General features: G+C 30.5%; 5 protein-coding genes across 10 annotated transcripts; 3 read left to right on the plus strand and 2 right to left on the minus strand.

Moving 5' to 3' along the window:
• Positions 1-7,099: 7,099 nt before the first annotated feature.
• Positions 7,100-8,137, plus strand: LOC108328760 (uncharacterized). The gene is made up of 3 exons (XM_017562648.2): positions 7,100-7,205; positions 7,301-7,351; positions 7,456-8,137. Exons 1-3 carry the CDS (start codon positions 7,192-7,194, stop codon positions 7,988-7,990), a joined length of 600 nt encoding a protein of 199 aa, XP_017418137.1. The 5' UTR covers positions 7,100-7,191; the 3' UTR covers positions 7,991-8,137.
• Positions 8,138-13,916: 5,779 nt separating this feature from the next.
• On the plus strand, positions 13,917-14,823 carry LOC128195184 (uncharacterized). The gene is made up of 3 exons (XM_052872193.1): positions 13,917-14,342; positions 14,419-14,541; positions 14,663-14,823. Exons 1-3 carry the CDS (start codon positions 14,035-14,037, stop codon positions 14,733-14,735), a joined length of 504 nt encoding a protein of 167 aa, XP_052728153.1. The 5' UTR covers positions 13,917-14,034; the 3' UTR covers positions 14,736-14,823.
• A 6-nt stretch (positions 14,824-14,829) lies between these two features.
• Positions 14,830-17,548, plus strand: LOC108328389 (AP2-like ethylene-responsive transcription factor PLT1). Its single transcript, XM_017562253.2, has 6 exons — positions 14,830-14,866; positions 14,983-15,071; positions 15,193-15,266; positions 16,017-16,067; positions 16,137-16,210; positions 16,382-17,548. The coding sequence occupies exons 1-6, from the start codon at positions 14,830-14,832 to the stop codon at positions 17,401-17,403; spliced, it is 1,347 nt and encodes a 448-aa protein (XP_017417742.2). The 3' UTR covers positions 17,404-17,548.
• Positions 17,549-31,667: 14,119 nt separating this feature from the next.
• Positions 31,668-36,975, minus strand: LOC108329441 (uncharacterized). Of its 6 annotated transcripts, none has more exons than XM_017563643.2 (9): positions 36,821-36,975; positions 35,311-35,464; positions 34,138-34,989; positions 33,762-34,053; positions 33,409-33,615; positions 33,135-33,308; positions 32,790-32,993; positions 32,588-32,701; positions 31,668-32,286 (listed from the first exon to the last, which is right to left on the minus strand). In XM_017563643.2, exons 3-9 carry the CDS (start codon positions 34,950-34,952, stop codon positions 31,945-31,947), a joined length of 2,148 nt encoding a protein of 715 aa, XP_017419132.1. In that variant the 5' UTR covers positions 34,953-34,989; positions 35,311-35,464; positions 36,821-36,975; the 3' UTR covers positions 31,668-31,944. The 6 variants fall into 6 exon arrangements, with proteins under 6 accessions (XP_017419132.1, XP_052728155.1, XP_017419125.1 ...); XM_052872195.1 differs by having other exon boundaries at positions 34,138-34,564; positions 34,769-35,464; XM_017563636.2 differs by having other exon boundaries at positions 34,138-35,464.
• A 26,363-nt stretch (positions 36,976-63,338) lies between these two features.
• LOC108328089 (uncharacterized) lies at positions 63,339-66,500 on the minus strand. Its single transcript, XM_017561882.2, has 3 exons — positions 65,894-66,500; positions 64,552-64,883; positions 63,339-64,073 (listed from the first exon to the last, which is right to left on the minus strand). The coding sequence occupies exons 1-3, from the start codon at positions 66,454-66,456 to the stop codon at positions 63,571-63,573; spliced, it is 1,398 nt and encodes a 465-aa protein (XP_017417371.1). The 5' UTR covers positions 66,457-66,500; the 3' UTR covers positions 63,339-63,570.
• Positions 66,501-72,089: the final 5,589 nt, after the last annotated feature.

The following is a 72,089-nucleotide window of genomic DNA, read 5'->3' on the forward strand; positions in this document are numbered from 1 at the left end:
TAAACATTTTTAAATATGGATTTATATAATGTTCTCTATAATCGACGTGAGACTTGCCAAAATATTATACAATTTCTTAAAGATAGTTTCAATCTTTAAAAAGATATCAAGTTTGAACAGATAATCATATGATACAAAGCATGGAGATAGAGTGGAGTGAAGTGCGTTGTGAGGAGTGTAGATGTTACAAGTTCTTGGTGAATGTGGTCTTCACAAATTACGAATTTAGGTGTCATACAGAAAAATAATTGTAGAAAATTATCTATATGTAGAGATGATAACTTTTTAATTTGTAACCAAATCGAGATAGTAATAATATTTTTATAATGCCAAATATAAATAAAAAATAGTTAAGCGTGGAAGTGATTTTTTATAAATAGAATTTAAAATTTTTATTATTGAAATATAAATAATAAATTAAAAAAATATTTTTTTATCTCTTATTTTTTTTTAAGGTTATGATAGGTTTGTTTATCTTTTTTTAATATCAAAGTCTATCATAAAGATCATGAGTAGAGTAAAATAATTTTGTTTCGTTCTAATTTTTATCAAAGTAATTTCAATTTTATCTTTTTACTTGAGTTAGGTTTAAGAAGTTATGTGCTTGTCCATGACTCGATTGGATTTGAGATAAATCTCTTTTTGTCTAGTATGGATAAAATATGTTCAAATAATTTATTTGTGTTATTTATATAAAATTATTGTTTTTAGAGTCAAGAAACTTATTTTATATAAGAAAAAATAATTTAATTACAATAACGTTATAAGTTACAAAATCTGAATTTAGAAGTTGAATGACAATAAGTTAATGAATTTTATGGAAGTGTAATATGTTTAATTTAATTTGAAATGTTTTAACATGAGCAGGTTGAGTATCTTTAGTTTAATTTGAAATGTTTTAACATGAGCAGGTTGAGTATCTTTAGTTTAATTTGAAATAGTCTAATTTTTTATCAATCGAGTTAAATTAGTTTAGTTCGATGTTATTTAGATTAAGTGTATAAGTTTTGGTATAACAAATTCAAAAAAATAGTCAAACTGAATTATTTAGACTCGTTGGCTAAGTTATCATCTCACTGAGCAAAATTAAATTCCAATGAGCCTTTAAATAGGACTCCTAAAGTTTTTGGAAAGCCAATATGAAGAAAATTAATTTTTGTGAAAAACCTGAGCACTCAGAGAGGACTTGTGGTTGGACAAGTCATATTCTCACTCAACGAAATTATTTTCATAGGAAATTTATCTTGTCATATGAGAAGACTTAGTTTCTTGGAATTTAACTTTGTTGTGAGTGAATGTAGTATGATAGGTGCAAATCTTTAACTTTAATTCAATGCATGAGTCTTTGGAAAGTAAAGTCAAGCTTGAATGAGTTGGTATTTTTAATGATATCCATTGGACGAATGGACGAGTTGTGAAAGTATGTGTTTCTATGAAACTTTTTAAAAGAAATCTAGTTTACCCTTTTTTTTCTTTTCTCAATGTTTTTAAAATGTGATGATTGAGTGTTAACAAGAGTAAAAGATTTTTTGTAAAATCCCATTTTTCCTCCTAGATGCACAAAGTCGACACAACAAACAAAAACTTTCACGTTCTAAACATGCCTCGTTCTCTTTATTTTCTTCTTCTTCAATATCTCATCCTTTTCCTTTTCTCCTTGGTTAGGTTGACAACAAAACTAGAGATGGAGAGCTTTCCCACTTCACTCCACTATTTATACTAACTAAGGGTGTCAAAATGGCCTCTGCCTCGCAGGCCAGCCTATCAAAATGGAGCAAGTCAAGTTGAAATTTTTAACCCGCCAACTCATTTTGGTTCGATCCACTTAGACTGCGAAATTGGCAAATCAAAACTCCTAACTCATTTGTTTTCTATTTTTTATTTTTAAATTAAAAATAAAAATAATTAAAAAGATTAAATTTTCACTATTATATTTTAAAAAAAATGTAAATATACCATATTATTATAATTTAAATCATTAACACTTATAAACTAAGCTCCAATTATTAGTTATAATAGAGTAATTTAACATGTAAATATAATAATTATTTTAATTTATCTAGTTAAAAATGTTGATTAATCCATTAAAAGTTTATAAAATATTTATAGGATTAACTATGTTTTAAATATATATTTTTAAGTATATATATAAACAAATTCTAAAAATAAAATTTTAAAAATTAAAAGAAAGTAAGGCTAGTCCACTAACTCCTTGGTTCGTCCTATGACAGAACAAATTGGGGTGGTGCTCCCTCCACCACCACACCCTGCTTCTTACACCTCCCCAAATTCTTTTAATTCCAATTTTATCTTTAGGTTAAAACTTTTTTACTTTTACCATTTAAGATTTTTTAATAAATTTGAAAACCTTACTTCTACGGTTTACTCACTACTCAGTTGCACCCCATATCTCATTGATTCCTCTCTTTCCCATTTCACTTCCTCATTTACGTTTCACTTCCTCTTATCTCTTCTTCCTTTCCTTTCTTTTTCCTTCATTTGTCTCTTCCCCATTTTCATTTCATTGCTTTAATTTGGTTTAATTTTATTTGATTTGCTTTAAATTGATTTTATTTGATTTGGTTTTATTTTATTTTGTTCTCTTTTAATTTTATCATGTTTGATTTATTTTATTTCATTTTATGTTCTGTTCACTTTATTTCATTTTGTTTTATGTAATTTTATGTGTTTTGTTTTATTTTGTTATTTTGCTCCCATCATTACAGCACCTATGATATTCTTTAATCTGGACTTCATCACCATCAATACCAATCCTTATCTCCTGTGGATCTCATTATCCTTAATTGAAACCTTTTCACATAATGAATTTGCTCTTTTCGCCAACTGAATTTGGCCTATTCTAAAATTGGTAATCATTCACTCCACCAAACTAGATGATTCACGAAACTCAATTATTTCTTTAATTTCCCATCACAACTACTGATAGTCTCCACACTCTCCATTCTTATATCCGCTTCTCGTCAAGAACAGGGGGCACCAAAATCTTTTAATTTTTCTCCATTGACGGATGTCGGACATCCGTTGAAGGCCAAACGGATATCCCACATCCGTTTTGGCCTTCGCGGGCTCTGTTCAGGCAACTAACAATAGAACCAGAAGCAGCGACAAAACAACACAAATCCAAAGCAAAAAAACAGTAATACACCTTAAATTAAACAATCAAACAATGGTGAAGAAAACTAGTGAAGAAAACCAACTTGGATGGAAACAAAAACAACCCGAACGAAATCTAGATCCACGCTCCTCGATGCTCCTCCACACCAGGGATCAACTATAATGGAAGCAATGAAACGAAAATGGAGAAGAGACAAATGAAGAAAAAAGAAAGGAAAGGAAGAAGAGATGAGAGGAAGTGAAACGGACATGGGAAAGGGAAATGGGGAAGAGAGGAATCCGTGAGAGATGGTGGTGCAGCTCTATAGTGAGTAAATAGTAGAAGTAGGGTTTTCAAATTAATTAAAAAATCCTAAATGGTAAAAGTAAAAAAGCTTTAATCTAAGGATAAAATTGGAATTAAAAGAATTTGGGGTGGTGTAAGAAGCAGGGTGTGGTGGTGGAGGGAGCAACACCCAACAAATTGTAATCTCTAACCCAATTTTTTAGTTGCAACCCAATCCAACTAAATTCGTTTTTTGTAAACTAAAAATAGGCCGAACCAAATGGGTGTTGCTCCCTCCACCACCACATCTTTCTCCCTCCACCTCCCATTTACTATTTTGCCCCTAAGTAAAATTTTATTTTTAGGGTTATTATTTTTTAATTTTACTCATTCACAACCTATTCCACTAATAACCTATTCTAGTCCCCCGTACATGAGTAAAATACTTTTATTTCATTTTAATATTATATTTCTTCCTCTCTTTCTTTCGTCTCTGTGAGATACTACAAGTTGCAAAGGTTGGTGGTGGTGAAAAGAATTATCAAGCAGTCTCCCTCTCGTGATGCAGTGTCGCTCTCGTGGTGCAGTGTGTGGAGTGGTGCATTGCGTGTGTTGCTTCCTCCAGGTGCGTATTCGAGTAAACCTTCAAATAAAACCCTAAAATAAAAAACGTAACCTTTAAACGGAGGTGACATTCTTTAACAGACGTCAACATCCTTCAACGGATGTCAACATCCTTCAACGGATGTCAACATCCTTCAACGGATGTCAACATCCTTCAACGGATGTCAACATCCGTTTAAGGTAAAACGGATGTCACCTCCGTTTACAGGTTACGTTTTTTATTTTAGGGTTTGTTTTATTAGTTTATTCTTTATTTTGGAAATATTTTAATAATTTAATTTAAATGTTTTGATTTATTATTTTTGAATATATTTTTAATGTATTTTAATAATGTAAGGAAAATGAAGAAGAAAGAAACGGAGGAGGAGAAGTGAAACGGAGAAGACAAATGGGGTTGCAGAGTAAAACGGAAGACAAATTGTTAAACGGAAATGAGAGATGGAAAGATTTGGTGCATGGAATAAAGTAGGAGAACTAGGTTTGAAATAAATTAAAATAGTAAAAATAAAAAAAATTTAATTTGAAGATATAATTGGAATTAAAAAAATTTGGAGAGGTGGAGGGAGAAAGATGTGGTGGTGGAGGGAGCAACACCCGAACCAAATAGGATCTGATCCATTTTGTGACTCCAAATACTAACCCACATAAGCTAATATCAAGCAGCTACTATAAATAATAATAGGTTATCATCAAACTAAGCAAGTATGCTACATAACCAATATTTTATCACTTTTAAACTTTTAATTTTAGCAATCAACCTTTAATAATAGGTCTTACCTTCAACATATTCTTCCAAACTCTGTCATTCGTGCTACAATAAAATTATTGTAAAAATCAATCCATGATCATAAATTACATAATTTAAAAGAAATATGACATTTCATTGTTGTCTAATTTTTTTTTAAACTTTCGAATTTTTTTTATTAACTGCTAATTTATTAATGGAATTTACCTTTGTTATTTGATATGTCAATTATTAGTCTGGATGCCTCTTTTTAAATGGTCTTTTAAGATTGAATTTACTTTCATGCAATGTCTTTTGGTCTGTGTGATGCTTCCACCCTTAATATTATTATGGATTCTTCATATTTTATACTTATAGAGCAAAACACATGTAATAGAATACTGCAAATAACATGAAAGGATTATGTAGGTGTTGCAAAAGTTTAAAAACGTCATAGATATAATGTAAAATGTTGGGACAAATACTTACCTTTTTATAGAGCAGTATAATTTCAAATAAAATAGGTTCTTAATTATTTTGTATTAATAGATTTCAAGGAACTAATTAGACTTTGAAAACTGATTATCTTCATATTTTTGAGACTTTGATGTTTCACATGTTCGAATTTGGACAAATATTTGGGTGCGGTTTTTTCGTAGGCACTACAATACAATGATATGATATGAAAGAAAAAAACAATTTTGATTAATAAAGTTTAGATGATACTACGCATTTATTTTATTTTTTTGTTAATTTACTTTCTTAACTAATGATTTGAAAAATAATTGAAATACATATTTGAAGATATTAAATTTTGCTATTGTAGTTTTATTTAATAATTATTATCATTGTTTTCAATAACTTTAATATATAACTCATATATATATATATATATATATATATATATATATATATATATATATTATAACATTTAATATATAATAAATATAATATTAAATAATACCATGCAGTCAATTTTGATAATAATTACATTTAATATTACATTCAATGCAATATAGATAAAATTAAATATAATATTTATTATATATGCTGTACTTTTATCCAAAAACGTTTACAGTTTTGGTCTTTAATTTTTCTGAATTGACTGAGGTGTTTTTTCAGTTTTCAATAAATTATTAATTGTTTTTTAACATAAAAATAAATTACATTAATATTTGTCTTTATAATAGATAAAATTAATATATTTATTAGGAGAATGAGATAAATTTTGTAAAGTGACATATTTATTATTATATTTAAAAGCCTCAAAGTATAATTATATTAACAAGGATTGTTGGAAGAAATTTCTTTATAAATATTTTTAAATGAATTTAACTTTTTCATAATTTAAAATCAACAGATTATAAATTTAATTTCGATTTTCTTTTTACTTTTTTCTTAAAAAATATATGAAAATATTAAATAACGTCATTTAAATTTTTAACTACAAAATTATCCATAGTTTTTAGTTTAGTTTTTTTTTTCAAATCATATCTTTGGATCAAAAGTTTCTTTAGGATAAACTATATGTAGAAAAGTTTGTATAAAGAGAAATTACTTTATATTTTATTTATATTAATTTTATGCTGTCATTAACTTTTAATAAAAATTTATATAAATAGTTATAGCAATATTAAATTGTAATTCAACTATGAATTATTAATTATTTTTGAGTTATTATGATGTTATATATTTTATAGGTTCTTTATATTAAGTAGACAGTAATTATTATTTTATATAGATAATTTTATCATAACAGAGAGATAAATAAAGAAAATTGAACTGATTTTTTTAAAAAAATATAAATTAACTTATGGATTTAATTCTAAATTGATTTTAAATAATTTTTTATTTCATGTTTATGAAGAAACTGATTCAAATAAGATGATATTTAATAGGATGTTAACAAATTTTAACAACTTTTTGTTAATAGATTATGTATAACTATTTTATTAGTTTGTATATTTGAAACGGAATAATGGTTGTAAAAAAATTTTCAAAAATTTTTTTTAAACAAACTTTTTCCTGTTTAATATTTTGAAACTTTAAAAAATGTACTTTTTTTTATTTATAAATGAGAAATTTAGAAGTAGGACATGACAGAAGAAGGACTGCTAATTAGGTATTATATATCGATTTAGATTCTCTAAATTTTCAAGAAAAATTGCATACAACACTTTCCTAATCTAACCATTAATATTAATAAAACTAAATTTTAAATTTATCAATTTTATAAAAATTAAATTGAATGGATGAGATGTATGCAGTTTCACTTTCTACAGCAGATAATTAAAATATCTACTATATATATTCTGCATACTGTCTATCACCAACACAGGCAAAAGTTTCATTAATTTGTGAGATTCCAAGCTTTGCTTTTTGATCAGTTATTGCTCCTTGTATTTGTTTGCTTGGTGTTGCAGAGGCAAATAATTTCTTAAAAATGTTCAACCATCGGTACGAGTTCATAACTCAGATAAACTGCTTTTCTTTTCTCTTTGAAATTAAGATAAAGAAAGTGATGATGATATGAAAAACTTCTCAAATTTCAGGACGAACAAGGCTTATACCGAGAGCGATTGTCCTTACCATTGCGTTTCCAGGTTTTCATTCCTATTTATTTGTCTCATTTAATCATCACTCATATAATTTTATAAACTTTTGTATCAAGTCCAATCTCATTTGAAGTAACCCTTGTTCTTGATAGAGTTTCTGGGGGTGTTGAAAATTGTGGCAGTTCAATTTGTGACCATGGAGGAGTGTTTCGAAATGAGAGTGCAGCACTGCACGAATCACTTCAGACTCAGAGCGAAGTGAATGCAGTTTTCATTGATCACCTTCGCATCAACAACAACAAAAACCAGTTTCTGCCAAAGAGATCTAGCTTTCCTAGGCTTGGTGATGGTGCCAATAACGTTGAGTTGGAACGCTGTCTAAGTCTCCCAGATGGGCCATCGAATTATAGAACAAAGTTACGAGGTGGAAACTTGGAATTGGGTCCTTTCAGGAAGAACAGAAGCAACAGAGGGTGTTTGTTCATGGTTAATAATGGAAATGGAGTTTCTTCATCTGGGTCACAGATTCAACCAACGGTGGCATCAGATGGTTTTCAGAATCCTTATTCTGAACCAGACACCAATGGTTCCCAAAGCCAATTTGAATTGAACATGAAAGATTATCTGAATAGATCTTATATAGAAGACAATGATTTCATCTGTGATTTCGACAATTTACTGCCATGAATGGGGTGACTAAGCTCTCTAGGTACTGCTGAGAAAAACAGGTTTTGGTTTGCAAAAGATCAATGGTTTGAACAATTGTATGATTGGTTGAAAGACCTTGTTGTTATGTCCTTTCAGAAGAGAAAAATAAAAAAGTAATTTCTATAAGATTAGTACCTGTATTTAAGTTTAAAATTAAAATTTAAGAAATTATACAAAAAAAAAATCTTCAATTAACTTATGCATACAAAAATTAATTTTCATTTTATTTTTCTCTTTTTATAAGAAATTCATGAAGAAATTTGTTGAAATAAAATAGTTAATCTTGAATCAACTTTCTCAAACTTGGATTTTAAAACCTGAGCCTTTTTGTTCATTATTGTTTTTGTATATTTAAGTTTTCATGGTTCTTTAAATATGTCACTTATCCGATTTGAAAAAAATCAAAAACATTTCCTTAACCCTAATCCATCTTTTTCACTATTTAATTTGTTTATTTCTCATTTCCGTACTCTCCCTCACTCACCCACAACAATCCACGACACCGCAATTTGTTGCTCTTGCTCTATTCGTTCATTTGTTTGATGATATTGATGTTGATTTTTGATTGGAGGACTGTCTTATATATTTATTAAATTTTATTTTTAAATTAAGTCACGGTAGCGATAACAAAAAAAAAGGTGGGAGTGAGAGAGATGAAAGAGAAAATGTTGAGACGAAAGAGAAAATATATATATATATATTTCTTTTTTACAAAATAGTAAAATCTTACAAAATATTGTGCAGTAGAAAAATTTGCTATAGACATTCTTTAGTTTTATAATAAATATATACCTTTATATATTTTAATAAATAATATTTATCTTCTTTATATTTTAATAAAGTGATATTCACTTTATTCTATTTTGTTTAAAATAATATACGAACCTGATTCATTGTAGACGGAAATATTTTCTCTTTTACAATAAAGAGAAACAACCTTTTTTTTATTTATTTGAATATGTTTTCTATATCAACAAATATTAATGGCTAGTTTTGTTAGTGGGAGAATTGTCCTTGTAATCTTTTTGTGTTATTATTGTGAGGATTAATAAAATTAATAAAATTTATGTCCTTCATCTAAGTAAAGACACTTATTTATAACATAATAAAGTTAGAAATAAATATTTCAAATTAAGAAGTCTTCATTTATGTAAAATAAATGAGATACACATCAGAAAAACCATAAAGATGAATGATTATATATATTAATTTCAAGAAGAAAAATTGATATTATCAAATTATAAAAAATATCTATAATATCTAAAATCCATTTATAAATCAAATATATTGACAAATCTATCAATAACTGAAAATTTATTAATAAAATTGTTATTAGTAAATTTTATTAATGAAATTAAAATTTTATCCATAATTACGGATAAAAAATCCATAAAAAATTATCAATAATTCATTATTTTGTTTGCTTTGTATTCAAATTTGAATTTTTGAATTTTGATTGATTTTATCTTAGGGCTTTAGATTTTCTTCTTGCGGTGATTCAAATTTTCATCTAAGAACCACATAGCACCACAGAACAAATAATAAAGTGAGAATTTTAGAAAAATTAAGCCAGACATAAACATAAAATCCATTCACTCACTCAAAGAATTGCAAAACAAATTTCAACAAAGTCGATAATTTAAACATTAGAAAGCTAAAAGAAAAAGAATCAAAAAGATTAAATATATAAAGCACATTAAGATTAATGAGATTAGTGTGTTAAAACTCGTTGGAGTAGTGTTGGTGCCATGATTCTTATGCACAATTGGTGTCGATGATTTTAGGTTAATTAAGGTGGCGACATGCAACGTGTGTGACGACGACAAGAGGTATGACAAGGTTTTTGGTGGTTGGTGTGAAGCAAAAGAGTTAGAGTTCATGATAAGTGACATTTTTTCATTGCGATTTAAAGGGGAGAAATGCGCTATTTGTATTTGCACAACAATAGTGCTGTCACCAACAACTTTGTTTTGGAACCCTAACGACGATGCTTCCACCAACGACTTGGATTTGGAACCTTAATAATAGAAGCGGCGATGACGATGAGGGAGACCGCGACGACTTGTGACTCGCTAATAGACAACGACGCTAGCAGTGTTGGTTGCATCTTAGTCGTGGGTGCGAAGAAAACAAAAAGGAAGGATGGTGTAACTATCGCTGACAATGGTTGAGTGTCGTAGGGGTGACGACTAGATTCCATGTTAGGTATTGGAATGAAGATAAAATGAATCATGGGGTGGAAAAGATGAAGAGAAGGGAAGTAGGGGAGTTGATAATGCTAGCAGAACTTTCAGTGGTGGCTGACGGTGGATCTAAAAGGGCAGAAGATGCAATCATGAGTTGGCATAAGATGATGAGAAATGCAGTTGTGAATTTAGCCTATGGTCTATGGGTTATGGGTTAGTTGACCCACCGTTCAATAAGGCCCCCTCAAGGTAGGGTCCAAGAAATAGCCCTACCCCCCAAAGCTTTTCAAAAGAGGGTTAGAATCACTATTAAGGTGGGTTGACCCTACTATTACTACAAAATTTCAAGATGAGTTGGATTGAGCCAAATATTAAGATAAATCAAGCCAATTCTAAGGTCGAGATAGGTTGGACCAAGCACAAGGTTGAGACTGGTCGAGTCAAACGATAGATGGAATTGGCCAACCTCGACCCAAGTTTGAGACGGACCAAGGTGGGCCAAAGGTTATGACGGGCCAGGTTGGTCCAAATATTGAAAAAAATCAAGAAAGAGCCAAGGTCGAGATGGGTTGGGTCAAACCAAAGGTTTAGACAGACTGACCTATGACCAAGTTTGAGATGGACCAGGCAGGTCCAAAGGTTGATATAGGCCATGTTAGGCCAAATTTCAAGACAAAAAGTTAGTCGAATTCAGCCAAGTTTAATCGAAAATCGATCAAATTCAAACAAGACAGCCTCGACAAAATTCGGTTAATTCGACTAAGACAACCTAAATAAAAACACGATTGACTATGCCACACATAAAAATAAATCGAATTTGGTAAAGACGACTCCAATCAAAATTTTGCTAAGTCGGCCTTAAATGAATTCGACCGTGTCGTTCCACGTCGGAAATCATTTAAATTCGACTAAACCAACACCAACTGAAATCTAGTCAAATTCAACTTAATCGACTCCAATTGAAGTTTGGCCTAATTTAATCAAATCAATCCGTTGAATTTTGGGCGAGTCGGCCCTATAGAAATTCAATCAAATTTGAGATACTGAATGAAATTATTTTTAAAATATTCAATACTTTTTTATGTTTAAGAAAAGAAAGTTCATTGATCATGAGTCACTGTACTTTTGTGGTTATTTTAACCCGTAAATTCTTTTTATTAGGAGACTTTTTTTTTATTATGTGACCCCAATGAGTTAATTGCCAAACTATATGGAGTGCAAAAAATTGTGAGTTCTAAAAACCCTTTTTGGATTTCTTTATTTAGAAGAAGAAGAACTTAGGTTAGTATAAATAATAATAAGTAATATAGATATTTTTTAAATCAATTGTATATAATTTATATATTTTTTATTACTCAAATGTTCTGTGTGGATTTGAATGCCGTAAAAAGGTTTTAAAACAATATTTCATTTCATTAAAAGTATCCACATATTATTTAAACAATTTAAGAAAATCTTTTGGAGAAAACAGAAAGATTAACATGAAAAATTTATGTAAGGCCAACCAGGTGGGCCACATTTTCCATTAGGGAAACACAAATATTTCAATGAAGAAAAAGTATGTATTAAAAAAAATACTTTTACAGAGTATCATAAATGAGACTTATTATACAATTTGAGTATTGCTTAAATTAAATTTTATTTTTAGGATTATATTCAATGACTAAATACTTCATGTTGTATTCTCTCTATATATCTTATAATTATAGTGAGAAATGTTAACACAAGACACTGCCATATACATTTTATTATACCTATTCTTGGTGTTGGAATTTTATTTAAAACAATACATCTTAGTAATTCTTTTTCATTACATAATTTTTGTGTTAATTTTATAATTTTCCATAGTTTTATTAAAATACAAATATTAGCTATAGATTATGTATGTACTACAAGAAATAATAAAAATTAACCAATTCTTCCTTTTGTAGATCCCTTTCTTTATATTCACTTTTTATTATTCTTTATTTATTGCTAATAGATTTATAACGAATTTTAATATATATATTTATCAATAAAAAAATCAGTCAATAAATAAAAGTTGTATTATTAAGAAAATCAGTAATTAAAATTTTAAAATTTGACCTTTATCGACAAACTTATTCTGTAAATAAAATTTGTTTAATTTGAAGAAATTTTTGTGTTTGATTATGAATCTTATGATACATATGAATTTTTCTTAATGGAAAGGATAAACTGTTAAAAGGTTAGTGATTCTTTGGGCCTTATACATAGTGATGTATGCATCCTTAACATCAAGACTAGATGATTTTCAGTATTTATTAAATATGAATATGTGCTGAAACATAAATGCGAAACTTTTCAAAAGTCCAAAGAGTTAAAAAATAATGTAGAAAATCAAGTTGGCTAAAGTATGAAAAACTCAGTAATTAAATTCTGTTCATTTTTAAGTCAATAATTTGATGATCATCTAACGGTGTACGGTATGATATCTCAATTCTTACTCTAAAAACATCACAAAGGAATAAAGTTTGCGAAACCAGGAATCACACCTTTGGCATTTTCATCTTGCTTTATTTAGGAGTCGTCTTATATATATATATATATATATATATATATATATATATATATATATATATATATATATATATATATATGTGTGTGTGTGTGTGTGTGTGGAACATAATAGAGTCTATACAATCGTTTATTTAATGTTATTCATAAACTATCATAGTTAAGTATTTTTATTAATACGGATTACAATATTGCGATTAACCTATGGACTAATTAATGATAAAGTCATGATAATTAATAAATCTTATAAGAGGATCAAATCTACTTAAAATGTAATTTTTAGAATTACTCATATAAACTCATTCATACATGATTATTTTTGCTTAATTAGTATTTTTTTAATTAGATTCTGCTGCATTCATAAGAACACAAATAGAGGAATACTACAACAAATACTACAGCTCTGTTTGGCAATACATCATAGGAAAATATATGGACATTAATGTATTTAACTCCTATAGGAAAGGGATAAAAATTTGTACTATAGCAAGAAAGGTTTTTGGGACTAATATTGAAGTATATGTCTTGTAAATGAGTTAAAGTATTCCAAATACTACATTATACTTATAAATATATTTTTTTTATGAAAAAAATAATTTTTAATAAAGTCCTAACTTGGAAAATAACTCCGCCAATAAAAAAAATTGCCATCAATAATACTCATAATCAAATTAAAGGTTTGGATATAAAAAGAAAATGTAGCCAATTAAGACCCTTTGAGCTTGAAGGTGTGTAATTATTGATACTTAACCAATGTTTTTAAATAAAATTAATTATTGGTAAATACTTCTTACCTATATAGTATACAGTTTCTAAAAATTATCAGAAAAAAGAATCTTAAAGAAATAAAATTTAAAAGGTTCATAACCTTTTTTTTATTTGTATCCAGTCTGTGCAATTTATATTTCTCAGCTGTTAAATTTTTTTAATATGATTCCACCTACTGAATTTCTAAGGAATTCAAGTAACTGTTGAGATGGAATGATTACTTGAAAATTCAACAACTTATTTCCAACTCATATTAACATTTTCCTTTATAAAATAATAATATTATATTTTTATTTTTATTTTTGTATTCAATAAGTGATTAAGAAAATAATTAATCATGTTCAACATAACAATAAAAAAACAAATATCATGGTCAAACATTGCTGTGGGAGTTACATTTTTTGAATCAACGTAGTCTCAGCCAGCTATATGAATTCTTAACCAAACCACCTTATTACCTCTCTATTCCAGAAACCTTAAACTCGTACAACCCAAATTATTATATCCTGAGTTCAGCAGCCTAGAAAATTGACCATGGAAGAACCATACTCCATGCTCCAGAATTCAACAAATATGGAACAAACCATGTTAACCACTCAAGAAGGCACGCCCAGGAATTGGAATCAAGACGCAATGCTACTCCATCAACACCTTGTCACTCCACAAATGGAAAGCACTTCTCAAGGCTCAATCAACAATTCCACCTGCAGTTCATCCCTTCAGTATCATGTTTTATCCCTTTTAGAGGGAATAATTAACGAAAAACACATAGAAGAAACCCTAATCCAATCCAAGCTATTGTCTTGCAATGTTGGGTCCATTGCTGCCACAGCGACAGCAACGTACATGCCACCTTCGGTACTTTACTTTACAATAATACATTCAATTTTATTTTTCTTACATGAAATGTTGTAGCAGGATTATCAATGAAAGGGAACGAAACGATTGTGGAGAGAATGATCGAAGACAGCACGAGTCGTGTCTTGATTTGGTTGCTAAAACAATCGGTAGCAAGAGCTCTGTGTATCGAGGAGTAATCAAGTATATATATATATATATATATATTTATATGATTCTCTGTTTCAAATAATTACGCTGCTGCATTAGCTTTTACTTGATTTTTTGTGACCCTGAGTGAAAGGAAACATTAATTCTGATATAGGTGCAACGATGATCGTTTTGAAGCATTTGTGTGGGATAACAGCGATCCAGGGGAAAAAGGAAGAACAGGTTGAAATAGACTTTAGAACATATATATCTTTTCAATTCTCCTTTTATTTGCTTATCTCAAGAAACTACTCACTGACTTCGTTTCATTTTTTCGCTTGTATGTCTGCATCTTCTTCAACTGTTGCAGTTTATATTGGTTAGTACAATCTGCTTTTCTGCATCAAGTGTTGGTTATGTTAATGTGAATAGTAGATGATAAAATATTGGTTTTGGTGTGAATCTTTCTCTGATCTTTGCTTGCTTTTGTTGCAGGTGCTTATTCATCTGAAGTTGACGCCGCCAAAGCTCATGATTTGGTGTCAATCAGAATAGGGGGCTTAAAAGCATTAACCAATTTTCATGTATCTGTCATTCCTTATAGATACATTTATGAATTTCATAAATATAATCTTGTTGCAGATTTTGATTCAATTGTTATTAATTAGTTGAATTCCTTCTCATAAAGCATACTATTATTCGTAGGTGAGATGTTATTCCAAGGACATGGATGAAATGAGAAGAATGAGCAAATGGGACTATATTTGTGCTGTTAGAGGGTAAGATGTGATTTTTTTTTTGTGAATCTCCTTATAGCTAGGCTAGCAGCCTTGTTATGTAATACTGTTATATACTTTGTAAAATATTATCAAATAAAAAAGAAAATATAGATCTTATAAAGTGATGTATAGACTCATAAAAAAAGTGATATATAATAAATTTCTACTTCAATAAGTTAAGAGTAGTATCTTTCCATTAATTTCTTACAACTATTAATTGTATTTCTTTTTTTTTTCTTTCAAATCAGCTATTTAAAACTTGGTCTGTTTTTTTACTAAATGAGGTTCTGAATCGTCATTGCTGCTGTAATCTTGATTTGTTGTGATGCTTAATATTATATGAAATCGTGGCTGATGTTAACATCACAGAAAATTAAATATAAATATACACTGTTGTTCTTACTACAAATACTTTATGAAGAAAAATATCTTAACATTGCAGCTAAAACTTGATAACCATTTTTTCAAAACATTCTGTCAAATATCAGTGTCCTTTTTTCTAACACTGGACGAAAGTTAGCATATTACGTATGCTTGTGATGACCCCCCAAAGTTCCACACAGTGGCCTCCAAATATTTTTTTTTTCTTTTTATCCTGACTTGTTGGATCAACTAATATTGCTCCTTTGTATTTATTTGTTTAGAATGACAAAAGCCAAATGATTCTTTTAGAAATCTTCAACCATTACTATGAGTTCATAATTAAGATAAAGAAATTCATGATTGCATGGAAACTTGAAAAAATATCAGGTTGGGCAAGGGCTATACAGACGGTGATTCCCCTTTCCGTGGCGTCTACAGGTTTGCATTCCTTCTTTCTCTCTTTCATTTATTTACTCTCTCTATCTCTCTAATTACTTCCACAAACAGGGTACCCACAAGCAGAAAATGGGAAGCAAGGCTCGGTCGTGAGGGGTCACCAACCATACACTTGGGAACTTATTGTGAGTATATTGCAACTCATCAAATTCATGTTGTAATTTATGGCAAATTGAATGGATAAGCATCAAGATGCATGTGTTTATGTGAACAATACATAATCAGTATAATATTTTTGGTACACTCTCTAAATCTAAATCAAAGTTTAACGTAAGACATATGATTGTGTACTTCAGACACTGCAGAGGATGCAGCGAGAGCTTATGACATTATATCAATAAAACTGAAGGGAGGGAAAGCAATTACCAACTTTGACTGGAATTCGTATGAAACTGAGGGCATAATGGAGAGTGTGATTGCTCAAGCAACGGACGGATCGATCATTCTGCAGAAAGAAGAAAAAAGCAAAGAACCCGAAGCATCTCCTCAAAACAGCTCCTCAGTTCAATGCCATCCTCTACCACCCAGCATCCCATCCATTTGTCGTTGCTGCCACAACCAAATTCTCACACCAACCAACCCTCATGCTCTTGGTACCATTGCTGATACTGCAGGAAACAGTGCAATTAACAATTCAATTGTTAACGATGCTGTACAGTTTCCAAACGAGAATGCAACACAGCAACAGCCCCGACCACTTCAGACTCCGAGGCAAGTGAGTTTCAACGATGGCTCCAATCAGGACCTTGTCAACAACAACAACAACAATCAGCATCCAAATCATAATGCAGCACAGCAACAGTCACTTCAGACTCCGAGGCAAGTGAGTTTTAACAATGCCTTTAATCTGAACCTTGTGAACAATAACTACAACAACAGCAACAACCAGTTTCTGCCTCAGGGTTCTAACCTTGCTTTGCCTGCTACTGGCATCCGAAATCTAGAGTTAGAAAAGTGCGTCCGTTTCCCTGATTGGAGATCAGGTTTCGGAAAGAAGTTACTTGGGGGGAACTTGGAATTGGAACCTTTAAACAACGTTGCTGCCCTCAGTCTGCAAGCTCTACCACAAGTCACGCTGAATGGAAGTACAGGAGCAACACAGCTACACGCACCTGCATTGCACCAAAGTTATGAGCATCAGAACTTGAACTCCTGCACCCCTGATAGTTTTCAGAATCCTGTTTCTGAACCAAACAACAACGGCTTCCAAAGTCAACTTGATTTGGACATGAGAGATTATCTCAACAGATCTTACATAGAAGACACCGATTTCACATGTGATTATGACATGTTTTCAGCCATGAATGGGGGTAGATAGGACCTCCAGTACTGCTGCCAATGCCAGTACCTTTACATAATTTGTCTTTTCTCATTTCTCATTCAAACTTTGGCTCAAACTGTGTGGTTTGAGTAAGTGAACATTAATCAGTGTTTATTCAAACTTTCTCTTATCTATGATTGAATCCAGATGATTAAATAACTTTCTTTACCTTCGTAATTTTGGAATGTGAAATGGAGTAAGGAATTTAAGAACTTTTGAATTAATTAATTATTTCTTTTTGCGAACCAACGCTTGATAACTCTTTTGCTTCCTCTGTTGGTTAAAAGGTTTCACCAAATTAGGAATGTTACTTCTTCATTTAGACCTTCACTACCAAATTTTGGTAATATTTGCGAATGGATTCATACGTATTGAAGACAAATGATACTTAAAAAGTAAATATACCAGACATACAAAATTATATTGAGGTAATACATATTTGTAAACTATATATGTACTTTATTTAATTTTCTTCCTTTACAAGGTCTCCGTAGAAAGAAAATCTATAAATAAAAACTGTACATTATTTTTTAATATGTGAATATACAATTTATAGTCTCATATATATATATAAATTGTTAAAAACTACTCTTTTTAACAAATATATTTGGATTTGTTGGCATATAACAAATTTATAGCACAATATTACTTATTACAGCAATAATAAAAAATATTTATGTCTGCAATGGACCAATATTACTTAATACGGCAATAAATAAAACATATTTAAATGTTTACACAAAACACTACTGTTATGTCTTGTAACTTAGACACGTGAGTTAGGTACATGAAGCCGACTCATCCTGAGATTTCAAGTCGGATATATCTAGAGAGGGGAATATTTATAGAAATGACAAAACTATATATTATGTAAAAAAAATCATAAATTTAGTGTTTTAAAATTTTGAGTTAAAAGTCACGTGAATTATTTGGATTGACTTATATAATGAGAGAAGAACAACCTCATACCACATTTAGTCTTCCAATCTAATAAGATAATTCAGATTGTAGTAAAATTTTCAGAATTTTATTGATGTTTATTTAAATGTAAGTTCAATAAACAAATAATCGTAGGTTTTTTTTTTGTTATTTACACTTAAAGATTCTAATATTCCTTTTTCAAAGTTGAATACCTTTTATTAATTTAAGTTTTTAATATATTGAATATTTGAATAATATATATATATATATATATATATATATATATAAATTAGTTAATATTTTCCTGAAGTCAAACTTAATTATATTGGGAGATTTGAAAAATCAGTTGTGTTTAATATTTTTCTTATGCTTTTAATATTGATTCAACGGTTTAACTTTTTTTAATCACACATAACTGATTATTTTCAATACTTTAAATTTTTAACGCAAATTTCAATATATAATTATTTATCATAAATCTGAAATATATTAAAGACCTATTAAAGTAACGAAGTATATATGATTGATGATACACAACCTGGCTAAGACTGGCGAACAAAAAAAAAATGCCAAATTTGACGGTTTCTTTCTCAAAAGGGCCACTTTTTTAAATTATTTCTTTTGGGTTTTCTATGTATTTGTTTCAGTTTTTTAAAATAAATCAGAAACTAAATAAATAAATAAATATGATGAAAACCAAGAAATTATTTTGTACCGTTTTTTCATAACTGTGTTTTGTTAGCTAATATGGTCCACCCAATGTTTGAATTAAGTTGAGTTAAAAAATATAGTTAAGACCTCAGTTAATCTGGATTAAACTGTCAGACTAGCTCACTAGTTTCATGATAAAAAAAAAATTAAAAAAATAATTACTCTGACACAATACAACTCAAATAATGTGGTGAAGAGAATATATAGGTTTTATTTACTTTCCAACTCTCAATTTCCCCTTCATTTCTCTCAAAATAAAATAAAAATTATTTAATTTTTTTATAAGCATTATTATATAAATTTGATTTATTACTTAATCTTTTTATTGTTATTAATTAAATTTGTATTATAGATGGGGTGAAGATATTTCAAGAGATGAATATGTCTTGATTTTCTTTTAAGATCCTAAATTATAATGTTATAGACGTGCAGGGACATTAATGAGTTGATCTTGGATGGTATATTTATATGATTTTGGATTATATTTTTTGTTTAAGATTATTTTAAATTGTATTTGTTATTTAGAGTTAAAGTCTTAAGATGGATATTTTAAATTAATTTTGAGATTAATATGTTATTTAAAATTGAGATGGATATTTTTATGCATATTAATATAATATTTAAACTTATTATTTATTCGTATTACTTTTTATATATTAGCATGGTTATCATAGTAATTTGGAATTTGATTTTATTTTCAAACTACACAAAAATACATTGAAGAAAATTAAAACACTATGTATTTGATATTTTTGAAGGTTATTAATAAGAATAAAGAAATATATACACTTTCATTTTATGTATAGCTATATATTTTTTATTTATTTTAGTTTTTCTTCTTATAACATTATATAACTTATAAATATATCTTTTTTTATTTTTTTCTAAGGGTATATTAAATGTTAATGAACTATTTTTATATTATCATTATATAAAGAGGATTGCTCTTTTTATATACATAATTTCTTTTTCAATTTTATCTTTCAGTAACAACATTTTTAAATTCAAATGATATTTCATAATAAAAAAATTATTTTTCAATTTTATTATTTTGGTAACTACTTTTTTAATTTTAAATAATTATGTATATCAAAAAAATATTTGTATAATAAAAATTTATACAAAATATTTATTTTTATAATTATTTTTAATACAAAATATTTTATAATTTAATCAATTTTTGTTAAAAAGAATAACACACATATTGAATGTGTTTTCACTAGTATGTATAAATAATTTTTCTCCTGATAAATAAGTCAGGTCATATTGCTCCACGACATCATCCATCTTAATCATTCTAAGTGTAAAATAATTTTTGTAACTGTAAACAGAGATAAAATCGTTTTTTATTCTCTCTTAACTAGCAAAAACATGTGGATTGTGTCTTGGTATTGGTATTTTTTTTAATCTGAATCATCTAAATAACCATATTTTAAAAGGATAATTTAAAAATTATTAATATATATATATATATATATATATATATATATATATATATATATATATATATATATATATATATATATAATATAGTGTGTGCTTAGTAATTTAAGGGGGAATATGCAAAAGTAACTGTGCCTTTTCTAGTTTATTAAATAAATAATTTATTCTTATTTATTAACATTACAAGTATTAATTAAATTTATAATGAAATTAATTAAAAAAAAGTAAAAAATAGATTTTAAATTTAACTTAATCTAATTTTACAAAATTGGTTTGACCTTATTTTCAGTTGATAAGAGGCTTCTAATCCACTCTTTCGTGTTGTGACTATCTCAGATTTAGAAAAAAATATATATCATTTTTAACTTATAAAAAAAAATAACACTATATATCTAACATAGATTCTTAAAAATAGTCATTATATTAATTTACAGAGTAATAGTTGTACCATATGACCGGACGATCGTCACGGTCAACAATGAAGACATGACCGGACATCCAACAAAAAAGATAAATTGGTCGGTCGGGACGGCCGACCTCATAAGTGTAAATGATTAATGTTAAGGATATTAAGGTAAATCACGTTTAAAGGTATTGGACTAGGATTAGGCCGATATTAAAATATCGCTAATCCTAAGTCTATGCTTTAAAACTATAAATATAAGTCAAAGATAACAGGTAAGTAGAGGCAATTACTATGCATTTATTACTGTCATTGTTGATTAAATAACCGGACGGTTCAATTACTGACTTTGGCATTGGAGTATCTTTAACAGGTATACCCCGACCGGACTAGCGGACAAGGAACCCAAGGAGCAAGATTGGACGACGAAGAAGAACAAATTGTGAAAGTATTTAATGACTGAGTCCTGTAACCGATACAATAGTCTTGAAAAAAATGTAACCGATACAATAGTCTTGAAAAAAAAAATGTAAGAATGATAGCATCATTTGGGTGAGAATGACATGGGTACATGTTTGTTTCAAAAGCAGAAAACAACATCAAAGAAACTGCTGTGATTACGTTAGAGTGAGCGTTCACTTATGTTAATGATCCTAGAGACATAAATACACTTTGCAAAGTGACAACGAAGGTCTAGAAAGAACATCAAACACAGAATGATAATTGTGATTTGTGGGAAAACAAGAAAATGATGAACACCCATTTTGTAATTTTTCAATGCATTTAACTTTTCTCTCTATAGTCATATGACATGTTCAATTCTGCCTGTTGACATGATTGATTTGTCCCTTCCTCTCGACCCTTCTTATCATAAGTCATTGCTCTTATACCATTGTTGAAAAAAAAAAAATAAAACCAAACCACCCTACACAAGACAAAAATCTTAGTTGAACAAACAAGTTTGTAACCTTTTATATAAAACCATCTCAAAAGTATTTCAAAGTACTCACACTAACTCATAATGTTTTCTCTTGTCTTTCTATAATTATTCTCCTTCGATGATCCCTTTATACACTGGAATAAATTTACTTCATTATGAATCACACTCACCTTTACTAATCCTCATTATGTTAGTAAATTCTCAAAAAGTTAATCTTGCCTTTTCAGTTATTTCATTTATTTGAATATTTAATTCTTTTTATCTACAAATTTCCCACCACGAAAATATTAGTTTTACTTGTTTCGATTTCATTAGTTATTTGGGTTTTTCTTTTAGTATTATAACATTAAATAAAGGATTACAATGAGAATAATATAAGTTTAGTGTAATGAATTAACACAATCTATAACTAAAAATGTTATTCAGTGCCAAAAGTTTAGACCGAAGGTGTTAAACACAATTCATAATTTACACACACACACACATGTTGCTTCACTCACCAAGATATTATTAGAATAAAAGGGCAAAAACGTAAAAGCCCATACTCAGATATTATTTCCCTTAAAACGTAAGGTGTGCACGTGATAGTGAGAGAAAGCAAAATGCAGAAAGAGAAGTCGAGAATCAGAGAGAGAGAGAGAGAGAGAAGCACTCGAAGCTCTGCTAGGGTTCAACCCTCTTCAACAGCCAGCCACCACCACACACGGCAGAGGATCACCACACTCAGAATCAGACCGATCAAAAGGTTGCAAATGCTCTCAGGTAAACTGTATAACTCTTCAAAATTTTATTAGCTGTAAAAGAATGATACAAAGTCTATTTATACACAAAGCACACACAGTAACAGAATACACTTCTGTTTTGTTTATTTTTAACACTCCTCCTAAACAAAACGGTAAAGATAACATGATTCTGAAGAAAACCAAAATTTTCAACCCTTTTCACCGATTGATCGGTGAAAGTTCCAATTTTTCAACTCCGATCTGCTTTCTAAGTTTTAGAAAGCGTTCCCCTTTCAGTGCTTTAGTGAGAATGTCTGCAATCTGGTCTTCAACCTCTAGCTTCTTTTTGCTGACTTGCTCTCTGATAAAATAAAATCGTGTCTCAATGTGTTTGCTCCTACCATGTGATGTAGGATGCTTAGTCAGGTCAATGGTTGACTTGTTGTCAACAACCAGTCTGACCTTCCCTATCCCTTCAATCTTCAGCTCCTTCATCAGTGAGTTAAGCCAGGCTGCTTGACAAGTGGCTTCACATGCCGCAATGTACTCTACTTCACATGAAGACAGAGCTACAACAGGTTCCTTAGTAGAGCTCCAGGAGATAGGTGCCCCATCAAAATAGAACACATATCCTGCTGTACTCTTCCTGTCACCCTTGTCCCCACACCAATCAGAGTCAGAGTAAGCAATTACTCTTACCTCTCCTCCTGATCCATACTTAGGCAGTCGAATCCCATACTCAGTGGTACCTTTTAGATACCTTAGGATCCTCTTTACAACATTCAGATGAGACACTCTGGGATTTTGCATGAATCTGCTGACCAAACCCACATTGTAGCTAATATCAGGTCTTGTATTGCACAAGTACCTTAGGCTCCCAAGCATTCTTCTATACTCAGTAGGGTCAACAGCTTCTTCTTCAGGATTTTTCTCGAGTTTTATGCCAACCTCTGCTGGAGTAATAGCAGAGTTGCATTGATCCATGTTAAACTTAGTTAACATGTCTATAATGTATCTAGACTGATGCATCATCATACCTGTATCAGTTGTAGTGAACTCAATCCCAAGAAAGTAACTAAGTTTACCCAAGTCACTCATCTCAAACTCCTGTAGCATCTGGGCTTTGAACTTGTTAATTCTCTCATCACTGCTGCCCGTAACCAACATATCATCTACATACAGGTACATAATTACCATATCCTTCCTGTCATTCTTCTCATAACACTGAACATATACTCCATGTTCAGACACACATTTTTCAAAGCCAATGCTTCCCATGAATCCATCTATCTTCTGGTTCCAAGCCCTTGGAGCTTGCTTAAGCCCATATAAGGCTTTCTTTAACTTGTATACCTTGTCAATGTGCCTCTTGACTTCAAAACCTTGAGGTTGAACCACATAGACTTCCTCTTCCAGGTCTCCATTTAAAAAGGCAGACTTTACATCTAATTGATGTAAAGCCCAGTTGTTCTGTACAACCATTGAAATAACCAGTCTTACTGTCTCCAATCTGGCCACAGGTGCAAACACCTCTTCGTAATCAATTCCAGCTTTCTGCAGAAACCCTTTTGCCACCAATCTGGCTTTGTATCTAGTCACAACCCCTTGTGGATTTATTTTAGACTTATAAATCCATTTTAGAGCTATGGGTCTCTTGTTAGGAGGTAATTCAGTCAGTTCCCAAGTCTGGTTTTTCACAATTGACCCAATTTCCTCCTGCATAGCCCTGTTCCATCTCTCATCCTTCACTGCCTGCTCAAAATTAACAAGTTCAGCTTCTGCTATTAAGGCAAAGTGAACAAAGTTGCCTTCTGATGAGATTGTTGCATCATATGCTAGGTCATAGTCTCTCAAATGGGCTGGCAATTGAGTAACCCGAGAAGACCTCCTAACACTCTCCTCCCTCCTGCATGCTTCTAATTCTGCTGCAGGTTCACTCTCCAACTCAATGGTTGGGTTCTCTTTTTCTTTAACTTCCCACTGCCATTCTCCAGTTTCATCAACTTTCACATCCCTGTTGACTGAAGCAGTACCTGTTACAGGATCATACAATTTGTATCCTCCTGTAACATGATACCCAATCATCACTAAAGGAATTCCTCTATCATCCAGCTTTTTCCTCAACTGTTCTGGAACATGCTTGTAGCATAGGGACCTAAACACTTTCAGATGCTTCACATCTGGCTTCACTCCTGACCAAGCTTCCTCTGGTGTGACATCATTAAGTCTCTTTGTTGGAGACAAATTTAATACATAAGTGGTTGTCAACACAGCCTCACCCCATAAGAAACTAGGTAGCCCCTTGCTTTTCAGCATGCACCTTACCATGTTTAGAATTGTTCTATTTTTCCTCTCTGCTGCCCCATTGTGTTGAGGCGTGTAGGGAGGAGTAACCTCATGAACAATTCCTTCTTTTCCATAATAATCTCTGAAATCAGTGGAGATATATTCTCCTCCTCCATCTGTTCTAAGTGTCTTCAATTTGTTCTCACTCTGCCTTTCAACCATATTTTTGAACCGCTGAAAATGTTGCAGCACTTCCCCTTTTCTCTTTAAGAGATAAACCCAACATTTTGTGGTCCAGTCATCTAAAAATAGTAGAAAGTACCTGCTGCCACCAGGTGTCTCTACTTGCATAGGGCCACAAACATCCGAGTACACCACTCCTATTTTCTCTACAGATTTCTGGGGTAAAAACCTTTGAAAATTGCCACGGGTCTGCTTGCATTGGACACATTCCCTGCAAACAGTTCTTGGAATGTCCACCTTACATAAGCCAGTCACCAAATTCTTCTGACTTAGCATTGATAGATCTTTAAAATTCAGATGTCCAAATCTAAGGTGCCACAACCACTCATTTTCCTCTTCTGCTGCAGTAAAACAGTGATGGTTTACTGCCTCCATCACCAATTTAAACGTTCTGTTCTGGGAAAGTTCAGCCTGTATCACCTCTTTTCCCTCTTGGTTGAAGATGCTCAGGCCATTGTTTTCCATCTTCATCACATAGCCCTTTTGGAGTAGTTGTCCAAGACTAAGTAAATTAGTCTTTAACCCAGGTACATACAGTACCACTTCAATGACCACTTCTCTACCATCTTCACCCCTCAAAGCTACTCTGCCAGAGCATTCTACCTCCAAACTGCTGTTATCAGCAAATTTGATCTTTCTATTCTTCACTCTCTGCACTCTCACAAACCAGTCTTTTCTCCCAGTCATGTGAGTTGAGCAGCCAGAGTCAAGATACCACACAGTGCTTTCTTGTTGCTTCTCATCATCATAGGCCATCAAAATTATTGCCTCTGAATCTGATTCTTCTTAGACCAGATTAGCCCTCTTAGGTTTATTCTTGGCCCCTTCACCTTTCCAGCACTCCTTTGCATAATGACCCAGCTTCTGGCAGTTATAGCATTTCACCTTTTTCTTATCAAATTTCCATTCTCCATCAGCATTCTTTGTTTTCTTCTCTTTTCCAGATTCAGTGAACTCTTCTCCTTGTTGATCCAGAGAATCTTTTCCTTTCTTTCCTCCTTTTTCGCCTTTCTTGAAACCTTTTTTACCTCTCCATTGTGATCTGGCCTGCAGGGCCTGCTCCTGACATTGTCTGCGTTCATTGAGACGTAACTCATGAGCCTCCAGTGAATGCAACAACTCCTCACTGTCAATATCCTCTCTTCTCCGGGTTTCTTCAATAGCAGTCACCACATAGTCAAATCTGGGAGTTAGGGTTCTCAGAACTTTATCTACTATGTACTCATCAGTTACCTTTTCACCACAAGTTCTCATTTTATTCACTAACTCCTGGACCTTATCAAAATACTCAGCCACGATTTCACTTTCCTCCATGATCAGAGTTTCAAATTTCCTCCTTAAAGCTTGCAGTTTAACCTTTGCATTTCTGTCTCCATCACCGTAGGTTTTCATCAGCATTCCCCAAATCTCCTTTGCAGTAGCTGCATTAGAGATTTTGTTGAAAATTTTCTGACTTACACATTGATACATCAAGAACCTGGCCTTGCTGTCCAGTTTCTCCAGCATCTTGTGTTCTTTCTTTTGTTCTTGGGTTGCCCTTTCACTCAACACAGGCACTCCTTCTTCAATGATTTCCAACACATCTTGAAAACCAAACACAACCCACATCTTGATCCGCCAATCTGCAAAATGCTTGCCATCAAACACGGGTAGTGACCCCTGAATTCCTCTTATTTCAGCCATCCTTTCTTGCTACACTCTTTCTGAATCTTTGATCTATACCCAGTCAAAGAAACCTCCTTTTCTGCAGTTCTGGATACACACACCTCCAGAATACAGTACTCACTTTCCACACACCTCAGGACAATAACCTATGCTCTTGATACCATATTAGAATAAAAGGGCAGAAACGTAAAAGCCCACACTCAGATATTATTTCCCTTAAAACGTAAGGTGTGCACGTGATAATGAGAGAAAGCAAAATGCAGAAAGAGAAGTCGAGAATCAGAGAGAGAGAGAGAGAAGCACTCGAAGCTCTGCTAGGGTTCAACCCTCTTTAACAGCCACCACCACACACGACAGAGGACCACCACACTCAGAATCAGACCGATCAAAAGGTTGCAAATACTCTCAGGTAAACTGTATAACTCTTCAAAATTTTATTAGCTGTAAAAGAATGATACAAAATCTATTTATACACAAAGCACACACAGTAACAGAATACACTTCTGTTTTGTTTATTTTTAACAGATATACTGCAAGATACAGGTAAACATAACATTAGAATTTTGAACTTATCAAGTGCTGGACACACACACATTACGTTTCTAATAATTAGATTTATTTGTCATTCTCAAATACGAATGCATATACGAATAACAAGAATAGATAAAGTAAAGACACCTCCTTTTGAGATTGAGCTACATAAAAATGCTAATCTCTTCTTCTAAAAGGAATCTGAATTTTTAACCTACGAAGGCTATTTGTGGTAGGACTAAAGTTAAGAAAACAATATCATCATACGATAGAAAAAGAAGATGATTGGAGAGATGAAACGTACAGAAAGTCAATATAAGACTAAACCTGTTTTTAATGCATCATATAATTGTCCAACAATATCTTTCGTTGTTCCAGGAAAGTCAATATAAGACAGTACTGGAGGCTATGACTGATATGTCAAAAACCGAAGTTGTGGATTCTGTCAGAATGTAATATCAGAAAGAACTCTTGAATGAACCACTAAAACTCCTAGTTTCCTTTGTTCTAAATTCCTTCGTTTTCATTTTCCCTACTAGATAACGTATATTGATCAGTGCAAATCATTTTGTATCCCTGTATAAAGGTTGAGTTTCAGTTTTACCAAGTCCATCTCCATGTATCGTGGAGTCTCCAGGTATATACAAAGTTATAGCTAGTTGTATTATAATTTCTATCTATATAATCATCTCTTTCACTCACTTCTACTTAGTTTTAATCAGAGATTTCTCTACTGGGAAATGGCAAGCAGATTTTGATTTAGGCAAAGACCATCGCATCTTCCTTGGATTATTCGCTGAAGTCTTTTATATGTTTCATAGACGAATTATTTGTAGTATTTTTAAAGCATATTATTATCACTTAATATGTTTAAATCATTGATCAGTTTCTCTGAGCTTTTAAGTATATATAAACAGACACGGAAGAGGAAGCAGCTAGGGCTTATGATGTTGAGAGCATAAGTTGAAAGGGCTCAACGCCATTACTAATTTCAGTATCAGGTTTTATAACGTTGATGCCACTTTGCTTGGAGAAACTGATCATGAAAAAGTGATATATCAGCCAAAAATCACTGTCCCTGTGGAAGCAATGCACGGCCAGGAAAAGGTTCAATGCATATAAGAAATTCATCAAGAGGCCTAGACCAAGTTGAAGTTGAATACGTTAGTGGAGTACAAGTTCAGAATTGAGACTGTGATTGGAATATGAACTAAATTTCAATGTTGAGCAGGTTTCTATGTCAAAAAGTTTGTTGTCGTTTGTGGAAGTTAAACTTTAAGTGCAGGATATGCATGGCATGCTATTTTTATGTTTGGCTTCAACGCTATACTTTATGGTTGGTTTTAATCTTTATATTTATACCATTTAGTAGTATATGTCAAGGGTGGGTTTTTTAAAAAAATTGTAGGCAAATCTGAAAAAAATTACACGAAGGCAATTTTAAAAAATTTCGAGAATAGACAAGACATAGATTTTTTTAATATTTCAAATAAAAAATTTGTACATCTCGACTTTGTTTTTTTCTCAATTAACATGCGGTCGTCGTTAGACGTTCCAACCACTTCCAATTTGTTTAGGAATAATTTGTAACTGAGTTTATTTCAACCGAATTAACCATATGTTCCATTAAGTTTTTTATATACTCTACCAAATTCTCCACATACTTTACTATATTTTCTACATGTTCCATCAAGCTTTTAATGTTTCTTTTCTGGTTCTATGAGATCAATTCGATTACAATATGTGTTTTCGCTGGACTTATGATAACTCAGTTACTAGTTACTTTTGGATAACTTTCATAAAATGTAACTTGAAGTCATTGAACTTAACCATTTCCAAAAGTTGGACACAAAAACAAAAGTTATATGCAAAGTGTACAATTTCTTCATTTAAAATATTGTGAAAGTACGTAGCTTACTTATTCTCATTATTTTTTAAATTTTGCCTATTTTTATAATTTTTCTATTAGATTTAAAAAAAAACCGCCAAAAATGTGTATGTTTGCATGCTCTTTAAGTTATGACAAAATGTTATTTTCAAACAATAAATTTTTTTTCTTCTAACAAGTTTTCGTTATTTAGTGGAATCTTGCTTCCCATCTGTGGTAAGATAGTAGCTAAAGCTTTATATTTCATGCTGTATTAGGATTTCTTTGGTCTTAGTCATTCTACTAAAGTTGTTCTTTGAATGAAGCGTGTACAATTTTCTTTTCTTTTGGAAATTATGATCAGTAGAAAACGACATATCTTGATTTAACAGTGTTAGAAATAAATTGGCTATTGTCGTTCTTTTGGGAAAGAATTCCTTATTCAGGTTTATGTTAATATATATGACTACTTTAGGGTTAATCTCACATTTAATGTGTTTATACATACGCGAAGTTTCAATGAAAGACAAAAATATGTCTAATTATTTCGGGTGATTTAAAAGAGAAAGATTTGAGAGGTATATCCAGTACTTTTTTTTTTAAACCCTAAACCCTAATAGATGAAAATAAAGAGATGAAGGTAAATAACAATAAGAATGACCATACTGTGTTTCATTCGATGACAATTTTATACATTTGAAATTACATGTACAATATCATTTCAATCATCTAATTTACTCAATTCAAATTTCCAATTCAAGACAATTCATTGCTCTTGAATAATCTAAGAACATTAACCAATTAATCCCTTGGTAATGAAATTAATGTTTTTTTCATTAAGAGTTTATAATGATTAATGACACTTTTCCAAGATTTCATGTCATTGCATGGTTTGATTATATCCTAATAAGATGGTAAGTCGGTGTCTATATGCTACCCCACTCAAAAAAAAAATTAAGTTAAACCTGATAAATATTTGTTTAAAATTTATCCATGATTTTTTAAAATTGACTGACATACCTACATATATTTAAAAAGAAATATTTTATAAATTTTTAAAATAAAATTAAAAAATATATAAAATATAATATAAATTAAAATTTAATTAAATTTAACTTAATGAAATAAAAATTATATTTTTATTTTTATTTTTATTTTTTTTGCAAGTAACTAATATGAGTACTATATAACAATTAAATTTTTATTTTTATTTTTTGTAAGTAATTAAATTTTTATTTTTATTTTTTACAAGTAATTAATTAAATAAAAATTAATATCCTCTACTCATTATCCACAAATTATAAATACCTAAGAGTACTAACTACCTTTTACAAATTTTAGGCACAAACATTCTTAGAACACAATTATTTTTATCATTTATAATCTAGAATTAAACTACATCTATCAATTACCATCAATCTTTAAAAACATAAAAAATAAAATCAAATTAGAAAAGTAATATATATATATATATATATATATATATATATATATATATATATATATATATATATATTCAGTATTATAGCTACGTATGAGTGTTCATGTCATGGGTTAGTGTTTTATATTCAATTTAATCTTAATATTTTGTTAATTTTATTCAATTATTAGATTTATGTTCTAATTTTTTTTACGTGTAAAAGATAGGATTACAGTTGTTTAAAAATAATGAAGAATTGTTCTTTTAATTTTAAAAATAATAAAAAATTTTCATTCTAATTTTAAAAATAATAAATAATTTTATTCTAATTTTAAAAATAAATTTGAGTTTCCCTTTAATTTTAGAAATAAATTAAAAAATTTCTTCTAATTTTAAAAATAAGGAAAAGATTTCTTTTAATTTTAGAAATAATGAGGAATTTTTCATCTAATATTAAAAATAATATAAATTTTAGCTTCTAAAATTTAAAATTATAATTAAATAAAATTAACAAAATATAGAACTAAATTGAAAAAAATAATTGAACTAAATTGATATTGACTTCATGATACTAACACTAAACACTAATATTACAACATTACACATATGGACAACTTTTTTAAAAGTAAGAAAGAATCCAAAATAATAATAAAAGTTAAAAAAAATTGTTTTTAAAAACCACAGTTCATATGCTATTAATGATTTAGATGACGAGAAATAACCAAAATTATGAAAATTAATATCACATCTAACATGAGAAAAATGAGTTTTATGTATAAAAAGTTAATGAAAATAAAAACTAAAAGTGATATTAAGAAAAGAAAAATGAGCTAAATTAATTAGTTTTACCAATACCAAGTATCTTCCATTGCAATAAATTAAGTAACTACATAACTTCTAATTAAAACAAACTTTTCAACTTTCACTTAATTTCCAAATACAAGTTCAAGTGTGCTATTTCTAATACGTAATAAAGATTTTGTAGAAGTGCATTCAAGTTGCCAAAACTAACGAAGAAACTTGTTTAAAGACATCCTATGTCTTTATCACAAAAAAGATGTTGAATAATAGATAAACTAAACAACTCATCTAAAATTCTAAATCATAAATTTAGGAAATTGTAAAATTTTGTATAATCAATATAACAATAAATAAATATTAAAATTTTCTATTACAAATGTATCTTGCATGCTAATACTAAAACAGAAAGATGTAATGACTTATGTTTATATACAAAAAAATAAAACTGCAGGCTTACAAACTCTGCTATTGATGAACATTCTCAAAGTATCTAAATCTCTGTATTTCATTTCTTTTCAATTTTCTCAGTTCACTATGGTGATTTTTTTCCATGGTAGGTATCTACGCATGTGGAACTTACAAGGCTCACATGGACCAAACTTCACGTAAGAGTTGGTATCTAGAATTTGTGGTGGGGTGGCCCCCTTGTTCTTTGTGACTACCTTTACCATTATGAGTGACTGATGGAGATGAAGGAAGCTTATCAATGATGGATGTAAGAGGGGAATCAAGTTCCTCTAGCTCTTCATCACTGGTGTATCCTCTTCTCTTAACATCTGATACATTTCTTCCCAAGTGAGACTTTCCTCCAGCCTCTGCAACTTTCTCTGCCACATTACCAGAGGAGGGAGGCTTGTACAGAACAGGAGCAGCTACATAGGGGAAGCTTCTTCCAGCTTCTGATGACAATCTTCGCTCTATAATAGTCTGAACATGAAGTATACAAAATTCAATAAATCAGTTTCCAAAATTAGAGCAAAAAGTTACAAAAGATATGCTTCATGAAATTAAACTCCATTAAATGTAAGTATCAATCTCATGCGAGTAATTAACTTGTTATTTCCTACTAACGTTATGTTATTAAAGTGAAAGTGTGATGAGAGAAACCAAAATTAAATGTTCATTCAATTCTTAGACAAACACCTAAATTGGTTCAAGTTGGTAAATCTAGCAACGAATTGATGTATCCTTGTAAACAGCTTAAAAATGAAAGTGATGTATGGTATACCTCTGCGTTCAGGGCCTCCAATACAGTTCCTGGAACAAAGTCTGGACAGAATTCATCAGGAGTGAAGTTACAGAGAATCCGTATAACCAATGACAGACTGATGGAAGGACACACCTATAAGCACAACAATGAAAAACAGGGAATAAAGACAACGACAAACCTATAAAATGTGAAACTGATGTGTAGCAAAAGAAAAACTAACCTCCTGTCTGATTTTTCTATCTATAAGCATGTCTTTAGGCAGCATCAGAAGGTCACTCAAGTCGTTTAGGAGAACAAAAGACTTAGGTTCACCAGCCCCACCCTGCTTTTCATCATTCTCACCCTTCTCCTCCTGATCTTCTTGTACACAATCTTCAACATCCATGCCAAACATGTCAGTAAGCCATCTAGACCAATTGCCAACCTGCAGTTCAAGTAGTTCTTCCATAAGGGTAAACACATAAACTAAACTTCCTATATATGAAAGCTGCCAGATTAGAAAATATTCAATTTTAACTACAACGTGTGAAAGACAAGCAGTAACAAAAAGGGCAAATATACATACAGAATTTTTTAGCTGTGCACCAGAACCAAAGCTTAAATCCCCAGCTGGAATTGGCAAAACCTTTGAATCCACAATAGGGTCTGATATAGGATCAGTTGGGATCTCAAGGGCCGACTCCCGAAGAATAGCATTGAACATAGCAATGTCTAGTCTAGCTATGCATTGTTCCATGACCTGGTGAAAGAATTCAAATCTACTTAATCCTGACCCAAAGAAAAGTTGATTATAAACAATGCAAGATTGGAAAGTTATCACGGATAGTAAAAAAACACACCATTCTAGCCAATACGGGCAAACAACCACACTCATGTCCTCCTGCTCGAACAGGACAGAGTCGTTGAAAGGCATCTTGGAAAGCATTTCTCCAAAGATTGATGGAAAAATTTCCTTGATTTTGATCACCCAGAGCAGGTCCCATCAGCTTCCCAATAGATTTATTTGAAGAATCCCCATCTGGAGACTGCATATAGGGAGTCAAAGCCTGAAAACATAGCATGATTCTCAGGTTATAAAAAAGGCTTCAAAGAATGACCCTAGAGATCCACTGTACTGGACAATATGTAAGAATGATTATTTTCTTATATCAATGAAATTCATCAATCATCTAACACAGGAGACAGCATCTACCTGCCACCACACTGACTCCACTATCCGAGAAAAGATCCATGATTCTACTCTTTCTAAAGCAAAGGTAAAGGTTCCTGTCTCTTGCCAATCTTCAACGAGAGGCATAAAACCACTTCCTGGTTTACCATTGGAGCTACTCTTCCGTTTCAGTGCAGTATACTTCCCATCATTTCTCTTGCCAGTCCCATTTGACTCAGCCAACCTTTTAAAGGGACTAGCTTGACATGAATTCCCAAAAGCTTGTGAAATTATCTCTCTCAGTACAACGGTATTTGACAACCAGAAAGTTAACCTAAAACACAAACCAATAAGAAAATATTTTATGTCCATGTTCAAATTAGTAAACAATAGAACTTTAACAATAAAACAAGCATACCTTGAAACATCATTACCACAAGACTTAGCAACCAAAATGAGGCCAGAAACAGTATTCTTGGCAATTGTGGCTCTCCTTTTTTGGGTCCAATGCTTACAAGCATGTATATAGAGCCTAGAAAGGCGTCGAGCTGGTGTGTGCACCTTGTGTCCTGAGCTTCCATGCTCTGGTACAATAGAATAAAGTGACACTTCAAGAGCAGCAACTTCTCTAAGTTCCTCTTCAAGCTTTTCAATTCGTAATTGCATTTCGTCAATTTTTAATTCCACAGCTGCCTCATCCTCATGTTCATCATTTTTTTCAGCATTAACCGTTTCATGACTTTCATATTCAATTCCTATGCTCTGAGCACCATTGGGGGATCCATCCACAATATCAAGTTCCTTGATCTCTTGAACAGGTTTTTCATCAACACCTTCAGAAGATTCTGACAAAGCATTTACAGGAACTTTCAAAGTCTTAGAATTGGTTGAGGAAATATTTTTGTCTGCAACTCTGGAGGGCCCTTTATTTGGGTTCATAGGTTTCTTTTGATTGCCATGTGATACCTTTGATTGCAATTTATTTTCTTTTTTATCAGATCTCTCCTTTGAAACACGGTTGTTTTCTGGAGGATTAACTCTAACCTTACCTTTAGGATCTTTTGAAGCCACTTCAGTTCTCTCATCCTCAGTTGTCAAAGAATCACCTTGGGAAGATACTGAATCCTTTACTGTCTCAGCATCTGATACTTCGTCATTGCCTTCCTTTTGCTCTTTCTCCAAATCAGTAGAATGATCATCAGCCACTTCATTTTTGTTTTCACTAGCAACCATTTCATTAACTTTGATCTTGGCAAGTGCCTCCTCAGACCTGTTGACATCGTCCAGGTAATGTATAACCACATTTTCATAAGTTTCTGAATTCTCTGAGGCCGTGTTGGAATCACTTATAGTATTATTTGCAGTTGGTCTACTATCATGGAGTGTCTTAGATTCAATTCCTTTTTCACTCAATTTTTTTGAAGAATTATCTTGTTGCAATTTACTCTCTCTCCTTTCGGTTTTTCTTGAACCCTTTGTCTGACTATTTCTTGAAGCTTTTCTCTTCTCAATTTCTTTCATACTTTCAAATTCCTTCAAATATCAATCAAATGAAGATGTTGTGACAGGGGAAATGATAGCAGTAACTAACCTTAGCAAACACGTTATGCGCTAGTTCCCCAATCCTATAGTCTGTAATCACTAACAATACCCACTCCCCAGAATAGTGCTTTGGCTTCCACCACCCGAGAAGCGAGTTCAGGACCTCCCTGTTTTTCCAGGGGATTAAAACAACTAGTATCTACCTGCAAAAGTATAGGTAAAATAAGTGACTACGTTTTCAAAGAATAATATTCAATAATAATAAAGGAAAACCAAGAAAGGTTATCGCATAAGAGGCGAGGTGAAGGCATTTGAAGCATTCATCACAATGAGTATACAAAATCAAAACATACAGTCTATGTGAATGTACCAGAGAAAAAGAACCCAGAAATATGACAACTGCAGAAAGTTCATTCATAAAGCACACAATTTGCAATAATTGAAGGAACCAAGTTCAATTTGAGGCCACAAATTTTAAGCGTAAAATAAATTAAGACTTCGTTTAGAAAGCAACTAATAACAACAACGACAGAAATCAAAATGATAACATTCAGAGAAAATAAAAATAAATACAAACATAAACAAAATTTCAAAAGGCACAGATGCATTAATCCGAAATCTTTGATAAGCAATTCTGCATTCATTTGGATCTTGTCCACACAAGTAAAACTGAAGTAAGTTCCTAGAACAACCATGATGTCATCATCGCTTCTTTATTTTATACTCTCTCCAGGAGCAAGAAATGCGTCTATTGAGAAAATAAAAAACAAAAAACACTTCATTGTGGTACCAAGTCGAATTAGAATGGAGTGACAGCGACATGGTGGTACCCTGGAAATATTCTCAGCAAAAAGAAAAATAGCCAACCAAACAAGATGCGGCCACCATCTTAGAGCAAAAAATAAAAAACAAATAAAAGAATACCAAGCACCATCAGAGACCTAGAAGTAGAGGGTGAAGAAATTTTCTTCATCACCAATATCAAATATGATAGCTGGCTATATTGCAATAATTTCAAGACCCCATATAACAACTGTCACTCATCAGTCTAAAAATCTTGTCTTTTTTTAACTATTAACCTTGACCAACCCAACCCCACTCATCAAGTAAAATTAGGATTTAGCAGTGAAAGCTTGTTCATTCAACTACTACATTTTCTTAATTTCAATTAAAAAAGCAAGCAAAACAAAACAACAACGGAAGGAAACGGAAGTTACATCACACTTACTATTTAATAAGCAGAAGAAAAATTAATAAATGAAACAGAAAACAAACAGAAGATTAAATACATAAGGAGAAGGGTGAATTGGGTTTTGAAAATTATTTACAGAAAAAAGACAATTGTAACCGTACCCAAAAAGCATTGTACTTGAGGTTTCTCTGAGAACAAAACCAAAAATGGCAGAATGAGAAACAAAGACAAACAAAGAAAGGTACTTCACGAGAGAAAAACACATGAAACTAAGAGAAGAGAGAGAATAAAGACTCAAAAACTGTAACAGTAACAAAGAAGAAGAAGAAGAAGATATAACAGTTAAAAACTTTAGAACTTGACTAACCCCACAAGCAAAAATGATGGCAGACAAAAAGATCCTTGGGATTAGCAATGTTGTCACTCTGGTTTGTGCTCTTGTTTTGTTACAAATTCCAACACTTCTCGAGGAGAAATTTCTCACTTCTCAAGAGAGAGAGAGCACAGAGAAGTAGAGTGAGGGAACGTGCACGCGTTTTAAAACGGAACAGAGAGTGGTGTAGGCAACCGGGAAATGGTGTCGGTGCATGAAGGTCACCGGGTATGGCCGGTTATTATAGTCAACCTTTCAATGGTGCGATGTGATCCTTTTGGGCCCTATTATTATTTCCTAAAACGCACCGTCCCTTCTTCTCAATAATTTAATGAGATGTTTTAATTGTTATTTATTCTCTTAATCCTCTTCATGATGGTTTATCAGAATTCACTCTTCTAAAAGTACCTACCTACTAATAAGAGATTTTTGAAGTTAAAAAATTTATAAAAATTCAGAGTTCGTATTATTAAAAAACATATGATTTAAAGAAGGTTAAATAATTGGACCAGTCTTATTCTTTTACCAAAATCACATATCGGTCCTCATATTTTAATTTAACTTTTAATTTTAAAAAAATTGATAAAATCATGTTATTTTTGTTGTGTACTAGTTTGTATCCGTGATTTCTTTTATTTTTTTTAATATTTTTTAATTTTTATTATTTTTAATATGAAAATAAAAATTTATCATGATGTCAAACTAATTAATATATATATATATATATATATATATATATATATATATATATAAATAAATAATGTGACAGTGACCAAATATCATTAGTCTCAATATAATTTATATATTTTTATTTTGTTTTAATTCAGTTTTTATTTTTCAAAAATTAAATAGTTTTATCTTCTAACAAAATTTAATTTTTATATAAATTTAATACAAATATTTTTATTAAAATTGATATTTTATTAAATATCTTTAACAGAACTAAATTTATGTATATTTATATTTTATATTAAATGTTATTGAAAATTTATTAATTAAAAGTAATGTCAATTGAAAAACTTTCAAAATTAATTTCAACTAATAAATATATTAAACTTAAATATTAATTACATTTCATAAAAAATTATCAATTTCTTAAATTATATTAAATAATTGTATATTTTTAAAATATGTAAAATTTACTGTACAAATGTTTAAGTTGGTTTTAAAATAATAATTTGACAAATTTAAATATGAAATTTTAAATTTTATACTATTTTGTAACAATTTAAAAAAACGAAATTGTTATATTTTAACATTTCACACATGGTTGAAAAAAAAGACGAAATTGTCAATTTTAAAATAAAATTGAAAAAGATAAAATAAAAATAGAAGACTACGATAATGATATCACATGACATCATATATGACAGTAACACACGATACTGTCGTTGTCAAATCATACTGTTATTGCTACTTGATATCAGTTTGATTATTAACAAAAATAAGCATCAATTTTTTAAAATTAAAAATTAAATTTTAAGACAAATAAAATTATAGGAATTGATTTGCGATTTTACAAGAGGACCAATAAAATTATTTCACCTATAAATAATAGAATTAGAAGTATCAATAGTTTAAAGAGTACAATTATTAGAACAAAACTAGATATTTACATATGTTATAAACATGAAATAAAAACAATAACAAAAACATATGCTTTTTATCTATAGTATAGTGTGTAATCTATAAAAAATTAACAAAAACAATAAAATTTATAATTTACATATGTTTTTTTATCTATATTATAGTGTGTAATCTATAATAAAAAAATTAACAAAAACAATAAAATTTATAATTTTTTGCGTATACAGTTTTCTACAATTTTATTCTTAGCATTGGGATAAGTATGTTTAAATGTAATGACTATTAAGATAACTGTTTTTCTTAATTTATCAAGAGCTTTTTTACTCTCGTAAACGTTAATATAAAGAGTATTTTAAATATCTCCACTAGTTTATGGTTATAGATGTAATAAATTAATATTTTGTGATCTTTTAATATATTTAGCAATCAGTAACTAAAAGAGATTATTTATAACTAGTTAATTAGTATTTTAACCATACAGGAACAAATCCCTTTTACCAAACTCAAGTTATAGACATAGAGCCATCGCGTCTTTAATTATGAACAACCTTGATGTATTATTTATATAAAATTTAGTTATTTTAATTAAAGCTTTTTTATAGCGATGATTTTATATATTTTGGTTTCTATATTTAGATATTTAATTTATTCTAGTTTTATATTTGTTTTTATTTTATTGAGTTTAATTATTTGTAAAATAAAATGAATGTAGATCTTTTCTTAGCATTAACTATATTTGGGAAAAGTTACATATTTGATTAGTATTTAATTTTTATATTTTTCTTTTAACTTAATTGTATCTATTTTTATTATGTATTAGAAAAAAACGAAAATCTTAAATATAAAAGTAATGATATTGGATTTGAAGGAGAAAATTTGTAACGTCCCAAGATATAGTATAAACTATATTATAGATCTATCACATATAATAATATAGAAGACCAGTTATCCATGAGTTGTTAAAGTGTTTTAAAGTACACTTATCCAAAATAACTATAAAATTAAAAACTTTAAGAAATAGCTACTATACAAAACATATGAACAAACCGATCGGTTATACAACACCCTCTATAAACCGAACGGTCCTAACTAGACCGCAGGGTTATCGTCTTCCAAGGCCTGCTCCAACGAACAATCATCACATTCTGCTCACATTCACAGGATGATCATTGCAATAGAGAAGACGATCGAACGGAAAACATAAGACAAGATAGGAAAAGTAGGGTAAGTTGGAGTAATTTAATTAATCCAATAAAACATATAATTCAGACAACATAAGAGTAAACAAAACCAACATGTCAATCATGCAACAACCAAACATACATTTCCAACAATGACCGAACGTATAATACATGCAACGATTGACCACTTTTACTCTGACTGTCCGGACTGTATGAATTGTGTAACTACGACGTTTTTGCACCTGGATGGTGTAGTAGCTGGAATGCCCTCAACAGCTGCCACCCCGGGTTAGTCCGTTATACCTCGCCTAAGTTACACTTATGGACTAGGACCTCCTGTCATTCTCACACATGAGTTACTCCTCTCTACGTGAGAATGAGTAATCATAGAATATCAGGATAAATGCCAGTTTAGCAATAACCACATTCATACTTTACAATTCCATAACCATTTCTGAGATATTCCTCCTTGGAACACTCGTTCATATCCATATAATACAAATCACATCATACTGTAATGCCATCATACTTCTTCATTTATACAATTCAAACCGAACAGTAAAACAACATCACCCTTGAGAACGACCGAACAGAAAGATCCACAAATCTTTATGAACAAGACCGGACGGAAAATCACTACCCATATGATCATGACCGAGCGGTCATTTAAAGAGCAAGACTCAAGCATGAGCTGAACACGATTTTAGGGTCGAACACTAAAACAACCAAATACTAAAGTTAAATCTGAGCACTTAAATCTTAAACCGAACCCTTATGAGTTAGAACAAATACTATTGCCTTAGACCGATCACTATTGGCTTAGGCCGAACATTATCAGCTTAGGCCGAACACTATCAGCTTAGGCCGAACACTATCAGCTTAGGCCGAACACTATGGACTTAGGCCGAACACTTAGAATTTAAACCGAACACCAATATCGATTGAGTGCAAGTACAAGATCGAGCACTATTGAGATTGAGTGCTAGTACAAGACCGAGCACTACTGAGATTGAGTGCTAGTACAAGACCGAGCACTACTGAGATCGAGTGCTAGTACAAGACCGAGCACTACTGAGCTTATATAAAGTGAATAAATAGACTCGACCGCTCAACTACGAAACACTTATTTATAACTAAGGATAAATATAGTATCTAAGATTTAAATTATATTGAGTACCTTAACTAGGCTGATTACTAAGTAGAAATAGAAAATTATACTTAGATCGAACGTTTATTTTCAAATATACTAATAGAAGACCGATCAGTCATTAATTGAAATTCTCCATAGAATGAGAATTCAATTAAGACCGAATACACCAAGAGAAACCGAACGGTCACGAATGACTCTCGACAACAATTAATGAATTTTGTACAAATACTACAGAATCATGATCAAGTTCTATTCTTAACCAGTTCACACCATTTATCAATCATCAACACATACAGACGAACATACAATAACATCGATAGTTCATATCAACCAAATGACTAAACAAAACATCATACAAACATACAACCATTCAAAACAAATATCATAATTAAATTACAAGCCTCCCTTACCTCTTAACTTAACCGAACGCTCACAGTTGCAGTAAATAGCTCACCACCAAAAATCTTATAAACCTATGATTCACCGATTGATGAAACTAGAATAAACAAAAGACTAGAAATGTGATCAGAATTTAATAGAAGAAGGTAATAAACTCATGCAACCAGAAACTTGGCTTGGATGTGCCAGAAAACAGACGTTCTAAGAAGAGTATAACTTACTAGCTCAAAACAACAACTTGATCGGTGCAAAGTGAAGCCCTTGACACCAAGAGGACTCAAGCGTTGCCTAATTGATGATCGGAAGAAAGAAAAGGTAAGAATTTGTAGAGAGAAGAGGAAGAAGTTTAAAGAGAAGGAGAAGAAAACTGAAACTCATAAACTTTTGGAGAAGAAGGTGCATGCAGGTAAGTGGCACGAAAATCTGAAAACTTGATTTATATACTACCGTAAAAAATCGATCTCCCACTCAACTGTCCACACCTGTTTTTCTCTTTCTGAATTTCAAATCCCTTGCACCTACATCTGGCTTCCACTCATACTGAATTTACGGGTCTTGACAAAAATTCTCTTAGTGGAATGGTGTCAATATATTTTACTTAAAAAGTCATATTATATTTAAACAATATATATAAAGACTCAATTAAATAAAAAAATATTGAAACAAAAATAAATCATATATAAAAGAATCAAATTAGTGACACATGATCACTTTTCAATATGTAAACATCAATTTAATATAAGTGACCGTATTAATTCTATTTAATAAATATTGTAACTCAATGAAATAAAAAAATAGGAATGAAAATGAATAGAAGACTTAAATATAGAAATGATATTATAATTAAGTTTTTTATGTATTTATTAGATAAAAATAGTAGCTTATAAAAGTAATAAAAAGTATTAGCTTTAATTTATATTATTTTTAATTTTAGCTCTTTTTAAATTTTCAATTTTTTTTGTCTCTCTGAGTTTACTTAAAATTATTTATTAGCATTTGAAATAAAAACATGTGCATGTATAATTATTTTTCAAGAGAAATTAAATTGATTAATTTTTTTTATCACATTAAATGTAACATCTCATTAGTATAATATTACTAAATGAAATATTATATAATATATGATAGTGGAATCATTATAAGAAAATAAACCTACGAGAGACAAGATTTACTCCTATGGAATCATCTGACTTCTCAATTGTTTCACTCTCACCTCTCGCTAGAGCAACTGTAAAAAAACGTCTTCCTAAGCTCACATCATTAAGGTGATCATAACAAAAGAGAAAAACATACACAAAGACAAACAATACAAAAGCAAGGATAAGTTAGTGGTAAAACAGTTCATCATAATACAATAAACATTCCATTATACATTATATTAGACACATAATAAACATACATCATAATCATATCACAATATATGACTTGACTCATCCGGATATAATATGAATGTCGAACTATGGTGGTTCTTGCACTTGTTGTGCCCGCTACTGCTCTAAAGAACCCTTGCTAATGGGTTCCACCCTACCACTCACAAGGTTAGCCCTCAAACGCCCTTTTGCCAATTGAAAAAAGGCTCATCAGGCTAAGACCTCCTACTACTCTTCACTACATAACCATCCATCTCTACTTGAGTTGGGGTTATTGAGAGTGTTGGGATAAACCACCAATACAAAGCTCCATACATTCATACAACAACAACACAGGACACCACCATGTATCATTTTCGCGAAAATCATAGAATTACGTCCATCAACCATTTACTTAATTAACCACATATTCATCATCATCATATCCCTCTCATAATCATATATATATATATATATATATATATATATATACATACTTCACACAAACATTGCATACTATCACATGAAACCTCTGATTATACATTAAAAACCAGAAACACCATTACAAATCATTAGAAGTCACACAATAACACAAATTTCCTTCATAGTAGCTTGATACCCATACTAGGAAAGGAAAATGGCTTGGAAACTTTCACTAACAGCTCTAAAAGGGTCTAACCCCCCCCCCCCCCCCCTAAAAATACCTAAAGAATGTCCAAAACTAATATCTGGAACTCCGAATTTCAAATCCCGAAACTAAAAAAAATAAAAGCAGACTGAGTGGCACTCAGCCCCCCAAAAGGGGGTGCCAAGGAATGAGGGTGCTAGGAGGGCGCTTGGGGGCGCCAAGAGGGCGCTTAGGGCACCTAGGCGCTGCACTAGGTTGAAAAACTCTCTAATTCTAACTTTGTGACCCTCTATACAAGTTTAAAAGGTTTCAACAACCTCTTAGGCACTAAGAAACATCTAAGAACAAATCTCTAACTCAAAATGACCACTCCAAACCTCAACCTACCTATTCTAGACTGGTTAAACTCAATTCTACTACTCCATACAACAAAACAACAAACTAAAAGCCTAGACAAGTTTTAATTGACTTAATTAGAAGCCCTAAACTGTCCAAACTTGTCCCAACACCTTACTTTAGAATTTCACCACCCAAACTTTCCATTTACACTAAAAGTCACTCAAACACAAACCATGAACCACCCTCTTTAGTTCCAAAATAGTTTCCACACTAACCACACTTCTAACATATTATAATTGATCCCATAACAAACCTGAAAAACCAGATTTAACAAGTCAACCTCTTTATCACCAATTTGACTATTAAAACCTCCATTTTCAATTACACACTTATGTTTTTTACCACCTATTACTTATTAAAATCACATCCAATTATCCAACATCATCAAATTTATAACCATCATAACAATAATCAATTCATAATCACCAAATACCAATCATCCAAGTATCATACATCCCAAAGTCATTATCTAAACATAATACATACTAGAACCATTTTTCACCATTTCAGTTTCATCATAAAATTGAACATAAAAATACTAAACATATACAAAAAACATAACCTAGAGAAAATACTAGCTTCCCTTATCTCACAATGAACAACCCAACTCTAGCGATGCTCACCGATTGCTTGAAATGTAAGAAAATTCTAGGCGAACCTATGAAACATCAAATTGGAAGTAGACAAAGTCCTTAGAACTCTAATTAACCAAAAATGAGTAGGAGAAGCATAATCACACATGCAACGACCCTTATTTCTTCTAAAAATGTAGACTCGTCGTCGTGATCGTTTAGACACCTATTGATCGTCAAGTAGGTGACTTAGAAGTCAGAACTCTTAGAGAGAAGGTATTAAACTCTAAAAAAGTGGTTTCTAGAGAGATGGTACGTTTTAAAATAATGAAACTCGTTTTTAACAAAACTATTTATAAAAAATTATTTAATATTAAAATAGTCAAGTCTCACTATTTTTAGACTATCACCACTTCTAAAATACCATTTTCCAAGATTTTATATTAAACTCAACAAGATGTTATTTGTATATAAATATATTAATAATATGTTATTTTTAAGTTTTTTTTCACATCGTATACATATCATACACCTTAAATGTTGTGTTTGAATGAGGTAATTTAGAAGAATAATTTATTTATTTGAAGAATTTAAAACTATTTAATAAAAATGACTTATTTAGATAAAGTAATTAGAAAGAAATTTAAATTTAAGAAATTTTGGAAAGTGTTTCAAATGAATAAAATAGAAGAATTCCAAATACCTTCAAAAGTATATGAAATTTGAAATTTCATTATTTTTCATTTTACTCACAAAGGTCGAGTCGAACCGATTCAAGTCAAGGGTCTAGCCAAGTTGATTTGAGTCGTTCGGTACAAAGGTCAAACCTAGTTGGCTTGGATCGATGGTCGAGTCGAGTCGGCTTGGGCTGATGTGCAAGCCGAGTCGACCCGGTCTGATGTCGAGCCAAGTCAGTCTAAGCTGAAGGTCGAGCTAAGTCAATCCGGATCAAAAGTTAAGTCGAGTCAGCCTGGGCTGAACTAGTCATACCGAAGTTTTGTCTGTCTGATCAACGGTCGAGTCAAGTCGACCTAAGCTGAAGATCAAGCCGAGTCTATACGTGTCAAAGGCCAGGTCTAGTCGGGCCGGGTTGAATATTCGAGAATCGACTTAGACCAAAAGTTGAGACAAGTCATTCTAGATCAAATGTCAAATTAACTCAACTCGGATGAAGAAAATCAATATTAAATTAATTTGTCTAAACTAGAAAATTGAAATCTAAGATATTTCAAATACTATGTATTTCAATTTCTTAGAATTATTGAACTTTCTCTTTCAAACACAATGTTAGATTGTGTTTGTATTCATGGATTTACACTGAAAAGTGAGCTTTTCTTTGAATGGGCATGATTGATTATTATGTATAAACATTTGATTTTGATTTTGATTTTATGAAGGTTATTTCTGTATAGAATAATGGTGGTGATAAATGAGTATATGATATTTTATAAATGACCAACTTAGCCTTTATGTTAGTTTGTGATGGAGATCATAAAATAATTATATGTATAGGGCTAAAATACACTTGCAATTGGGTTCCACAATAAACATTTTTGGATCCTTCTATTCTTTGTTGTAAACATGAGATGTATCCTTTATTCGCTTATAAAGGTCGAGACATACTTCGTGTGTACTATCCAAGGTTCGAACGGTTGTAATATTTGTAAGAGTTATGCATGCGCTTTTAAAAGTGATAAATGCTAAAATAAATATGTAAGAGTTATTTGGTGAACCATATTTATAGTATTTTGTAGACTTTTACCTAGACTAACATATTAAGTAGGCTACAGCATTTTCTTAGACAATTTAATATTTCACTAATCCATTTTATTTTCTTAATCTTTTTATTAATCATACTAACATTTATTTGGAAGTCCAATGTAATTAAAGAATGTATTGCTAATACGGTCGAGATATTCATATCTAGAAGCTTTCGTCCTAAGTTCACCACATCATTTTGGTTTCTTTATAACATAATATACATAATTTTTAACATTTTTATGTTTACGACTGTAATATACTTATATATATATATATATATATATATATATATATATATATATATATATATATATATATATATATATGGGGTTTCCTAACGCGTGTACGCTACTTTTCAGTTGGTACATTTTAATAATGTGTACCGGGTTTTAGTAGACAAAAATATCCTTATATATCATAGATTCTAAGTTTTAAGGTTAAGGGTATTTTAATAATTTTCATTCTCAAAACTAAACAAAAAAAGAAACTCTCAAACCCTTACTCACCTCTCTCATTCCTCTTAACCATTTCTCTTCCATCTCTCTCATTCCAACATTTTCTCTATCGTAGCCCCAACTGAAAAAAAAAATCAGAAACACTCGTTGTTAAACAATTTCTTACAAAAAATGATTTTATAATGAGTTTTCATTTTATAATTTTTGTCTTATCTAATTTTCACAAACATAATGACATATGAAGGAATTGGTAATTGGCCTGGAAAAAAAAATCAAAAACACTCGTAGTTAAACAATTTCTGACAAAAAATGATTTTATAATGAGTTTTCATTTTATAATTTTTGTCTTATCTAATTTTTACAAGCATAATGACATCCAAAGAAATTGATAATTAGCCTGGAAAAAATCAGAAACACTCGCGGTTAAACAATTTCTTAAATAAATGATTTTATAATGAGTTTTCATTTTATAATTTTTGTCTTATCTAATTTTCACAAGCATAATGACATATGAAAGAATTGGCAATTGGCCTAAAGGGTATTTTTTTAGAGATGATGATTCAACGTCTACATACGATGAAATTGGAGAAGTTAGTGAAGATGATGAAATTGAAGAGATCTTGAATGAACCTTTGTCTAAAGGCGAATATGTCAATGACTCAATTCTTTACAAAGGCAAATATTGTTTAACAACAAATGTTTCTGATATTTTCACTTGGGGCTGCAGTAGGATAACAGAGAAAATGTTAGAGTGAGATAGACGAAAGAGAAAGGGTTGAAGGAATGAGGGAGATGAGTAAGAGTTTGGGAGTTTCTTGTTTTTTTAGTTTTGCATATATATATATATATATATATATATATATATATATATATATATATATATATATATATATATATATATATTAGAAATACCTTTTATAATATAATTATTAAGTAGAGATTATAAAAAGAAATGGTATGACAACCATAATTAATATTTTTATTATTATAACGTGTTCTCTCGTCTAATGTATGAAAACTTATCATAAAACAATTGTTCATAATCAATAAATTGTGTCATACACAAGAAAAACGGCTTTAACATAAGTTTGTTATAATAATTAATGCTAGCATTTAATCTTATTTTCATTATGAGTTATTAAACTTAAACTTAAACGAAACTTTTTCATTCAAAACTTTGAGAGAAAGGAGTAAAGTCTTAGGCAAAATTTAATATTTTATTTTCTAACTTTGACAAAAAAAGAAGAAGTTAGAATAGTTTAAATGGATTAATTTACAAAGGATTTTAAATAAAAAATATAATTTTGAATATTTAAGTAAAAAAAACTCATAGAAGAGTTTAATTATATAAAAAAGGGTAAAAACTCAATAAAGAGTTATAATATTACACATTATAATTTCAAAAACAAAAAGAATTAAACAATATCACATTGTTGAACCAATGTGGCGGCATTTATAATTTCCTTATGAAAAGGTTAATTAATTGGCTATGGTTGCTTGGTCATTATCAGTGTCTGATATCACATCTCACTGTCTGTTCTTAATTTACAATATTCCTTTAGATGCGGGAAAGAACCTAAGATAGTTGGTTAGTAAAGTTAATTACAGAATTTATAGTCTAAAGGAAACTCTATATATATAGTGTAAGGAAGATTTCTTTTAATAACTTTATTATGTATAGGTAGTAGATAAATTCCATAGATATAATTTAGTGTGATCATTATATAGTTAATAAATTTATATAAAATGTGATTTTAATTGATGTAATTTAAAGTATAATTATATATTATTTTAATTTTTCTATAAAATTTTATGAAAATAAAAGAAAATTGAGAAAATAATTAAATTATATATTTATATTTCATCTGTTTTTAATATGTTCATATACAATTTCTTTTACATATTCGAATACTTTTTATGTCTAACGTTGATATATAATTTAATTATAAAAATATCATCATGTATTTTGTACAATTTTTTATCTACACGAAGATTAGAAATTTAGTAAAGTGGTTTTGCGTCAGTAGACTTTCCATTTCTCATCTCTTTATTATTCTATTTAATTAATTATTTTTAAGCTTTTATCTTAAATTTGAATTTTTTAAATAATATTTTATTCCATTTCGACTTGAATATATGTATAAATGTATACTAATTAAATAATAAATACTAGATTAAAAATTTATAATTGAAAATAAGTAATATCTGAATTTTGAAAAAGACAGATATTACTCATAATAGAAAAAATAGTTTTTCAATTTCATCTTTTTATAAATATTTTTTAATTTTAATAATTATTTATAATAAAAAATATGTATATAATATAACATATATACAAATTATTTATATTTATAATTATTTTATAATTTAATAAATTGTTGTTATAATAAAAAAAATACACACACGTATGTGCATATATTTTTACCAATGAAAAAAATCTAAACTATTAAAAACGACTGAAGGAAGTAATATATAAATAAAGTTATGATAAGAATTTGATATTTATTAATAAAAATAATGTTATATCAATATAAAGTTGATGATTTGTATGAAAACAACCATTGACTTAATAATAAATTTTTTCTAATCATAAATTATTGAATAAAGTAATATTTATTTTTTATATTTTGACTTTTAATAAAAGCATGATCAATCTAGTCCATTTTACTCCAATTCATTCTTAACTCACAAAAAATGGGATGTAGTGGTTGATTCATCATTCTTAGGTGGATATTCATTCACTTATAGTTAATATTTTTATATTGTTTTGTTATGTTTTATTTTAATATATGTTAAAAACACACTTAATCATGAAAATATTTTTTAATTCTTTAATTTTTTAAATAATGTCTTTAAACCTCTAATTATATGAATTAAAAGTTATTATTTTTATATATTAAATTCTTTGTTATACTTAATAATTTCAATTTAATTTTTAAGAGCTCATAATTTAAATTATAAAATTATTTTCTTAAAATAGTATAATAAAAAAATTAATTATTTTAAAAATTTTAATTTAAAATATTGATGGATCAAGTCATCCTAGCCCACTCCTTATTAACCAAATTAACGAGTCTAATAAATTGAGTTTAAATAATTAAAAAAGTTTAAAATAGTAGCATGTTTAAGCAAATTGTTCCCAATTAGTATGTTTGCCCTAAAGATAAACTCATTATAGTAACTTTCCTATATCGGAAAGATATAATGTTTTAAGGGAAGGATAAGTATAAGGGACATAGGTATTAGTTTATGAACAAATAATTAAGAAGTAGAAAGGCTCCTACTATAGAGACAAGGGTAGTAGGTAGAGTTCCATAAGATAAAGAAAGATAGACTTTAAAATGATTTATACTTATAATATAATAAAAGATTATTTAGATACAAATATTAAAATTGATAATTAGAGTTTGGCCTGACCAATTTTTTTTACATATTAATGATGGGTCAAAGTAGATGGGACTGATATGTTTTGCTACACTAATTATAGACATTTTGTGAAACCCTGAATAATTAACGCACCAAACCCCACACTCTGATCACCATTAAATGCGCCGTGCCACGTCAAAACTCTCTCACACCCACTCTGCATGCGTTTGCCAAGTGTCACGGCTGGATCATTCTAAAACCGGTAGTGGAAGACAAGTGGCATCAGTAGAATGGACGTTCGTCCTGCGGGGGAAGGGAAATCACCCTCTGCATGCGCGGACGCCATCTGTCACGTTAGAAGCTTCTAAAATCTATAGTGGGAACCAGGTGGCAGTACGGGAGTGCATGTCCGTTTGACGTGGGGGGAGAAAAATGATTTCTCTGAAAATACTTCCCATCATTCCCTGCATTCATCTTCTTCCTCACGAAACCCTTGCTCTTCTTCTTCTCCAACTTCTCTCTAAAACTCCTTCACTTTCTCTCTAAGATAACTCACCACCAACCTCTCCGATTCCATTTCAGAAACCGTAGGATCATTCACGGCGTCGTGAGCTCTCACTGGAACCGAACGCTTTAGAGTTTTGTAACCTGGTACCGCTGCATGTTAGAATATAAACTAAGATCTCCTACGTTTCTTTTGGTTTGAAGTAGCGAAACATTTGAGAAGCCGTTGAGTGTAGAAAAACCCTAGTTGGACGAGTCAAAAGCCATTGTGTTTGGAAGTTCACTGCTAGACCAGGTAAGGGAAGCTTTAGCAATTTAATTGATACTTGCATGACGTGTGTGAAAGTATGAAACTGTACTGGATGAATGAACTGTATGATATTTAAGTATGCATGAACGAGTACTGTGTAATGGATGGTTATGAATGATATTGTTTGAACTGTATGTTGAGGATGAAACGTATGATTTGGAAAATGAATAATTTTTGTATAGTATGAGATGATAATATGAAGTCTGTAATGTATGAGATTTATGGTGGAGATAAATTATAAGTTATGAATCGTATGAAAACTGTGAAGTTATTGTAGACGAAAAATCTGGAAAATATCATAGTCTTTGCTTGATAATGCACGCTCGTCATCGAACGGTCTTATACCGTTCGGTTTCCCATGAAAATGACTTAGAATAGGAATTCTTTCATTTGGAAAGAATTCTGCTTAAGAACGAGCGTATTATTGTGAAAGGCTAGGTTTGAGCGTTCGGCTTATCCTAGTGGTGTCCAACGATCGCCATAAATTGAAGTTATATTAGTAACGCTCTGTTTTGTAATCCGGCGTTCGTTATAGGTAGCGCTTAGTCTTATACTGAGCGTTCGTCCAAATGAGCGCTCGGTCTTATATCGAGCGTCCGTTCTATTTAGTGCTCGGTCATTTACCTAGCGTTCGTCCTAAGCAGTGTTCGGTTTTATACTGAACGCTCGTCCTTATTATTGATTCCTGAGCGAACGTAAATAGCGCTCGTCCAAATTTATTTATTGAACGTTCGGTCATTGACTGGCAGTGTTTTCCCCTGAATTAAATTACATTCTGTTAATATATCTACGTCATTTGTGGTGCATCTATCCATTTGATTCAATCTGAATTCTTTATACTTAAATTATTCTAAGTATTATTCAGATCTTCTATATTCAGTTTCTTAAAATGAGTTAAGTATTCGTAACGTCCGTCAGTGGACAAGGGCTCGTTTCTTTTGTTCAGAAACGAGGATTCAATGTACTGAAATACGTTCGTCCTTATTTATTAAAGGATGAACGCTCGTTATTTTATCAAAGTGGAACAAAGAATGGAAATGTGAATAATAGAAATGGTTAAGGTGTGCGAACGTTATTTTAAGTGAAATATTGAAAGTGGATTTTGAACGAACGTTCCAAGGAGGAACGTCTCTATGATCTGAATGTGATAAGTTGTATAGTATGACCATGGTAAAATCACTGATGGCTGTTCATCCTGATATTCCGTGAGTGCTCGTCCTCATGTAGAGGGGAGTAGGTCATGCGTGGGAATGGCAGGAGACTCTAGTCCTATTGAGTACTTTGGACTGATAGGGTTAACCTCGGGTGGCAGCTGATGTATGGTTCCAGTTACCACACCACCCGAGTGCACGAACGCCTGTGGTTACATGGATTCATACAGTCCGGACGGTCGGTCTTATGAGAGTTGGATGAATTATATTATGCTTTGATGTATTGTTGTATGTCTCGTATGTTAATTGCTTATCTGGAATTGTTATATGAGTTGTATGAATTAAACTACCTAAGCTTACCCTTGCAATTCCTTGTGTTGTCTACTGGTTATGTACGTCCGTCTTGTCAATGCAATGATCATCCGTGTGGATGTGAGCAGATGGTGAGGCGCCACTTGAAGAAATGCTGGAAGAAGAAAATTTGGAAGACGCCAACCTTGTTGAAGTACAGGTTAAAGCCGAGCCCTAGAGCGCTCGTTCAGTAGTAGCTGTTAGTGTTTCTGGATTGTATTTTGGGACGTTCGGTTATTTAGTTTTGAAAAGCCGTTCGTCCAGAACTTAGTATTTTGTAGATATATTCCGAACCCTGTATTTTGTACATTCGGCTTTTAAGAGCTGGTGTAATTAAGACTGTACTGTTAATTCTGTAAATGTAATTAGTTCTAATTAATGGTAATTACTATTTATTGGGATGTTACACATTTATTTTTATTTTTGAAAGTCTCAAACATTAAATTACACTTAAATATTCTACAAATATGATATGATATCTCACCCACACAAAGTTACATAGTTTCATATACAGATAAAACTTTTTATCTGAGATACATTTTTTATTTACAATGTTTCTTCATTTCATTACCTAACATTTTTTCATGTAATTTCAATATTAGTCGAGTTAAGAAAATTTGTTTATGAAAATCTCCGCGTCATAAAATCACTTATTGTATTATTTTTTAGAGTTTAATATGATTTTAGTTGTTAAAATTTAATACGAAACTAAAATATATTTATATGTAAAATTATGATAAATTTTTGTTCTCAAATTTTATAAATGAATAAATATGATACTTTTAATTCAATTATTGTTGACGTATTAAATTTGTTTTTAATGGATAGTAAAGTGATAATATGTTAAATAGCGTAAAAAAATTCAAATACTAATATAAAATATGTTTGATACGTTAAAAGAATTTAACAGTTAAAATGATTATATTAATTTATTTTTAAAGTTTAAAAATAATAATGTATCAAAATTATGAATCTCAATCCATTTCAATTTCATATCAAAATTAAAATACCTAAAAACATATTTAATCATATTTATAAATAACTATATTCATATCAAATATATAAAAATTAAATAATCTACGGAAGTTTTTAGCTAACATCCAACCCTACTTACTTTACACAGTAGATTTTGGCTAACATCTACATTCAACTCGGTCTCGATCACATCCATATATTTTATTTTAAAAATAAATTTAATTAATTTTATAAAAAACTTGAAGTGTATTTATATACTCTGTAAATCCTGAGAAAATAATATTAAGTGTGAACGAAAAAGGAAAACGGAGTTCACTTGGTTAATTTGGAAGGGCACGTGAAAAGGGATAGGTTTGGTTGAATGGACCACACTACCCACACGTCAACACCAAACTCCGGTGGGCGTGTTGCAATAATCAAATGCTGTCAGGTGAAAATGAGATCAAAGGCGGGACCCTTTAATGAAAATAACATTATAAGGAGGATCTAATGAAAAAGAAGAAGATAAAAGTAAAAATTAAATCCTTTTTTATTTCACGAAATTTGTTGTTTTAGTTAATATTTTAATTTTAATTTTTAGTAATTATATCATATCACTGTTCAGTCAACAACAGATCAGATTACCAGGTTAATCGAGAGGGAGATTAACTCTAATAGTGAACAATTTCAAATAAAGTGTTATTACCACTAATATGATTATAATTAGATCGCAGCTAATAAAAGACTTACTTCGACATCTATAAATATCACTCTAACATCTATAAATACATGTTTAAGGTAGATAGATAGATGATTTCATTTATAGTGATAATTGCATTTATAATGCATTTAATATCTGAACTTTCAAATATGAAATTAACTTTGAGATCAGAGCATCTTTTGCAAGTGTCATTCGAGTGGTATTAAACAAATGACTACAATGAATCTAGAGTAAAAAACACAATTGAACACTTTAGAGTGTCACATAAGTTTTGGATGTTGACATCGACCTTATACCTAAAAACAATTATTATTCTAAAAATCACATCTAATTATTATTCTAAAAATCACTTCTTATTGTTAAACTCATTATATCACATTTCAACAATAATTTAACTATGTAGACATCATCAATGCTAACATATTTTCATTAGAGATTACAATAAAAAAAATGATATAAATATAATGTTACCTAATGTTAATGTACAAAAGTTTGTTTGATAAAATTAGATTAAGAAATTTAAAAAAGTGGGAGCATCTTTTATTCATATTACTTTCAAAATAAAAATAGAATATAAAAGAACAAAATTATTTTAATAATGTCAACATTGTTGAGTTCAAAGTTTTATTAATGTGGATGATAATATTAATGTACGCAAAAGTATGTTTGAAGAAGTGAGCAATGAAGGGAGAAAGGGGAAAAAGAAAGGAAGAGGAAGAGGGACAAGAAAAAAAGAAAAGAAAATGGAGGCATGTGTTATCATCTAAAATAGTCTCTAATAATAAAACATGACAATTATAATGGTTTGATTGTATTTATTTCCTTCTATATATTGGTATTTCTTTGTGTTTCAATTAGGTCTTTCAATGTTTTAAATATATTATTTAATGTTTTGAATTTCAGTCATACTTTCTTTATCAGCAATAAAATTATATTAAAAAAAGTAATTAGATGCCTCAACTGATATATGAACTAGTCCTAACATGTACATAAATAAACAAATATATTATGACAGCAATTTACGAAAAAGAGAGTTTTTAAAATACAACAACCTTTTCACAATACTTCATATATTACAATATGGTTTTAGGTATGTCAATTGGTTAATGACGAAACATTGACTTTTTATATTTTTAATAGGAATAAAATCACAGACTGATGTAATAAAGCATCATTTTATATTGATAAAAGGAAAGAGTAATTGGTAAAGTTTTTTTTTTTATTTAAAAAGGAAAGAGTAATTGATGAAAAGTAAACACCAAAGCATTAATCTTCTCTTCATCAATATATACATATCTTATTTAATGAAAATTGAAATGATAAAGATCTACACTAGTGATGTTCTAAAGTATACCTAATATTTTTGGAAGTATAACATCTCACCTTATAAACTTATGGTATTTCTATTAACCACTTATATTTTTATAGAAAAAGTGATAGTAACGAATTCATTAGTAAATGACAAATTTTTTAGAGTTATGGAGAATTTTATTTGGCCATTAATATTGTAGTTAGGAGTTGTTCTAATTTAATTTCACTGGCTTATACTTTTAGAAAAAATTGAGGTGAATATAGTATAATTTTTTAAAAATTTTTAGGATTACATACTTTTATTTATGTTGAGTTTGTGATAGTCATTTAAGTTTTGAAACATGTTTAGAAAAATAACTTTTAGATGTTTTATTGGAAAGTGATTTTTATTTAGTCTATCATGTTTTTCTAGATCAACGAAGTCTGAGATAAATAAATTTTATGCTTAAATTTATATACATATATGCAGTTTAAAAAATTTCACGTTTTTTTTATAAAAAAATCATTGTATTGATAATTTAATTAATTTAATTTTTATTCATAAATAACAATATATCTAGTATGTATTTATTTAATATTTTTTATAATAAGTATATATTTCATAAAATATAAATTTTATCGTGAATTTAGTGTAATCTTCCCTACTTTATATTATTTTATTTTATTTTTTTTAATAAATTTTTATGTGACCACCAATGTATTTTTTGAAACATTAACATAATTGAAATGTTAGTTCATAATAATCTCTAACATCATCTTATTTGAAAATAATATTCTTTTTGTGATGTGATATCATCTTAAATTTCCATTATTATTATTATTATTATTATTATTATATTTAATAAGGCGATTATCCAATATAATAGAGAGAAAGTTATCAAGTAATCCAAAAAAAAATATCATTAAAGAGAACAACAATATACATGAAAATATATATTATCAATTAATATATTAAAACTGATTATTAATTATTCATGATTTAAGTTAATATGCCTTTTTATATATAAAATGAGAATTAGTCCCGTTAAACATACGATCCTATACAAAAAGAAAGAGAGAGAGATGTTAGATAATGAAGTAGAATATAAATCTTATAGCCTTTCGGTCCAAGTCTACTCATTGAACTAAAAATATACTTCATTTATTCTTTATCAGAGTAAAAGTTTCAAGCAAACATTTGAAAGTGTTGCATGTTCATTCGGAATGGTTAGGATCAAGTTAAAATGCATAATATACAAATAGAAAGATACATAAATATTCTTTTAAGATTTTAAAATAAAATTAGTATATTGATATTTTATTAACGGGTTGTTAGTATCATATTTTTTATTTTTCTTGGAAAGAACCTAACAGTAATAATAAAATCATGTTTATCTTAATGATATATTTCATGTTTTTTTTAAACTAATGATAGTATTAAAATAATGTTTATTTTGATGATATATAGAAAAGCATACCCTATAAATTTACACTGAAATACTTGTTATTAAAAAAATGTTTCTTTTCTACAAAAGGCTAACATATCGATAAACAATATTGTATATAGTGTCATATTTCAGTTCTCTCTATGTTATGTTATCATAGCATGTGTTTCATCAATAATGTGCCATACACTATATTGCTATGCTATAGCCGAGTCTTGTTATTGATAATTAATTAGGTCATAGAGTTAGTTGCAATTAGGTTTTCCTATTATAATGTCTCTTTTCTTGAATAAAAGTTATGACCTATAGCTCTATAAATAGAATGTTAATTACCTCAATTATAGTTCCTATGTATGTTTTTTTGCATATTTATGAAACATCATACTTACAGATTTGATTTGCATGTTTCTATGCAAATCTACAAAATACATCTTACTTTAGATATTATATTTTTCTCCATATATGTATATAGTTTCATAATATAGTAGAAAACGTATAAAGTGAACAAATGAGAAGTAAGAACATTTAGAGTTATCATTTTATAATTTTTTGAAGAGCAACATCTTGAATACATACATATTTTTAGAATATTACAGGTGTAACTTGGTAGAGCATTTATTCTAAAATCTAAAAGTGAAAGTTAACAAGTTACTATGTGAGACACTGCGTACCTACTTACCTACTTAATTTTCGGAAGGAGTATTTTAACAAATTATACTTTTGATGCATTTTAAGAAAATGAAACTTGTTATGACTAGAATGAAGAGAGAGAAAGAGGGAGAAACAATAAATTATATTAAAAATAAAATTATTAATATTAAAACTGCGTAAATAAGAAATCGAACTAAAAAAAGGTTAAAGCAGATCCATGCATGGTGGGTGGGAGCACGCTGTGAGGCAGAGAAAGAAAGGAAGGAGGCTCCACCGACAGCATATATGCGACTTCAGAAACACACAACAATACAAAATTGACGAAACAAATCATGTTGTTACTGTTGTTGTTGGGACACACATGTGGCAATGCACGTTTAGATCTCATCTACTTTTCTTTTTTATACAAAGATAATCTACTTATTATACACCATATGCCAATTTTCATCAGATATTATAATGCTATATTTAATGCATTTTTCACTTAGGATTTATCAATGTCATATTCATTTATTATGCTTTTAGAAACTAAAATTACATATAATTATGATCACTGAAAAGTTTAATTAAAATTCCATACTTACACATGTCAAACTAAAAAGCTTTAATTGATACATAAAAGTGGAACCATAATTCCATAATTAGTTTTTCTTATGTTAAATTCAAAATATGTTAAATTAACATGTTGAGCTGAATCCAACTCAACCTAAGTGTTGCTCAATCTTACATTAGATATTAGAAAAAAAAAAAGAAATTGAGTCTTAAATAGGTTAACTAGGTTAGGATAGAGTAATGTGTTGACTACACTCAATATTAAATATAAATTCTACCTTTAATCAAAGCACCTAGAGCTACATCAGTAGGTCATGTGAACTTGTCTTCTACTTTTCACTAAAAATCTTCTACTTTTAATCAAATATTGTATTAATCTTAAGGTTTCTTAAGAAGCGTTCCTAAAAAAGTGCAGAACAGGAAAATATGATTTCTTTATAGTTAAAATTGATATATGCGTAATTTAATTTATATGAATTTTTTATTTTTTAATTTTGTAAATAAATTTATTTTAACTTAAGAAAGAGAAAGTTCATTTTTCACTATTCTTCAGCTTCGATTTTATCTATAAACTTTTTCGGAAAAGTGTTTCCACGGTTTTATTAATGTAGAACCGATGAAGTTATTCAATAGAATCAACATGTAATTTCATTTACGAGAATTGTTAAAAACGAGAGTTTAATACGTATAATTTAATTTTACATTATCAACCAATTTAAAAATCAATTTTATTCTTGTTTTTAAGATAACTATCACCGTCATGTATATTATCATTTATAGTTATATAATGGTATACAAATTTTAGCCAAACAAAAATTAGTTTTACTCTTGCTTTTAAGATGGTTATCAACGTCGCCAATAAATTTACTGTATATTGTCATTTATGATTAAGTAATGGTATAAAGATATTATGTCGTTAATACATATTTTTAAATAACTTTTGATGTTGTTTTTTGAATAATTATTATCAAAGTCAACAATATATCACAATTGATGGTTTGTAGTTGAATAATAGTGTAATCTTTTTTACACAGTTAGTGTATATATATATATTCTTCAAGAAATAATGCATGTTACTACATTTTTATTATTAATGTTACATTTTAAGCTCTTCTCTTGAGTACAATTTAAATGTGATCATACAATGCTATAAAATCATTTTTATATAAAGTATTTTTGTTTAAGCAGAATTAAACTTTTAAAACGGGTCCATTTTTAACATTATTTTTCAAAAAGTTAAAGTTGTTAAAATTTGAAATCGGGCTTTCGTTGGAGTATACTGACGAGGACCAGTATTGGGCTTGCGTTGACCTAGTTGGAGAGGGTTACTCTCTACACTACCCCATTGCTCCCTGCACCACCATATTTTTTTAAAATTTCAAAACTATTCTTTATATTTTAAAATATCCTACATCCCCACCTCTTTTCTTCAACGGATGTCAACATCCGTTGAAGAAAAAATTCTTCCACGGACGTGCCACATCCGTTGCCTTTTTTTGTTTTTTAGTTTTTAGTTTTTTTATTTTTTTTGTTTTAAATTAATATATAAATATTATTTAATTATTTTAAAATTATTACTTAATTATTTGTAAATTAATTTTATTTTATTTAATAAAATAATTATTATTAATTTTAATTTATGTATTATTATTTAAATAATAATTAAAAAATTTATTATAAATATATTAAAACGGATGTGCCACATCCGTTGCTTTTTTTATTTTTTAGTTTAGCTTTTTTATTTTTTTTGTTTTAAATTAATATATAAATATAATTTAATTATTTTAAAATTATTACTTAATTATTTATAAATTAATTTTATTTTATTTAATAAAATAATTATTATTAATGTTAATTTATGTATTATTATTTAAATAATTATTATTATTTATTTTATAAATATATGAAAACGGATGTACCACATCCGTTAACGGATGTGGCGACATCCGTTGCCTTTTTTTGTTTTTTAGTTTTTAGTTTTTAATTTTTTATATTTTAAATTAATATATAAATATTATTTAATTTTTAAAAAATTATTATTTAATTATTTATAAATTAATTTAATTTAATTTAATAAAATAATTATTATTATTTTAATTTATATATTATTATTTAAATAATAAATAAAAAACTTTTTAAAAATCTATTAAACGGATGTAGCCACATTCGTTGAAGTTTTTTTTTAAAATAAAAATAATAAACTAAAATATAAAATATGTAAATGGATGTTACGGATGTCAACATCCGTTGAAGGTGAAACGAATGTTGACATCCGTTTTATAGAAGGGCAAATAAGGTATGGGGAGGTGCAGGGAGCGGTTGGTGGTGGTGGAGGGAGCAACTCTCCTAGTTGGATAGTTATTGGGCTTTGCCCACACCAGTTGCCAATGGACTGTGCTGTTTTGTTTCTTGAGGGCTTCATCCTGCACCTCCAACCCCTTCATCCTACACCTCCAAATGTTTCGAAAATGTCTAACTTACCCCTAATTAAAAAACTTTAAATATTTTAAAAAATCAAAAAGTGGTCAAAGATTCCAATATGTTAACATGCACAGAGATATTTTCTTGCATCTCATTTCTCTCTCTCCATTCTCACAGAACACACTCTCGCATCTCATTTCTCTCTCTCTCTCTCTCTCTCTCTCTCTCTCTCTCTCTCCGTTCTGACTCACCGAATACACTCTCACTTTCCTCTCTCCATTCTCACTCACAGAACCCACTCTTTGCGTGCTCTAGCTTTCCTCTTCCTCCCTCCATTCTCGCAAACCACCTTGCACACAGGTAGCCTTCGTCCCTGGTCATTATCGCACTTCCATCTCCCCTTTGTGAAGGTGGGTCTTTAATATCTCACTAAGTGTTTGCGTTTGGATCTGGTTTGATTGTTTTGTTTCAGACTTTGATTGCATGTTGCAGGCACACACAAACAAGAGCTTCGTGTTGGTTTTCTCCCTACAGGCATCCACCCAGTTCTCCCTGCAGTAGATCGCGTCGTCCCAAAGATTGGTGGTGTTGTTGTATTTGATAGCATTTGTTTGATAGTTGTGTTCTTTTGGTAGAAGAGTGTGGATCGGATATAGAGAGCCGAAGGGCTTAATCGGATGTCCATAACCGATTCAGCCTGCATCCAGACACATATTCAATTGTCTTTATCATCAATGGATTTCAAACGAAATTAATCAAATAAAATTTTTTACACTAAAACTGTAATTTTTTCTTTTACACTAAAAACAAATATATGTCAATTGCTGTTGTAAACTGAATATTTACTCAACTTTTATAATCAAACTTTTTATATATTAACAACCGCAAAATGTTTTTCTGATAAAGAAAACTCGTTATAATAGTTAAACATTTTAAATTTATTATATTAATTTGTAATTATTGTTATTGTTATGATTTCGTTCTTTTATATTTATTTTCTCTTTAAAAAATTAATATATATCAATACATAAACAAATATTTGGAAGTATTAAATTAATTAATAAGATGAAAACATTAAGTTAGAAAAAATTTTATCTACTCAACTTTGGTAACTTTGATATAAGTAAGTGGATCCAAATGTTAACTGGTTAAATAATATTAATAAAAGAACATGAAATAAAACATTGATAACAAACATTAATAAAAATAAAAAGAAAAACACGCTAAACATAACGAATCGGATCTTCATATCCGATCGTTATTTTATCGGATATTGACATTCGATCAAGGTTTCTTCAGATTTTTATATCTAATACAAATCTTCGGTACTTTAATTTTTCTAAAATATTTATATTAAATCTCAAAAATTCATAAAAATTATTTATATAAAAGTGATTCATAAAAATTATTTAACATATTATCTAATTAAATTATAAATTTATAAAAATTGATTTATAATTTTAAATAAAATTATAAACTAATAAAATAATTATATAAGTAGTATAATAAAAATTTTATGTAAAATATTAAATATAAATCAGATATAGACATGATCATATGTGTAATTGTGCTGGGGTGTAGAGTTTCTTAATCTAAATGAAAGGGGGTACAAGCTGCATGTTTGATGAGAGGGGGAGAAGGGAGGTGTAATCAATGGTAGAGAGAGAAATAGTCACTAATCATAAAATTAATAAATAATCATCTAATTAATCAGGGGTATTTTAGAAAATTGGAGGTGTAGAATGAAACACTCTTGTTTCTTCTTTAAAAAAATGTCCTTGACAAATGGTCCTTTTCATTGTACAATATACATAAGTATGTTTTTCATTACGTTAGGGTTTACCCTTTAACACAAGAGCCAAGTAAGCAAGTTAGATAGACTCAATAATTTATATACTAATTAGAGCCATAATTAAATACATAAAAAATGAAATTCTAACTAATTAAATGAATAATTACCTAACAATAATGAATAAATATTGATGCTTCAAACAATAGTTGATTTTTATCAGACATACCATCAAATCAAAGAAGAGAATACAAAACTATACATCTTATCTGTTTCCTTTTAAATTTGAAGCTCTATGTACCAACAGAATTCATGTTGAATTTTAATTTATATTTTTCCTAAAAGGATGTTAATTCTGTTACAAAGTCGAATATAACATGAACCATGATTGACCTCCGAACTTTGTATCCAAGCTCTTGCTTTCACAATTGCATTGAATTTAGGACAATAGTATTTTGATTTTCAAAACTTTTTTACACTTATTTAACATTATTTTTTTATTACTTTCACTTTTTCTTTTTCTTTACAGATATAAAAGTTATTTTACTTGTCAAATTGTCACAACTTTCTTCTTTGGAGATATTAGTTCGGTGGATGTGACAGTTTCTTGCCTTTGACTTCCTCAATTTGATGTGAGAAGTCACTCATCGTATCATTGTCAGACTTTTTGTCTTTTTCTATTGATGATTAGCCAAATTGACCAATAAGGGAGGCCCTTCATAAAGACATCACAAACATATCTTCAAATATTTGTCTCATCCCTGCTTTATATCAAACCAATCTCCAATCTTGGATGGTTTTGTCATGTTTGTCCAAACTAGATTATGAATAATTTTAAAAATTCCTCAAAAGTTGAGATTGATCCATCAAGGAGGCCAATGAACTAGTCCAAAGTGTCTGCTAATGTCCCAATGAACAATTCACATTGAACATCATTCGATCCCCTCAAATATCTGGGCACGAAATATTTTAACACCAGAATTGACATCTTATTATATCCTTGAAAACAAACTAACCTTTGGTATGATTTAAGATAATTGAGCTATCAACCTTTGTTGCAACTTTTTGTGTTTTCTTGTCGAAGCGACTTTTGTTCCTAAAAGGAATCCTTCGTCGGGGACTCCTTACCTTCCCTCTTTAACTCCTCTTAAACACATTGAAATGTTGTGTGCTAACTTGCTTCCTCAGTTTTCTTATGAGATCCTCCATATTCAACATAAGGTTTTACAAAGTCCAAAGATCTACCTCACATTTTTTGGAGTGTTTCTCGTTATGTTCCAGCCAATAATGTAGAGGACCCGTTGTAGTGAAGCCTTCAATTTGTTGTCTTTCTATGATTTTTTTCTCCTTAGGATGACAATAAGGCTACATATAGGTCAGAAGAATACCTAAAAATAGACAATTGAAAGTTTAATATTTTATCCAAAGTATCTGATAGTGAAATAAAAAATGTCCTACCTTTTGGGAGAAGTGTTTCTTTTTTACTACAAATATTGACAAAAGAATATGTAACTTTAATTCTCGATGAAGTCAAATCCAAATTTCAATTGAACTCTATCAATTTTACAGATTAATGGCATATTCATATTACAGATGCAGAAAATGAAGCACTACATCAAGGATTAACAAATGATCTCTCTCACTTCAATATCTTCTAATGCACAAAGTAAATACTCCTTCCTTTTGAACTTCTCCCCCATTCCCATGAAGGTTAAACAACCTATGTGCTTTGCACGTTGTCTCTTCGCAGAACCCAAGTTAATAATTTAATTTGTTATCTGTATACAAACCAGAACTAAAATTAAGGAAAGATATATTATTTACAGTAGACGGTCTGAACTCCAAAGGATTATTCCACTGCTCTAGTTGATTGTTTGACCATCTCATTTCAACATTTTTAATCTCAAGCCCTTCAATGTGCTCCATCATTATGCCCGCAGTCCTGTGTTTAACTAACTCTTGGCATCCTGGCCTATAGTCCAATAACCCACCAGAATAATTGGTGAACCTTCTGTATGTAATGTCCATGTTGATGAATCTCAAGTTTCTAAGCAATCCTCTCTTTGAACCAGAGAGGAAGATTCCATTTTCAGAATTTGCAGTGATGTTAACGAAATGTACATCAGATATTGAAGCCTCCTTTGAGGTTGAGTCTCGGGGACAACTCGTTACATAGATAGGCTCTGCTCTACCCCACCATAACGGGTCATAATATCTTGTGCTGATATTAATGTTTGAGAATACAATGTCACTTGCATTTCCTGTACGAGGAAGTTGAAAGCATTTCAAACATATGTTTTAAGGCTAGAGTTTTATTGATGCAAGCAAGGATAAAAGGCTTACTGACTAATAAGGCTCAATAAAAGTGAGGCCTACTAAGCCAAAACACAAGACATAAAATTGTTGAAGTAACACATTGTTTCCGTTGAAAAGAGTAGGGAACAATAAATAGGACTTGGGACACAAATTACAATCAACAACAGAAAATATGTGAAAAAAAGTATATCAAAAGAACGTGTCATTATCATTCCTAAAATGTTCAATTACAAATGAAGAATATGGTTGAAGAGATATATTTATATTCAGTTACAAATTTTTGTTTCATAATGAACCAGGTTAATATTTTAGATACATGCTTTAGATTCAATATTCTTAGGTAACAAAAAAAAAATCACATAAACAAGAAATAGTTTGTGATGTAATCATTCATGGGGAGATAAGTGAGAAGAAACATGTTACCTCCATCACGGATCTGGAATCCAATCCCTCTATGAGAATCAACAATAATGATATTATCAAACACAAAATGCTTGAAATCAAACCAACTAGCACTGCCAAGTTTAATTGCAGAAGATTTGGATCGAATCCAACTATCGGTGACTGTAAGGTTGTAAACAGGACATGTGTATGTCTTTGGACAGATTGCATCATCCCCGGTATCGATGTGGCATCGAGTGATTACTGTGTTGTTTGAGTCCTCAATGTCAATCCCGTCATTGTTTGGTATGTTAAAGTCCCCATTAATTGCAATATCTTTAATGGATATGTTATTACTCCGGACCAAGTGTAAGCTGCAAGTTAGTATATAGTCTGTTAGGTAGACCTGTGGAATGTACTTTATTTATGTAGCAGAGTAAATTTTACAGAGTGAAATGTTACATATTGAAGCAGAAGTTAGAAAACTAAAACAAGCATTACTTGGAAAATTTTAAATGAGGAGAACAGAGAGAAGAATAATCATGGAAAACTATTTTTTCAAATAATTCATGGAAAAAATAGTAGAGAATAAAGCCCTTTTTTCACCCAGAGGTGTCACATTAGATCAACCTTCCGCTCTGATAAAATTATGATTTCAGTTCAACCGTTGGAAAAAGAAATATCATATAGCCCCTTCTACCTTTTTCATTCCTTCCGCATTTAAAAGTTTAGCATAATATGACTAATCTAATTGCATTTTTTATGGTCAAATAAGAACAAACTTGTGTAGAAAATGGGACCCAGTACTTTAATTCTTTCTTTACATAATGAAAGAAAGGATAATTGACAGTATACATGCGAGGACAAATTTCATTCTACAAAAGACAAATCTCATTCTTCTAATTAATTTTTGTAGAGTTGAGTTGAGCTTAAGATCTAATTTTTAAAATGATTTTAGATATGAGCTTATCCCTCTGTAAATATGTCTTCCATCAGTAACAATTCTCACATCATCCAAATGTCCGATCCTTGTCTTGATCCTTCCGACCCTTATTATATACACCATAGTGAGTTATCCTTAATGGTCTTTTCTTTTACATAATACTCTAATCTCATACCTAACAAGCTTCAAACATACAAAGAAAAATTGAAAGCATAAATACAATAATTTTAATTGAATCCTTAATTTTATCTATATATTTCTTTTATATTTTTATTAACTATAACATTTTGTTATTACAGCTTAAATGAAATATTGGGTTTAGAGTTCAACAAAAATAAAAAAGAATAATTCCTTCAAAATTGAAGATAAAAATTTCAACCAATAAGTATATTTTAAAATGATAAAAAGTGAGCATTGAACAAAAGAGATAGCAATACTCACCACCAATAAGCAGGGTGGTTGAGAGTGATGTTAGAAACTTCAACATTGTTGCAACCAATAAATCCAATGAGTCTAGGTCTGCATTCGTCTCCCAAGCAAGCCCCAGTTTGGTTCCAACTAACCATCACGTTCTTCCTCGGATCTTCCCTCACTACGAACTTCCTAGCCTGACCGTCCACCACTCCGCCGCCGCGGATTCCCACGTTCGTCGCGTTCTCCGCCACCACCACGTACCACCGCCAGAACTCCTTCGGGTAGTCCTCAAGCCTGGCGCCGCCCAGGATGGTAGCACCAGGCTCCACAACCAGCACCACGCCGGATTTCAGGAACACGGTGGCCGTAAGGTACTTTCCCGGCGCCGGGAAGATGACGTGGCAGGGACCGCCCTCCGGACAGGAGTTGATGGCCGACTGGATCGGTTCGGTATCGTAGCAGCTACCGTCGCCGGTGGCGCCGAAGTCGGCGACGGAGAGGTTGATTGGGATCAGGTTTAACGGTGATGACGTGGCGAGAAGGGATTGGGTGAGAAGTAGGAATATGAGGAAGATAAGTGGGTTCTTCATTTTAACATTCCCAGTCTGTTGTGGCACTAGGTGTTCTCTACTATATACCAGCGAAATTCATCATATTCTTGTATATATAAAATAGTGGATATTAAATTATATATTGTAATATTATATATATATAGAAATAGACAGACTTTGTTAGTGACGAAAGGACTAGGATATAATATGTGCTGCTTTATTAGTTATTTAATTCTATTTTTTATTTTTTTACATTATGACAAAGTCAAAAAAATAAATATTTGGCTTAAATGCTTGCTTCATCCCAGGTAAATTTTTGTTTAGTATTTAGTTTTAAAAATGAAGACATTGAGTTTCCATGTTATAAAAATTGTATGACTTCAGTTCTATCCGTTAGAAACGACGTTAAATGTCAATTGATGTTGCAAATTACTTATCCAACGTGGCAAAAACACATTTTTTTAGCAATGACAAATATGAAAATATCCTTTAATTTGGATGATTTATTTTTTAACAACCACAAAGAAGTGATCTGCCCCTTTTTGTGATTCCAATAGGGCTAGTTTGAAGAAATAAGCTATATGACCTTCTCATCATTCGTGGTGACTCTATGGGTAAAGGGAGGCCATTTGGTGTCAAGTCAAAAGTGATGTATACAGGAGTATAAAACCAGTCAGTCTCTTCCGAATTAAGGGTTCGGACAGGGCTAGGGCTAGATAAGAGAAAGACATCTCGAATCTTTTTGGAGAATTTTCTTATTATACTTACTTAGAAGTTCATATACAAAAACTTTCAACCTTCCCACTGGATCATCTTCCAACGCTGCCAGAAACAATATTTTACATTTGCACAAAGTGCTGTTAGGGATTTCAGTTGACGTTCGCGACGACGTGAATCAATATCACCGTCCTCAAAGGTCGACGCAGCAACAACAACCGCATTCAGTTCTTTTGAAGAACTAGAAGATTCAGTTCCGGCGTCGCGGTCCATCGTTGGAATCAGATTCGGATGAGCGTGGCGCGTCATTGCCAGCTTCGAGTGACAATTTTTCCCCAGAGAGTTTCGAGCGAAAGAGGTCGTGGGTGATGAGTTATAACGTAGGGAAAGGACGCGAAGGAAGACGAGGGCGAAGGGTTGGGGAAGCGCGGTAAGGGAATTGACGCAGGCGATTCTGAAATTTGGCGAGGCGTATGAACATGTGGAGAGCTCGAAGCTGCAGCAGGTGGTGGAGATGGAGAAGCAGAGGATGAAGTTCGCGAAGGATTTGGAGTTGCAGAGGATGCAGTTTTTCATGAAGACACAACTGAAGATTTCGCAACTCAAGCTTGGAAGAAAATCCCCAATTTATGACCTAAATTTCCTAATGTTTTTATTCCGACGATTAAAAACCCTAATTATTTAATTTTCTCAATTTAAAAACATGTAATATAATTTATTGGCTGCCACGTCAACTAATTTAGTCCAACTTATTGCCACGACGACATTTTTGCACACCTCACATCCATAGTCAATTCACCGTTATTAAATAAGTTGGGCATATAGACGTCGGTTAGGGGGGTCCCCGACGTCTATAATATTATGGACGTCGGTGCCCCTCCTAACAGACGTTTATATATTTGACAGGTAGATGAAAAGTTCTTTTTTTCCGCCATATAGATGTCTGATCCCGCCATCCCGACGTCTATATACGATTATAGACATCGGCCCCCCTGTCACAGACGTCTATATGCTTGACAGGTAGGTGAAAAGTTGTTTTTTCTGTCATATAGACGTCTGATCCCGCCATCCGACGTCTAAATGGCCTGATAGGATAGGTGAAAAGTTGTTTTGGACGTCAGCTCCCCTTACGTCCGACGTCTATATACACCACGAATATTAATTTTTAAATCGAATGGACGTCATATTAGTGAGGGCCCCGACGTCTAGTCGAGAATAGACGTCGGTACCCTCTGTGCCCGACGTCTTGGTTCTTGTTAAATCAGAAATCGAACCCGTGGTTACGCGCACTTCATCGTCTTCCTTCTCGCCTTTTTCTCTCCACGACATTGAATTTTCAAGTGCGTTTTGTCTCTTTTAAACCGTTTAAACTTACTTTTACTCCGATTAAATTAGTGTTTGATGGATTATCGTCCATTTGAAATGATTAAAATGAGTTTTCGTTGTATTTTGCTGCAGTTTTTCTCGTGTCTTTGGGTAGCGTAGTAGCTCCTTCTCCCTTTGTTTGTTTCCTCGTAAGGAAAGCTTGCGTCTTTTGGATGTCTTATAGCATTTCAACCCAAAATCGAACCTGGGTCCTTGCCTAGTTCTCATGTCACCGTATTCGTTTTCATTGCCGATTGGAATGGAACTAGGCAAGGACCCAGATTCGGTTTTGGTTGAAATGTCATAAGAGATCCAAAAGACGCAACATTTTCTTATGACGAAACTAACAAAGGAAGAAGGTGCTACTACGTTACCCAAAGACACGAGCTGTAGTAGACGTCGGTTAATGCCATGTCCGACGTTTATAAAGACGTCGGACTTGTAGAGTCCGACATCCCATTAATGTCACCCATAAAGACGTCAGATAAGGATCTACCATTAAAAATCCAAAATAATAGACGTCTAAAGCTCTTTCTGCACTAGTGACAAGAAAAGAAAACAACACATCTTAAATGCTAGAACAAAAACTCTAAGTTAGAAAGAATAGGTATCCACACAATAAGTCTAATACCCCAAGAAGAAAAGAAGTAGACAATCTTCTTAAAGAAGTCTAACACACAAAAAATCATAGAAAGGTCAAATGAGGCTATTAGAACAATAAGACAAATAGAAACCTAAACAACAACTGGATTCAACATAAGAGAAATAGGATTAGGCCAACCTACGAAAACACTTACGATTTTATAAAACAGAAAAACAACTAAGTCAAAACACCCAAACACAATGCTAAATGACTATTAAGTCAAAAACGTCTAAGAGAGTTGAAGCTAAACACGTAAAGTTTATCATACCCAAAGGGTATTCTGTTTAACTCTCAGGAAGACGAAACAATGTCAAGACGATGTCATTAACAAAAGCACTCTAAAAGACTAAAACTTTAAAACATCAAAGAAAACACAAATAATGTTAAATACTATCTATATAAAGAGGCAAAATCTCAAGAAGAGTTTACTCAATCTAAACGATACCATGAGCTAAACTATTACTTCGTCCAACGATGAAGTCTTTACTCAACACTTGGTATCTTTGGAAGAAAAGCTTAAATTGTTATACGTTATCTCAACGGTAGGAAATTAAAAAACACTTTGTTGTTCTGAACAAGCATTAAATAACATTAAACGCTCAACATCCAAAAAGAAAACAACAAAAGTGATATCTCATGAATGGATTATACATCAAAACCCTAAACAAATCAGTAGTAGGTGTCAGTAACAAGAAAGACATTCGCGGAATGTTCTTGTCTTAAAGAATCGTGACACAATACCTGTGTCTAAACAAATCATGAAAACTAGTGCCGTCAAAATGGGTTGAAATCCGTGAGCCAACCCGGCTCACCACGGGTTTGAGCCGGGTTGGGTTGGAAAAAAATGCAAAATTTTTTATGCGAGCCAATTTTGACCCGGCTCACTAAGAACCTGTCTCACACGGGTTGAACCTGTGGTGGGTCGGGTTGACTCATCAAGCCACCTATTTTTTTAATTAAATTAAATTAACTAAATTAATTATTCAAATATTCAAATCCTATTTTTTTATTAAAATCAAATTAATTATTCAAAATGCACAACCTTTACTTAGTAATAGAGCCTTTCACACTGCTGTCTTTCCAAAAGTTCCCCTTTGTAAATAAAATCCTAAGATTATAGATTGGATAATATTATAGATAAAGATAAAGAAGAAGATGCTTCAAGAGAGCATAATATTGTGGATTTATCCATTCAGGACTCCAATTTAATGGATGAATAATATTATAGATTGGATAATTCAGGAATATATCATTTGTTTTATCTTGTTTTTAGACCTATCATGACAGTTTTATCGTGTGCTATATATTTTTGTTATATGTAGTTTTTTGGTCAAACAGTTGTGTATATGTCTCATTAAACTAAATTGACAAAATTTTGTGCTTGATAGCTTAGAATATATATAACAATATATTTCTTTTGTTTCATTTTCTTTTATATTAATTGGACAAATTATTACTCTTTCAATTTGATCGATTAAAGTAACATGTTATAAGAATTTGAGAAGAAGAGGGTGAAAAAAAGTTAAATAAGTGAGCCAATGAGCCAACCCGTTTAACCCACCAACCCGTGGTGCGTCGGGTCGGGTTCTAATTTTTTCGGCTTGTTAATAAATGAGCCGGGTTGGATTGGCTCACTAAGTGGCCAACCCGTGGTGGGTCGGGTCAGGTCGGGCTGGGTTACCCGTTTTGACAGCTCTAATGAAAACAACAAGTGAAACACCAACCAAGAAGGAGTCTCTTACAAACTAAACGATATCAACTTCATTCATAAACAAAACATTAAAAAACATAGAAAGCTTTTGAAAACATTAAAGCAAACAAGAAATAGGACATACATGTTGTACAAATTTATGTTCTATCTTATGCAGGACAATTGCTACAAACGTTCATCTACCTCATCTTATAAGAATCAAAATGAACGTTGGAAGAAAAAAGATAAAAGAATAACTGATAAGTTCATAAAAAGTCATGCCAAAGGAGAAATCAAATATGTTTTTTATAAAAGCTCTGAAAAGCACATATGCTCTAACAAAAGACTCCACCGGTAACAAACATCTACACCAATAGCTAGAAAAGAATAAATCTCAAGACAAGCTTCGTCAAACATTCATATTATCAAATCTCAAGACAAGCATCGTCATAACGATTATATCCTCAAGATGTATAAATAGAAGATAAGAAGAAGAAGACGATGAAGAGGAGGAAATAATGAAAGTGAGAATATACCATCATCAATTGAGCAATGAAATCTCTTTGTGCTATTAAAACAAAATTCCTCTAACCATGGAGAGTTAAGGAAACAATATCTTTGTCACCATTTTCAGACCAAAGATCATGACAAACTCATATATTTCTTGGGTATTGAAGTAACATAATCCAACGATGATATGGTTATATCTCAAAAGTAGTATGCATTGGATATTGTGACAACCAAACTCGTAATGGAATGATGAATAAAAAAAATTGATTTTAAGAATAGAGTCTTAAAGTCGCCATGATAATTTATTTTGAAAAAATTATGGAAAATATGCATGTACTTATTCTAGAAAATTATACGACCGTTAGTTAAGATACTTTTTTCTTAATTAGGATATATATTTTTCAAATTTTAGATTCACGTAATTTTTTTATTGCCTATGTTTAAAATGTTTATTTAATGAGAAAATAAGAAAAATGAAATATATCATTTTGGAAGCATGTATTTCCATGCTCTTTCACTCATGAAAGAGACGTAGTTTTCTTATCTAACTCAAGGATTAAAGAACATACTATTCTTTGAGATTAGGTTGTAACGTTTGTTCTCAAGGAAAAATGAAATGCATGAATATATATATATATATATATATATATATATATATATATATATATATATATATATATATATATATATATATATATATATATATATATAATTTATTTCTTTCTAAAACAAATGTTGCAACCTAAA

Source organism: Vigna angularis, chromosome 2 (genome assembly GCF_016808095.1).
Source record: "Vigna angularis cultivar LongXiaoDou No.4 chromosome 2, ASM1680809v1, whole genome shotgun sequence".
NCBI lineage: Eukaryota > Viridiplantae > Streptophyta > Magnoliopsida > Fabales > Fabaceae > Vigna > Vigna angularis.

Excerpts from the sequence above, each read along its gene's own strand:
- LOC108328760 (XM_017562648.2), top strand. Across the intron at positions 7,352-7,455 it reads CCTTACCATTGCGTTTCCAG|AGTTTCTGGGGGTGTTGAAA; the intron begins GTTTTCATTCCT and ends TGTTCTTGATAG.
- LOC128195184 (XM_052872193.1), top strand. The coding sequence starts at position 14,035 with ATGGAAGAACCATACTCCATGCTCCAGAATTCAACAAATATGGAACAA. Across the intron at positions 14,343-14,418 it reads GCTGCCACAGCGACAGCAAC|GATTATCAATGAAAGGGAAC; the intron begins GTACATGCCACC and ends ATGTTGTAGCAG. Across the intron at positions 14,542-14,662 it reads GTGTATCGAGGAGTAATCAA|GTGCAACGATGATCGTTTTG; the intron begins GTATATATATAT and ends ATTCTGATATAG.
- LOC108328389 (XM_017562253.2), top strand. The coding sequence starts at position 14,830 with ATGTCTGCATCTTCTTCAACTGTTGCAGTTTATATTG. Across the intron at positions 14,867-14,982 it reads AACTGTTGCAGTTTATATTG|GTGCTTATTCATCTGAAGTT; the intron begins GTTAGTACAATC and ends CTTTTGTTGCAG. Across the intron at positions 16,068-16,136 it reads CCTTTCCGTGGCGTCTACAG|GGTACCCACAAGCAGAAAAT; the intron begins GTTTGCATTCCT and ends TTCCACAAACAG.
- LOC108329441 (XM_017563636.2), bottom strand. The coding sequence starts at position 35,240 with ATGAAAGAAATTGAGAAGAGAAAAGCTTCAAGAAATAGTCAGACAAAG. Across the intron at positions 34,054-34,137 it reads TGTGGTAATGATGTTTCAAG|GTTAACTTTCTGGTTGTCAA; the intron begins GTATGCTTGTTT and ends TTTGTGTTTTAG. Across the intron at positions 32,287-32,587 it reads TGGAGGCCCTGAACGCAGAG|ACTATTATAGAGCGAAGATT; the intron begins GTATACCATACA and ends CTTCATGTTCAG.
- LOC108328089 (XM_017561882.2), bottom strand. The coding sequence starts at position 66,456 with ATGAAGAACCCACTTATCTTCCTCATATTCCTACTTCTCACCCAATCC. Across the intron at positions 64,884-65,893 it reads AACCACCCTGCTTATTGGTG|CTTACACTTGGTCCGGAGTA; the intron begins GTGAGTATTGCT and ends ACTAACTTGCAG. Across the intron at positions 64,074-64,551 it reads ATTCCAGATCCGTGATGGAG|GAAATGCAAGTGACATTGTA; the intron begins GTAACATGTTTC and ends TTCCTCGTACAG.